Source organism: Coffea arabica, chromosome 10c (assembly GCF_036785885.1).
Source record: "Coffea arabica cultivar ET-39 chromosome 10c, Coffea Arabica ET-39 HiFi, whole genome shotgun sequence".
NCBI classification, from domain to species: Eukaryota; Viridiplantae; Streptophyta; class Magnoliopsida; order Gentianales; family Rubiaceae; genus Coffea; species Coffea arabica.
This window is the reverse complement of record NC_092329.1, coordinates 10,336,506-10,408,594: the sequence shown is the minus strand read 5'-3', so window position 1 is coordinate 10,408,594 and position 72,089 is coordinate 10,336,506. Positions and strand designations below refer to the sequence as shown.

Here is a 72,089-nt window from a genome sequence, read left to right as displayed (position 1 = left end):
ATTTGTATCTGTGTTCGATCGTTTTGAATAAATAAAGGGGTTTTCGTTAAAAAAAAAAAAAGAATGCCAATTAGTAGAGAAATTTGGTTTCTTGGCCGTTACCATAGTAACCCCATCTATTCAACTTCATTTCATTTACTTATAGCTTTGTTCCACCACAATCATGTAGCCTATTAAATTCGAATGTTGCTACATTAGCTACTCCTCTTCCCCATTTTGCAACACCTTTCTCAATAGGTATATTTTCTTTAGCCAATTGGCTTTTTAGTTGTAAGAAATCTATAACCTTGCAAGTTATATGTGCAATATTTTTTTAGTATTTTAATTCAATTGTCCATGTTAGACACGCTTGATAGAGAGGAGATCACATTTGTTAATTGTTATTTGTGGTTTAAAATAAGTTTATCATCATAAATTTTTCCATTTATAGATTGCATCTACTTCTTTTGTTGTTTTAACCATTAGTTGCGGTGATTTTCAAATCGTTTGCTACTTTGTTGACGATTCCATTTAGACAATTTTTTCACTACATTTGATTTGTCAATATGTTTAACTATCTACTTAAAGCTATTTGGCTGCAAATCTAAAGTATGTATTTCATTACTTTTAATTGTTTTCTTGAATTGAGTGGATTAAGATGCTTTTGTACTTTTTTGGAGGTAATTATTCCTCTAAATTAGCATGTTAGTTGTTGTATATCTTTACAACTAGCTCAAAAACTGATATTTCTTGATTGTAACCCCTATCGAGAAGGAAATTCTTTGATATATGTAATAAATAATACAATAAGTCATAATTGATTAATTGGTCAATATGGAGGTCTCATGATGATATGTCCTTAAAATCAATATAAATTCAATAATTTGGCTTGCAAGAACCAAAATTCCACTAGCAATGATTTCTTCAAGTATACTAATTGTTCAAATCTCATTTATATGACAAGATAATGTGGTGGATTACCCTCATATCAAGATCAAATTCAAACTAAACAGCAGATTTTAATATCCCTAAAGTGCATGAGCAGATATAAATAGATAATTTAATTCTACTAGGTTAGGCACAATGTGGTTGATCGTATTTTATAATTATGTTTCATTGCATATTATATTTTTTGACTCAATATGTAACTATGATTTTTCTGTTTAATATCACATAATGAAATTTTCATGCTTCAATTCTTATACAACAAAATACCAAATAATAATTATTAACCATTTTTAATTACAGGTACTAAACTCCTGCGCGTTGCGCTGGCTTTTCTCCCTAGTACTTAGAAGAGAAAAAGCTCATAAAAAGTCTTAGGAAAACAGCAGTAGTAGATGCAACTTGAACTATAAGATCTGCAATATCAATATCATGTCCACCTTCAACTAGACCCCAGCTGTCTACCTTTAGAAACACCATAAAGCAATAACAACTTGAGGTACTATGAATATTTGGAAGGGATGCAACAGAATAAAACAAAACAACATAAACTAGAACCTGTAAATCTTTTTCTAGTCTAATAACCTCAATGGCTTTATCAATATTCAGTCTACCATGAAAGATTCCAATAACAATAACTAAAGATTGAGCACCGGCAGCAATTGCATTAATTGCAGCCAGTTCACAAGCATTTGTCTTTTTGAGCCAACTTTCAATGGCAGTTGTCGAACCTTCTTCCTGCTTACCATCAAAGAAACTGGAACATACAATAGGTTTACACCCAAACTCTGATTCCAACCATTTAAGCCACGGGTCTTCTCAACTTGACGTTCTACAAATTTTGTGGACAATTAAGAAACTCAGTAGTTTAAGCTTCTCTCTCCTATGAGAGCCTTTTCTCTTTCTACAAGAGCTTTTTCCCCTAATAGTTGGAGCGAAAAACCTTTTCAACTGTGCCAACTTTTTGAAACTTTCAAAAACCAAAAATCAGATCTTCCAGACAATCTTCGCACTAAAAGATACAATTGAACCAATCAACTTGAATCTGTCTTTACTCTCAAACAAGAACATGAGTTATTGCAGATGCATTTAATTTAGGAGCATTCCCAGACTTTAGGAAGTTCAGACATCTTAAAAGGAAGCAAAGTCCGGAGCTTGGAGTTTGGAACTTAACAACATGGATACTTGCAGCCATAAATGCTGACCTACTTAAAGCCAGGTTTCTCTACTCAGGTTACCTTCATTCTCATCTATTTTCACTGCATTCCTTTCATTTTTTCTTGTTTTTTCATTTCTTTAAATGTCTTCCAAGAAGGTATTTACCTAGAAGAAGGTGTTGATATGATAGCTAATCTGAACAAGCTTGGTTAGATCCTATTCATCCACTCTTAGAATTGGGATTCCTGTAATAAATCATATTCCTACTATGTCGGAAGAGTTGATTGGGATCTTGCAAAAATTTGCTTTAAACAACCAAGAATGAAGTATCACTGACCTGCTGGGGAAAATTCGAGGGGACAAGGATGCCAATTTTACAGGGGTAAAAAACTTTGTGAATAATGCTTGGGGTTACCCCAAAGACCTCAAAGTTATTGAGCTGGGGCCAAACTTTTTCCAGTTTGGTATAAAGGGGGAGGAGACCAGAGAAAGGATAGTTAATGGGGGTCCATGGATATTGGATAACTAGTTATTTGTGTTGAGCAAATGGTATGAGGGGATTGAGGATGACCCTAATGCCTTCAGAATAGCACCATTGTGGGTTCAGATGTGGAACCTTCCTATACACTGCATCTCCAAGGAGGTAGGAAAGAAAGTAGGTGCAGTGTTTAGGGAAGTAAGGGAGGTAGTAATCCCACAAACTGGAGGTAAAGAAGGGAAGCATTTAAGGTGCAGGTCATGGTTGACACCTCTCAACCTTTACTCCGTGGAACAACAATCAAAACGAATGGCACAATGAGATGGATTAAGTATGAAAGGTGCCCTGACTTTTGCTACACTTGTGGGATAATTGGCCACAGTGAAAAGGTCGCAAGACAAAGATAACAGTAGGAAATGGTTAGCAAGAGAACTAGTACGGGCCTTGGTTGAGAGTAAACAATGGGAAATCTTCACCTCAAAAGGAGTATAACAGCTACAGATCCCCTTCTAAAAGACAATACTGGGGAGTAGAAAATGGGGAATTGGTGAGAAAAGACCCTAAGGGGCAGGAATATGGATCTGTTCCACAGTCCAAAGGGAAAAGAAAAAACAGGAAGGAAGCCATGAGGATGTAAACAGAATCAAGGAAAAAGTGGAATCTATCCCAAGAAAGTTGACTGAGAAACACCAGATACAAAGTTTGGTCAGTAATGAAAAAGAGGAAAGTAGCCATTCAATCTTTGGCAGTATGGAGAAAATACTAATTGAGGAAGTCCAGGAAGAAGTTCAGTTATCCAGCAAAAGCAAATTGTTGGAGCTCTTACAGGAAATGGAGAGTTGCAAACAGCTTGACCTCCAAGGACCTAATAAAGATGACGAGGTAATGGTGGACTCACAATTGCAAGAACCAAACCAAAACCCTGTTCCAACTAGCCAAGAAGGAAGCTATTATAAGATTATCCCATGTGAGATACAAGGTCAACCAGCAAGTCAAAGTAGCAAAAACTCTCAACTAGAACATCATCAAAGGCAGGAAAGGAAAACAATAAGAGCAGCAAGGATACCAACAGGTAGGGAAAGAAAGGTTCTGCAACAGATTGATAGCAACTGTTTGAGCCAGACAGGAGTGACTAAGAGGAAACTGGAACTGGTGGATGAAAACATGACAGAAGCTGAGAACACTGAACATTTGCAGTAAGGGTGGAGGTCAAGACATAGAATTAGGACAAACTGAGGAAGGGGTGGGTGCCAGCCTGCACTGGCCCCCCAGTGATAAATGAAGATAATGGTGTGGAATTGTCAAGATGTCGGGAGCCTCTTAATAGTTCCCCATCTAAAAGAGTATAAGCAACTCCTCTCCCCAGATTTGATTTTCTTATGTGAAACCAAAAACAGAAAACAATATATGGAAAAAATTCAAAGGATCCTAAACTATTAACACAGTTACATAGTGGAAGCAATGGAGAGAGCAGGTGGAATGGTCCTATACTGGAATTCAAAAATCAAAGTAGTGCAAGTGCAACACACAGCTTTTACTATAGAGGCTCACATAGAGGATCAAGTCAATAACTGTGACTGGTGGATGGTTGGAATCTATGCAAGCTATGATGATTCAATAAGAAGACAACAGTGGTCAGCCATACAATGAAGGAAACACCTATGATGATCTTGATCCTTGTATTTTGATATTTACAAAATAATTGGATAATACTAATATCCTTTCAATAAGAAAACTTTTCAGCTCTGAAGCAATTTGATTCAAAGAATAATTGAAAGAAGATAAAGGAAGATGAAAGCTATCGGACACTCACAAAGACAATACCAGACATTCGATAGACAGTGCAGATTATATCGGACAGAGAACATCTTCACCGGATGTCCGATAGAATTGAGATGATCTTTCAAACTCTCTATCTACTATTGGACGCAAGCATCGGAAGTATCGGGCATCCGATAGAATTGAGTTTATCCTTCAAACTCTCTGTCTACTATCGGACACAAGCAACGGTAGTACCGGACGTCCGATACTCCCAACGGCTAGTTGACTCTTCAACTACCTTCTATCCGTCGGAAGCATTAATGAAGCACTTTCTTGGTCTCATATAAATAGAGCATGGTCAGAAACTTCAAACAACTTTTGCACACTGAAGATACAAAAGATATAGAGTAGTTTTAGTGAGAAAACACTCTCCAAAGAAGATTTGTAGTCTTGGTGGTGTGAAGCTCATTGTAAACTTTTCATTTGTGAGTGAATACTTCAATAGTGTAGCTCTGTGAGGGTTGTCCTGAGGGATAGTAAAACTTCTTAACTTGACCCAGTGGAACTTGGGACAAGGAGGAAGTGACTCTTCCTTTGTACACAAGATTGGTTATATTTCATTAACTTGAAGAAGCTTGTTTGAATTGATCTTCAAGTTCAAGAGAAGCTTGATAGTCAATTGGTTTGCAATTCCTTTCTTCTCATTTACTTATTGTTATGTTGTGATCCTTAAATTGCTTATCTCTTCTACTTCTCTCAAGTGATATTGTTCCTTTATTGATTGATTCATTGGGTAATTACTTAGAAAAGAGGGTAAATTTCATATTGAGCAAAAAGTGCTTATAACTTGATTAGCTTTTTAATCAACCTAATTCACCCCTCCTCTTAGGTTGTCTTCAGGCCTAACAACCTATGGGGCAGAAACTAGATGATAGCTGGGGATTTCAATGATATATGCTCCAATGAGAAGAAATTACGAGGAAGAATCAAAGAAGAGTGGACCTTCAATGACTTTAGAAACTTCATCAATGAAAATCAACTGATAGACATTGGGTGTGAAGGACAACCTTGGACCTGGAGCAATAATTGGGAGGGGGATGGTGAAATCAAACAAAGATTAGATAGAACACTCAATAGTGCACAATGGAACCAGAATTTTGAAAATGCTAAATGTACTCACGTTAAGACACATGCTTCTGATCACAGTGCTCTACTAGTCGATAATACCCCATTGGAAAGAAACAGAAGGAAGAGATTTTTCTTTGACAAGAGATGGCTTCAAAGGGATGGAATTTCAAATGTAATAAAGGAAGCTTGGAACAAGAGTGCTGAGGGTTCAAGAATGTTTCAGGTTAAGACAAAGGTGAGAAACTATAGAATAGCCCTCCTGAAATGGAGCAACAGAATCAATAAGAATTCCAGAAAAAGGATCAAGAACATCAAGGAGCAGTTGGACCAGATTAAAGGAGCATCACTAGAGAACAAAAGAAAGGAAAAGGCAATACTCAAAGTGCAACTGAGGGAAGTTTACAGGGATGAGGAAATTTTTTGGAGCCAAAAAGCTAGACTCAAATGGCTACAAGAAGGAAACAAGAATACTCATTTCTTTCATGCACAGGTGAATGGTAGGAGGAAGAATAATAGAATGCAAAAACTACCAAAGGAAGACGGGAGCTGGACAGAAACTAAGGCAGAACTAGGAGCTGAAATTGGTAACTACTACAGGCAACTTTTCACCAAATAAACTAATAGTAGCAATCACGAGAGTTTAGATGGGATCCCAAAGTCTATTTCTGAAGACAAGAACCAGGATCTAATCAAGCCTGTAACAAAAAAGAAAGTCAAATCAGCATGTTTCTCTATGAAAGCAACAACACTCCTGGCATAGATGGGATGTCACCCCTATTCTTCGAGAAATTTTGGGACATAATCAAAGGAGACCTGGTAAATGCCACAAAAAGTTTCTTTCATTCTGGTAATATGCTTAAGGCTATCAATCACACTATCATATCTTTGATCCCCAAAGTCCCTTGCCGCACTAATATGAAGCAGTACAGATCTATTAGCCTCTGTAGTGTGATTTACAAAGCCATTGTTAAAATCCTAGTTAATAGGCTTAAACCTATTCTGAATCACCCTTTCTCATCAATCAATCTGCTTTCGTTCCTGGGAGACATATTCTTGATAACATCATTATCTCTCATGAAAACTTGCATTATCTTAAAAATAAAAAGCAAGGTAAGGATGGATTTATGGCTATGAAGTTTGACATGTCAAAGGCCTATGATAGAGTTGAATGGCACTTTCTGCAAGCTATGATGGAAAAAATGGGATTCTGTGAGAAATGGATAAAATAGATCATGAAATGCATTAGTACAGTCTCCTTCTCATTCAACATTAATGGGGAGTGTAAGGAATACATTTTACCAAAAAGGGGAATTAGACAGGGTGACCCACTGTCACCTTACCTATTCCTCATATGCTCAAAAGGCTTTTCTAATCTGCTAAAAAGTGCAACATGAGCAGGAAAGATGAATGGCGTCAAGATAAGCAGACAAGGTCCCTCAATAACCCATCTCTTTTTTGCTGATGATTTCCTAATCTTTTGCAAAGCCAATTCTCAAGAAGCAAGGAGCCACAGAGGATACTAGAACTTTATGAATAAGAATCTGGTCAAATGGTTAACCTAGACAAGTCCAGTGTGTTTTTCAGCAAAAATGTGAATTAGGCAACAAAGGAGGAAGTCTATGTAGAGCTAGGAAGAATAAAACCAGTATGACAAGGGAGGTACCTAGGATTGCCAATGGTGATATCAAGGACTAAAGTGCAATTGTTTGGTTACATTAAGGATAATATCAAGAGGAGGATGCAAAGTTGGAAAAACAAGCTTTTAAGTTCAGCTGGAAAAGAATTCCTGATCAAAGCAACTTCTATGGCAATTCCTACGTACACAATGTCTTGTTTCAAATTACCTTGCAGGATGTGCAAAGAGATCAACTCCATGCTATCTAACTTCTGGTGGGGAAAAAAGGACAACGAAAACAAGATTCACTGGGTAGCCTGGAAGCAGCTGACCAATGAGAAGAAAAGAGGAGGAATAGGGATCCAGGAGATTCAAAGCTTTAACAGAGCTTTGCTGGCCAAACAGATATGGAGAGTCATCAAACATCCAAATCTATTATCCAGCAAAATTCTGAAGGGCAAGTATTTTCGAAATTGCAATATTTTGGTATGCAAAACTCCTAACAATGCTTCATGGTTTTGGCAAAGTATTATGAGTGCCGGAGAAGATCTCCAATGGGGGATAAGGAGAAGGATAGGGAATGGATAGTCAACTAGATTTGGGAAGCTCAGTGGATTCCAAACCAACCCCAAGGGAAACCAATCATAGCCAAACCAGAAGAATGTCAAATACACAAAGTTGCTGATCTGATCGTGGACTATAGGTGGAACAGAAACCTCATTTTCAAAACCTACAACAAAGGGGATGCAGAAAACATTCTCAAAATTCCGATTAGCATCACAGGAAAAAAGGATAACACTTTCTAGATAGGGAACCAAAATGGAGAATATACGGTGCAATCAGGTTACAAGTTAATACAGGCCAAGAAAGAACAAGAGGGAAGAGGAAGAAAACATGGGATTAAATGAAACAGCAATCAAGCAAGACACCAGATGTGGAGGGTTTTGTGGAGCCTAAATATTAGTCATAAAATTAAGATATTCATCTAGAAAGGTCTAAAAGAAGCAGTTCCAGTCAAAGAGCTAATATGGAGGAGAATGATGAAAGGAGATCCAATATGCTCAGGATGTGGAGAGGATATAGAAACATTGGAACATATGCTGTTGGAGTGCAATAGAGCAAAGAAGATCTGGAAATGAGCCCCAGTACAATGGGATGGGATTCAAGAGTTGACTTGGAACTTCAACACCTAGTGGGCATTATTAACTGAAGCCAAACATAGAGCTCAAGGTATGTATCATATATCTCTTATAGCAAATATTCTATAGCAAATTTGGAAATGCAGGAATGAAAAAGAGTTTAACAACAAAACACAGGAACCAGTGTAGGTGATCAACAAAGCCTGGAATGCCTGGATGGAGTTCAACAATAGGGCCAAAAAAGCTAGGAGCTGTAGCATAGGTAAAACAACAATACCACAACAAATGAATGAACAAGAGGCCAGACAAAATCTAGAAAACTGACCAAGAGGTATGCAGATCAGGATTACAACCAAGTGCAACAAGCAAACAAAGACCATTGGATATGGTATTGTAGCAGCTGACAGCAAGGGACAAGATGTGGTGGGATGGAAGATGAGAGAAAGAGCAAGTGAAAGTCAACTTCAACACGATGCTGAAGTTGTCAAACTGGCTTTGATCAAAGTAGCAGAGCAAGGATGGAGGCTAGTATGCATTGGAGTTCCAGGTAAAGACCTTCTGCAGCAAATTCAAGGGAGTAAAATAGTGGATGTGTGGCTAGCTACCCTGATAAATGATATCCGTGAACTGAGTACTATGTTTTACAAATGCTCCTTTTGTCTAGGAAAATCTAATAGGAATGATCTTAGTTGTTTATTTAGTGCTCAAGCTTTGAGCAATTATCATGATGTAGAGTGGGTTAATCCCAACCTACTGTGCTAAATGCACATTGTAAAGCATCGAGCAAGTGCTCGCCTGTATATACTTTTGTTCAATTAATACAATCCTATCGTTTCGACAAAAAAAAAAAAAAAGAAACTCAATAGTTTTCACTGCCGAAAGGAAGATATCGCATCAGCACTAAATGTATGAAATGAAAACATTTTGCATTTGTCCAAAGAAAGGAAGAATATACGCGGCATTTACTTGATTCAAGCAATAAGGATTCATCCTCATGTTCAGAGTCTAAAGGTTTTTTTTCCAAAGCCATGAGTTTTCCTTTATTTTTCTAAAGGTTTTTGGTTGGATTCGAGTTGACTCGGGATGACTCGGAGTGACTCGACCGTTTCAACCCTTCACAGTGACGTCTCCATCGATTTTTTGGCAAGTCAAGTATCTCGGAATCATATTGTCCCAGGACCGTATCAAGAGGGACCGAGACGGTGGCGACTCGGTAGACTTATGAAGAGGAGAATCATACAGATGATGTGGTAATGATTTATTCTTTTTGTCATGGCAATCAACAATAACTGTGGTTCTTCTCCTCATGATCTGTTTGGAGCTTGTTAACCATCTACTGATTAGCTACTTGACTTGTAAAAGACTAATGTCTTCTCACTTGTTTCAGTACAAAATGGTGAAACTATTTCATAACAGCACTACTATACTGATTGTTAAAGTACCTTTTTTTAATGTTTAGAGAGTGACTGGAGAGGATCTAGACGGTAAAACTTTCCTGCATCATCATTTCATGATGGTGCCATAAATTCCTCCATCATGAGATTTTGGCAACCATCTAATATCTTAGCTTCGGAACACTTCTGCAGTGGAAGCAATTTTCAGTTGTCAGTAATAGTGCAGGAACCGAGTTATGTCTCTAGACATATTGTTGTTAAGCTAGGCATGCAAACATATAGGCCAACTTTCCTATCTGCTAGGTAAGCGAATTGCAGGAAAAAGGAAACAGGATCCAGACACTACTAGAGAAATATTGGGAAGAAGACTCTACTGTAAAGAAGCAAAGGCAAACTCTTAGAAGTTGTCTATTCTCTGAGATTACGTTTTCAAAGATAAAGAGCATCTTTTGACCAATCACATGAAAAATGTTAACTCAGAGTTTTTGACGTCCTAAAATTTCGATGGGTTTGATAAAGTATGGAAAGTTATATGCTTTTGTCTTCACAATGCTTTTATTGATGGTGTTCCCAGGAATCCACCTAGTATTTTTTTTTATAGATTTTACACGATTTTTTCTTCACCTACACGCTGTCAGTTTTGGAGGGACAAACTTTATGAATGTTGAATCACATGCACTTATTGAGGGGAACAACCAATATGATTTATTTTCTCCTGATCAGTAATAAATAAATTGCTTGGACATACACTTAAATGAAGTTGCTAATGCAGATAGCATCTAAAGTTAAAGCTACAAGGGATAAGCAGTTGACAGTCAGAGGCTTTACGTTTAGAAAGGGAAGAACCACAGGGACAATCAGATGCCAAGTTGTCTGAAGCTTCTGATTTTAGTGATGAAGATGAAGCTAACTTTGATGCAAGGATGCGTCAGCAGATACTACAGAAAATAAAGGAGCTTGGTGTTCTTCCAAGTGAACAAAAGACGGATAAGAGTAAGTTTGTTTTCTGCATAGAGTTAAAATGAACCTATAACTTACAAATCTTTTTTATTCATGCCAATTAACATAATTAACTTGTATCTGTTCTAGCCAAATTTAGTGTCATAATGCTTAGTATTTGGTACTTTGGACTTAATCGGATTTGCAAATTATGGAGAGTGGCAATTTACAACTATATAATATTTTTTTACCTGATAGAAAGTGCTTTATTATTTTTCTCCTGAAATGCTTTGATGTCACCATGAAATTACTATATACCTGCAACTAAGCTTTTGTATGCTTTTTTATGATATTCTTCAGCATGTTTATGGATTGGCTCAAGCAGTAATCCTTCCTACTGCCCAGTGAAAGAAGTCTGACAGAACAAGAATTTTTTTGGTATTTTTATGACTCCTAGACGGATTGTGACACTTCAACCATTAGGCAGATCCATGTGGTGGATAAGATGCACAAAAATGATTCAAATGAAACTCATGCTGGATGAGATGTTTTGAACATGTTTTATAATAGAACTTCTGCTCAGAGTGGGTAGTCCAAGCAATGCTGACACTTTTGCTCAGAGTGAGTAGTCCAAACCTTAGCTGAACTCGTGGATAATGCAGATGCTGACATACAGTTGATGAACAATGCTGAACGTGAAAGACAGCTACAGAAGCAAAAGAAGCGCAGATGCCAAGGACACGAGGATGAAGTATGCATTTGACAGTCATATTGATCAATTTATGTTTATACCTTGTATAAAACCTTCTGTTCTTGTACTTATAATTGATGGGTATTGAGAGAACTTATTGTTCTTAGAGTAGTGGCTGAAGCAGTTTGTGTTTTAGAGAGTAAGCACACAAAACATTAGTAAACCGAACCAAAATAATACCAGCATTAGAAATGGGAAACAAAACAAGAAAGAAAAACGTAAAAGGATATGCATGTCAGATCCTAATGCATAGCTTGGGGAAACTCAAGGTAAAATATAGAAATTCTATTTTTAGATATACTCGTGTATTCAGATAAGAGCAGAGGTCCAACACTTTTTACATAATATTCTCCTAAGGTGCATAATCCTTTGTTAAATTCATTGACCGAGGTCAGAGCACAAAACTTTTTTGTTTCAAATGATGTGGTTGTGTTCTCTGAAAGGAAGGCTGTAGCTGTATTAGATCTGGAAATTTTTGCAATGACTTGATGGAGCAAATGGATGAAAAGTATAGATATGGATGTGCTATTATCTATATTCAACCTGCCTACAGATGGTTAATACTCTTGATTTCATTTATTTCTGTGGTTCGTAGGTGCTGAAGAGACTGGAAAAATTCAAGGCAGCATTTTCTTTCAAATCCAAAGGATTGAAAGATGAAGATGCAGGTGGTAAGGATAGTGCACCAGATTGGATGGGAGTTCAGCTTAAGTTTGCTCCTGACCCTGTCAAGGTAATCTTCACTTCTTTATGTACCTTGCAGTGTCAGCTTGACTGTGGATTGAGATCAGATTGAAGTTGGCGTTCTCATTGTTGAGTTTTGCTACTGTTGAGCATGCACAGCCAGCATGGATACGTAATATAATGACTCTTTAAGATGCCCAGTACTTTGATGTGATGCAAACCTTGTTTATTTCATGCCTGTCAATTTCAACGCCACATATGTTGAAATTCAAGTTACCTGAGGATGTAGGCATTAAAGCTAAATAGATACAAATTGAGTTCCACAATGACATTCAGCTGATTTTGGTGGATGGGGAAAATGAATGCTGAACAACCTTAAAAGTCAAATTAGAATAAGGGAAGCAGGCCATAAAACTCATATATGAGTGAGTAGTTATGCGATTTAGAGTTTCTATAGGTTGAAGAGAAATTTGCTTTGACATTTAATTTTGAGAGCAAACTTTAGAGAATTAATCCCCTTACAGATTTTGTTGTGTTTTTAATATAGTCGGTTGGCTGTTATGGAACCCAGGTGATTTATTGTGAAGCATACTGTCTGTAAGGAAGTTGTGTGGTCCTCAGATTGTATTTCTTTAGTAGATGGTGGAGCACATCTTTTATCATGGGAGTCTGCTCATTCTTCTTAAATTCTCCTCCTTCCACCTTGAAATTTTATTGAATTTAGTTCTATTGGGTAATGGATATGCGTTACTTTTCCAAATTTGGAAGTGAATTTTATTGAATGTAGTTCTATTGGGTATTCGAGAATGGTTATGACCATATTTTTTGTGTTATTTCAGGATTTTGAGAGATGTACAAAGAAATTGTGTTTTTAAAGACAAGCACTTCTTGAGATATATAAAACATCTTGCCATTGGAGTGAACTATATTAAATGATAAAATTTGTAGAATTTGACTAAAGCAATGTATGATACTTTATTCTGGTGTACTATGAAACTTTAATTTTGTTATGATATCCGATTTTAATCTATTTGAGCAGCATAAATATTGTACCATAAAAAAATTGATTTCTAGCTTTTATATTAGTGACTTTTTTGCGACACAAGTTTATGTCGCATAACATTGTGGACATTTTTAGCAGCGCATTTTTTGTGCTGCAAGTAGAGTGGCATCAACGTCACAAAAAGTGATGCAAATACATACGGCACATCTCCAAATTGCGTCGTCTTCTTTTGTAATGGCTATTTTTGTGATACAATTGAATTCTATCGCTTTTGTGTTGCAAAAAAGTTTTTGCAGCACTTTTCTGACTTTTTGCAGCACAATTCTGCATCACAATAAGCCTATTTTCTTGTGGCATTCCAAATGGGTATGGAATCTTCTCACTTCCACAGGTATCCTTGCATCGTGGCTTCGCTATTGGAAATGTTTCCACCCCGGATAATGGAACAATGAGGTAAAGAAACGAGAATAGCACATAGATTAACCTTATGTCAGCCATACCAAATTGTTCAGTTGTGGGTTTATTTGTTAATTGCTGAATAGCTAGAATCTGAATAAAGTTTGAAACGATTCAGAGGGTTGTAGGAATATTGCGGATTTTGTGCATTATATTGGCGCATTGAGATTTAAAATTCAGTAACCTTCATTCGACCAATTTGGTGAAAGAGTCATACGAGCTTAGACGATTAGTACAAAGAATCAGTTTAAGTTGAACAGCACAAAGCGGAAACTATGTATTTCTTCATTGGGGATGAGTAGAAAGTGTCAATTAATCGTCTAAACTCATTCCTCATTAGGAAACTGGCCATCATTTTCATTATGACCCAGTCTAAACCTCTGTTTTGAAACTCGGACCGGACCAGTCGGTCGAACCGGGAACCGGTCAAGTGTCCGGTCCGAGTCATGGTAAAAAACCGGAAATTTAAATCCCGGTCAAAAACCGAATTTGACAGGGAAAAAATCGATTTTTCTGGTTCAATGGGCATTTTTTTTAAAAAAAACTCAATCTTTTCAATATTATGTGTTGGCCCCCTAAATTGTTAAAACTTATTAATATATCTCAAATATTTCATACTTTATAAATATTGTCCTAAAATTTGATGTTATTTTTCAATTAAATTCATAATTTTAATTTTAAACTTGTTAATATTTATTAAATAACATAAATTGCTACTTGATTGTTCTAATTTCTTTGTATTTTCTTGTTAAATATATTTGAAACATCAAATATATATAAATATACCTTTATTAATATTAACATATTATTAGATATTTTATATATAATATTTTAATTTTTAAATAATTTTTATTTATGACGTCATCCGGTTCGACCCCTATCGATTTCCGGTAGAACCCATTGACCCCTGACCTCGGCCGAGTCGATACCCAGTCCGGTTCTGAAAACATAGGTCTAAACTATAAAGTCCATTTGAACTGGGATTTATTCATAAATAACAACCTTGAAATTTTATCATAGTGGTTGCCTTGGGAAAGAATGACGACCTCATAGTCATTGTAGTGGCTTTCACCAACTTTCATCGACCTTTCGGTTGCTATGATTCTTTATCATCAGTCAGCATCCCTTTAGAAAATCAGTAAATGACAGGTGTCGAACCTGTGCAATAATAATAAATAAAACCTAACTACCACCTGAAACAGTCAACAATCAATTCTAGTACTGGAGCAGGGACTCTAGGTGTGCAATAGGTTACTTGATTCACCCTGTTCCTGAAGAGTTTGCTTAATCCGATATACCTGAATTAATTATTTAACTGAATTCACTAACTAGTAGACAGTGGCAAGCAGGGTCGTCTCCTCAGGGACTGGGGAGAAATTTATTCCTTTTCAAGGCAAGATTGATGGGGGTTTTAGAATTAAAAGTTAACTAAATAATTTAACTGCAGAAAGCAATTAACTAAAAGAAATAATTAGGAGAGTTCTAGCCAAGGGTACACTTCAGAAGCGGTTCAGGCACTGATCATCGATGCAAAAATAATTCAAACAATTATTTATAAATTGGTTATAGTTGTCATGCACGCGATAAACAACCAACCCTTCCTTAATTTCTCGGTAGTTAAGGTACGACCGTTAACTATTTCTCTAACCCAAAAACAAGCCTAGGTATGACCATAGGATTTAGGATTTAATCTCTAGATTGCATTAATAATTAGAAAGGTCCAATCCTAACTAGCAAATACGCTACGAGGTTCGTTTAAATTAGATTATACGTTTCTCTGACATAAACCCAATTACGCCAGTTGCTACTCAGATAGGGATATTCGAACAATTACGGATTCAATTACCTCTAATTAGCATAATAGCCTATATGAACAATTAATTATTGCGCACTAATCAATCATACACAAGAGCTATAGCAATTAAAAGCAGCAAGCATATAAATACTGATAATTGAAAGAAATAATTAAAAGCAGATTAGATCTCACAGTAATTGGTGAATCAATTCGTCAGTTGCTCTCTTGACTAGAATTAGGGATTTAGTTCCCCATAATTAGAGAACAAGCCGCGCGTGTGGAGTTTGGAAAAGATTTCAGATCAATTTCCCTACTTCGATCAACGCCAAGAGAGAAACACAATGAATTTTTATTGCTCCCAATTGTTCTCCAAAGCATACAAATACGACGGTCTGGTGTTGTCTTCCAGTTTCAATCAAAACCCAAATGAAAAGCAAAGCCAAGAAGTCCACAATGGCGGCTGCCTCCTAATTGCTCACAATGCTATGAGGAAAAGCTTTTTTCAATTGTTTCTTACTCAATTTGGTCAATACAATTGGAAAAGCTATTTGCAAAGTCAACAATTGGGGCTTGTGTCCCCTGATTCTTTTACAGAGCTACGGGCCACCCCATTCAAAAGCTACAAAGAACGAAAAGAAACCTAAGCCAGACGAAGAATTAATTCTCTAAGCAAAGCCAACCTCCTAGAGTCTAATACTCCCCTCTTTTTGTTTTGGTCCCACCGAAATTCAAGGAGGGGATTTTCCCTTATCGGAAATTGGTATTCAAAAATTAAAACAAGACTCCCTAAAGTAAAATAAAATAAAGTCTATTATAATTTAGTTTCTTCAGCTTCTCAAGCGGATCCCACTGCTTGAAGTGCCCCCCGTACAACGAATCTTCTGAATTTAGATTTTAAGCATTTTTTAGCATCAAATCCTGTAATTGGCACCAAAATCATATCTGAGAAAAATCCACCCAATTAATGAAATATTTAACCAAATAATTGTGCAATAATGCTCAAAATATTCCACTAAAATACACCCTATCAATTTCTCCCACACCTGAATTATGCTTGCCCTCAAGCATAATTAACTCAGAAGTGCAATCAAGATACCAAGCAATTTACAGCAGTTCATACCAAAAATGGCATTCCAAATTCCCTAATAACCTCATCGAAATCAGAAAATACCAAATCAACAATTCTCGCAGTTTAAAGTGCACTCATTCACTCCAAAGTGTATAAGATATGTATATAAAATGGCTCTTAAATCAACACAATAGAATGACACTACCATAAGCTTCTTCATATACCATATCGTCACCACTTACTTATGAATTTAAATACAGCAATCAAGGGACTTTGCAAGGTTGTAATGGGGCTGGGGTGAGAAGGTAGGATAAAAAGGATTCAAAGGGTGTAAAAATGTAAAGGAAATGCTCAGAAATTCATCACACAGATTCTTGCACATATGGAACTTCAAGGCATCTCAACAGTCCAACCAGTGAAGTAAAAGTTGGCACTCGTCGCACTTTCGGCTTCTTTTCCTTCTCCTCTTTTTTTTCATCTATTTCTCTCTTTTTCTTTTTTTTTTTCCTTTTTTTTGAATAAATACCAACACCATAAGGATCAACTTCACTAGTTGATTGCCTGCATTTCTTCTTATTTTGTTTTCTATTTTTTTTTGTCATTTGCTTCCTCTTTTTTTCCTCTCTTCTACATATATACATGTAATGCCTCTCAAATAATACTCCAAATTTTCATGTCATGAAATCAAACCACTTCTTTACACGAGGTTCAAAGAGAGAGTCTAAAAAAAGGTTTTATGGCTAAAAACTAGGGCATCAAGCGAAAAATAAGGTTTAAGGCTCAACTTAGCTTCCTAATGGTAAATAAATTAAAAGTTGGTTTTTAAGAGAGTCCAAAAAAATGGTTCAGTCCTAGGCGTCCTATTACTTTAGTGCATTAAACTCATTTAAATGTGGTCTTGACACGCATAATTGAGCAAGTTCTGAAGTGACAAATCATGTGCACTAATCACTCAACAAACGAAAAATTAGGCTCAAAAATTGCACAAGTGATCAAATTAATGTCAAGTTCAGCATATTCATCAATCAATTCATCGAGAAATAGTAGAACACCCCATGGCATGAATTTACTACTTAAACTCATATCTCAATCGCATTCATCACCGTTTAACTACTAAGACAAGAAAAATGCACACCAAACAACTAAAAACTCCACTAAAAGTATAGTTAATCCTCCCCCACACCTAAACCTTACATTGCCCCCAATGTAAGCAAATAAAGAGCAAAATCGAGGTAAAGGGGCAACGACACTTCCCTTAAAACGAAAGAGGGCAGAAGTGAACTAAGGTCGTGGAGGGAAGGGCGGGCGGAAACCCACGTGGTGGAGGTACTGCGCCAAATTCTGGGCCATTCCGGCCATTTGAAACTCCATCCGCTCCATACGAGTGTCCATGTGCTGCATTTGGAACCGAAGGGCTACAAACTGGCTATCGGCGGAGGAAGACGGTGGAGGGGCCGAAGAGGACTATCCGGGGGCATCCGTGGAAAGACCATCAGCCTTCGAGGTGGTGGATTTGAAAGCTTTGCACTTCGGAGCAACATAGATTGGCCCCGGGGGGCGTACTGAAAAACGCCATTTACATGTTGCACAAGACTCATTTTTTCCAAGCAAACTAAATCTAGGGTTCCATAATACATGCCTGATGCAAATTATGATTATTCAAGTCCAAAGCTCAAAGATTTACAGCCAATTGAGTGATAAATGAGCCTAAGATTAATGGCTTATTTTTCTTACTTAAGACAGTTCGGAGGTGGAGGGCAAACCAGCAACCCAAATTGACCTTTCTCCGAGCAACCATGTACCAAATGAAAAAGAATTCAGGTTTGGTCAAAGTACCCGAACTATCCTTTCTACCAGGGAAACTGTAAGTTATAAATCTATGTAAATAACGGTAGGCGGGGCTCTTAAGAAAAGATGCCTTAGACTGGCTGGGGTCATAGTTGTGTCGGTCAACCGACAATTCTCTCCAATAACCAATGTTATGAGAGAAAAATGGATCCGAGTATTTGCACGGACTATGCATATATTCCTCACTCTGGGAGTAGGAAACGTCAATGAACCCAAGGGCCAAATTAAATTTAGTGATAGATTGGATGAACTCTCTACCCATTAACCTAAACTGCACTATCCCAGGAGTGGTAACGGAGAATTCATCAGGGATATTAAACTCAAACGTAGCATAGAATTCCCACGTCAGTTCAGTAAAAGCAGGTAGAATGATAGCAGCATAACGGGTCCAACTTATGTCAGCTAGATGCTTCGTGACCTCATCCCTAAGATTCAGTTGATCAAGTGTAGGGTCGTGGATATATTTACAAGGAATTATCTTCCTTATGCACGCTAAGGCGTACCGCTCCTTATCGGTAGCCCGGGTAAAGGTCAAATGACCGTCAAAATGGGCCGGAAAAGAGATATGAACTTTTCTATTCCGCCCAAGACGAGTCCGAGGCCCACCCAAACCAGTCGCTGGGGCAGGTCCACCCAAGGGGACCGTAGGCTGTGGGGTGGAGGTGGAAGGTTTGCTCTTGTCTTTATTCTTTGGTTTGGTCATTTGGTCTGTTGGATAAGGCAGAGGCAAGGTAAAGGTGCACAAAAGAGGTCAACAGGCAGCTGACTCAGTAAAGGGTCCCAAATATAGCTCCCAACCATAGACAATTGCAAAAACAGACTATAAACTCACCCCAAAAACTAATTAAGCATGTAAACAGTAAAATGACCCCCAAATACTACAGATTTTACCCCAAAAATTAATTAATTAGAAAAACACATCAAAATTTCCCCAAAAACTAATTAAACAGGCAACTAGAGTAAACACTTTCCCCAAATATCACTGGTTAAGCACAAAATGTAACAAATAGTCAACAATCAACCACAAATGTATCACAGCACCCAAACAAGCACAAAATTTCTGTCCTCAACTAGCAAATCAAAAATCTGGCCTTAGCTACGAAATTAAAAATCTGTCCTCAACTAAACAAAAATTAACAATCTGGCCTCAGCTAAAGTGACAGAAATTTACAAAGAAATCACCGGAGCTTTTGACTGGTAGTGGATGAAGTAGAGAGTAGGGGCGACAACAGGGTGAAAAGGCACCGTGCGCTGGGCTGCAAGGCTGGCGTGGAGGAAGAGAATGACGAGTGTGCGGAGGAAGCGTGCGACTGGTGGGCGAGCGGCGGCTTGCGGTGGCAGCGAGGTGCGTGGGCTAGCCCGCCTGGTGCTGAAACGCGTAAGCTCGTGCTAGGAAGGGTGAGCAGGCGCGCCTGGGTCTGCTGCGTACTGAGGGCGCACAGAGGAGACGTGCGAGACGAAGGAAAACGTGCTGCTACGTGCTTGGTGGGCTCGATCGCAGGCTACTCGCGGGCTATTCGCGCCTGGAACTTGCTGGGCTGGGCTGCTGCTCTGAGGCGTGCGGACCAACCTTGGTGGACTGCTGCTGGTCTGCTACTCTTGTCGCGCGAAGAGGCTCGAAGGAAAAGGGTGCTAGCCTGCTGGTGAGTGTGCTCAGCTCGCGCTTGGCTGCTCGCGGTGGCTTGGAGATCGCTCGCAAGGCGGTCGCGATGGTGCGCGCCTGCTACTGCTGCTCGCGTGATGGGCCGCGCCTGGAGAGGAGCTGGAGTAGCGCACGATGGGCCAGAGAAGGGCGCGCAGGCTTGCTGGTGGACGACAGAGCAGTGGTAACGGCGGAGGGCGGACGAAGGCGGCGGCGAACAAGAAGAAAAGAATGAAGAAGAAAAAGAAAGAAAGAAAGAAAAAGAAAAGAAAGAAGAGAAGTAGGGCTACGGGTCCTTGAATTTTCTCTTTCTTTTTTTTTCAAGGGCAATTTGGTCTTTTCACACTTTTTTTTTTCAAAACAATGAACCCCTATCTTAGGTGTGGGCACGCCTAACTGCCCTCTAGTCTTCTAATCATCTGTCAAAATTTTTGACTTTAAGCGTGACCACCTGGCGTGGCCACGCCTAACTGCTATAGAATCTTCTGACCAATTTTCGAAAATTGAGTTCCTTAGGCGTGACTATCTGGCGTGGGCACGTCTAACTACTGTAGAGTCTTCTGACCGCGGACGAGAACTTTCTTCCCTTAAACGTGACTACCTAGCGTGGGCACGCTTAACTGCTATAGAGTCTTCTGATCGTCGCCTTCCAACTCTTTTCCTTAGACGTGACCACTTAACGTGGGCACGTCTAACTGCCAACTTCCTGCCACCAAACAACAAACTACTAAATGACACTAACACTTAAATAAAACTGCAAAAATGTACGAAAACTAAAACAAATAGTCTTGGGTTGCCTCCCAAGTAACGCCTTTATTTAATGTCTTTGGCTAGACGCAGATGGAACCCTCAAACAAGATAAATTGGATCCTTGAGGTGTACAACTTCTACTTCTTTAACTGAGAATCCTTCAAAATAAGGTTTGAGACGATGGTCATTCACCACAAATTTCTTCTCCGTCTTTAAACTTTGGATCTCCACTGCACCATAATGAAACACATTAGAAACGACATAGGGACCAATCCAATGAAAATGCAATTTATCGGGAAAAAGTTTAAGTCTCGAGTGATACAAGAGGACTTTTTGCCCTACTACAAAAGATTTCCTTGAAACTTGCTGATCATGGAAGATTTTACTTTTTTCCTTATAGATCGTGACATTCTCATATGCTTCATTCCTAATTTCCTCCAATTCTTGTAGCTGTAATTTCCTTTGGACCCCCGCCTCTTCCAGGTTCATGTTGCATTCTTCACCGCCCAAAACGCCTTGTGTTCGAACTCCACGGGAAGATGACAAGCCTTCCCGAAGACAAGTCTGTACGAGGACATCCCAATCGGCGTCTTATACGCGGTGCGGTACGCCCACAGTGCATCTTCTAACTTCAAGCTCCAATCCTTCCTGTCCGGGTGTACCATCTTCTCCAAGATTGATTTAATTTGACACTTCGACTTGCCCATTTGTCTGCGGGTGATAAGGTGCAGATACCTTGTAGAGCACGCCATATTTTCGGAACAGGGCAGCAATAATCTTATTACAAAAGTGTATGCCCCTATCACTTACTACAACTCTCGGCATCTCAAAGCGGACAAATATGTTAGATTTGAGAAACTCTGCAACCACTCTAGAATCATTAGTACAGATGGATTTTGCTTCCACCCACTTAGAGACATAATTTACAGCACGTAAGATATATACGAATCCAAAAGATAAGGGAAAGAGACCCATAAAATCTATCCCCCAAACATAAAAATTTCAACAAACAACATGGGGGTTTGGAGCATTTGGTCCCTACGAAAAATATTTTCCACCCTTTGACACTTATTACATGATTTACAAAATAAGTACGTATTTTTAAAAAAGGTGGGCCAATAAAGGCCACTCTCCAACATTTTACGAGCTGTTTTTTTAGGCCCAAAATGCCTTCCACATGTAAACAAATGACAGAAATTTAAAATGGAGTGGAATTCACCTACACTTACACACCTTCTTAGCATTTGATCAGAACATTGCCTCCACAGGTAGGGGTCGTCCCAAATATAGTATTTGACATCACTTTTTAACTTGTCTCTCTTAGTCTTGGGCCAACCTGTAGGCAGTTGATTAGTCACTAAGAAATTTACAATGTCAGAATACCAGGGTGCAAATGAATTAATGGCAAGGAGTTGCTCCTCTGGAAATGTCTCTCTCAATGGTTACTCTTTCTTATGTGTCAGTAAGCGGCTAAAGTGATCTGCAACTAAATTCTCTGGCCCACTTTTATCTTTAATCTCCAAGTTGAACTCTTGAAGGAGCAGGATCCATCTGATGAGCCTTGGTTTTACATCCTTCTTCGTCATCAAGTACCTTAAGATTGCATGATCAGAGAAAACTGTTACTTTTGCATCTAACAAATAAGGTCTAAATTTTTCTAATACAAGAATCACAGCTAGTAATTCTTTCTCCGTTGTAGAATAATTGAGTTGAACTCCATTCAACGCCTTTGATGCATAGTAGATTGCATGTGCCGTCCTGCCAATTCTTTGCCCTAACATTGCTCCCACTGCATAGTCACTCGCGTTACACATTATTTCAAATGGGAGGCTCCAGTCCGGCGGTTGGATGACGGGCGGTGAGGTTAACGATTCCTTCAATTTGTCAAATGTCATCCTGCACTCCTCGGTGAAGTCAAATGCTATATCCTTTTACAACAACTTAAACAGGGGCGCTCCAATTTTGGAGAAATTGTTGATAAATCTCCTGTAGAACCCTGCATGACCCAAAAAGGACAGCACTTCCCGTACACTTATGGGGTAAGGTAAAGCAAAAATAATATCGACTTTCGGTTTATCTACCTCTATGCCTCTAGCCGACATTACATGTCCTAAGACAATACCATGCTCCACCATGAAGTGACATTTCTCCCAATTAAGGACTAAATTCGCTTCTATGCATTTTTTTAAAATTAAACTAAATTATCAAGGCATTCATTAAAATTATCCCTATACACACTAAAATTATTCATAAACACCTCAATAATCTTTTCTACATATTCGGAAAAGATACTCACCATACACCTTTGAAAAGTTGTTAGAGTATTGCAGAGGCCGAAAGGCATCCTCCGGTAGGCAAACGTACCAAAGGGGCAGGTGAATGTGATTTTCTCCTGGTCCTCCGGTGTTATCGCGATCTGAAAATACTTTGACAAACCATCAAAAAAACAGTAATAGACACGACCAACTAATCTTTCTATCATCTGATCAATAAAAGGGAGAGGGAAGCGGTCCTTCTTCGCCACGGCATTCAGTCATCGGTAGTCAATGCACTGGCGCCATCCTGTGGGTTTCCTTAATGGGACCATCTCTCCCTCCCGGTTTTCTTCTACCGTAACCCCCGCCTTTTTCGGGACTACTTGAACAAGGCTCACCCAGGGACTGTCTGAGATGGCTAAGATGATTCCCACTTTCAGGAGTTTTAGTATCTCCTTTTTAACTATCTCCATCATTAGTGGGTTCAATCTTCGCTGCGCCTGTCTTACCGGCTTTGCATTATCCTCAAGCCGTATCCGGTGCATGCATAAGGATGGACTAATTCCCTTGATGTCTGCGATGCTCTACCCAATCGCCTCCTTATGATCTCGAAGAAGATGAGGTGACAGGTGTGCAGATATGATGACTGGCAGTGTCTCCTTGTCTTCGAGAAAAGCATACTTCAAATGCTTTGAGAGAGGCTTAAACTCCAACTCGGGTGCCTGCACAACAGAAGGCAACAATTTTGTTTGAGTCTCTAGTACAAAGAGGGAAACAAGCTCATACCTCGGAGAAATTGGTGGGAGCGAATGCAAAGTTTCAACCGTATGGTATAACTCATCATTTATTTCTATATCAGAAACTGCCCCCAACTCAAGATGTTTGGCCAAAGCTACTGCCAGTGCATCTTCTCCACCCAATTCGAACGTTTCCTACATAAGGGACTCAATAACACTTAAAGCAAAAATAGAGTTAGTATCATCCGAGTACTTCATCGCATCAAAAATATTAAAATTCACCATTTTTCCATCAAATTTCATTGACAAAATACCCTCATTTACATATATTTTTGTCCTAACAGTGCTAAAAAATGGCCTATCTAACAAAATAGGTGACGGATTTAGTGACCTTTCATCCCCCATGCCTAGGATATAGAAATCTGCAGGAAAGACTAACTGATTGACCTGTACCAAAACATCTTCAACTAATCCCTCTGAATAAGCGTTGGTATGGTCTGCTAGTTGGATTATAATACTTGTACCTTTTAATGGCACAAGATTTAAAGACGCATAAATAGTTTTAGGCATAACATTAATCGACGCCCCTAAATGCAACATCGTTTTCCTAATCGAGGTATCTCCTATTTTACATGGAATTGTGAACATACCTGGGTCCCCACACCTTGGAGGGAGTTTTCTTTGGAGTATTGTCGACACATTTTCTCTCACCGCCACTCGTTCATCTCCTCTTAACTTTCTTTTGTGGGTGCACAAGTCCTTCAAAAATTTAACATATTTCGGTATCTACTTGATTGCATTCAACAAGGGGATGTTGATATCTACTTTCCGAAACACATCCAAAAGCTCTTTTTCCTTCTCTACCTTCTTTGTCTTCTCCAACCTGCAAGGAAAAGAAGGTAAGTCAGATTTGATGAGAGGTGAAGGAGTGAATGTTACCTTAGAGTCTTCGCGGATGCGCCCTTCCTCTTCAATCTCCTTTTCTATCTCTTCCTCATTTTTGCTCTTCGAATTTTTCACTTTAGGTCCCTCCACTTCCTTGCCACTCCTCAGTGTCATGGCACTTACATTTCTGGAATTTGCCTCGGGTTGCGATAGCAATTTTTCATAAACGTGGAACTCCAAGCGGTTGATGGCAGTTGCAATTTGGCTTATTAAAGCATCCTGGTCTTTCATGCCCACTTTGGTGCCCTACTAGAATTAGATAGTGCTCGTGGTTAAGGCTTTAGTCTCCTGCTGGAGCTGAGCGGTATTCGTGGTCAAGAATCTGATCTCCTGTTGAAGCTGAGTAGTAGTCGTGGCTAGGCTTTTGACAATATCCTCCAAAGAGTTTCCTGAATTGGAGGACGAGAGTTGAGGTTTTGTTTGCCATGGTTGCTGAAATCCTGGTGGATGATTTGGGAATGAATTTTGTGACCTGTTCCCATAACTGAAATTGGGATGGTCTCTCCAACTCGAATTGTACGTGTTGGAGTATGGGTCATACTGCCTACGAGGTGCGAGTACGCCTCCGGCCATGTTCACATGTTCAGCCCCATCCTCTTGCAAAAGGGGACATGTGTCTGTACAGTGGTCCACACTTGTGCAGATTCCACAGACCTTCGCTCGCTGCACGTTCCCCACGGCTAATTGTCTAACCAGACGTCAACTCCGACAGTTGCTGTTGAATGGATGACGTCTCTACCTCGTTGATGCTACGGGTGGGGTTGCTCTCACGGAAGCCAAATTGCTGCGAATTTTCTGCCATTGACTCAATAAGCTCCCATGCTTCTCTTGGCGTCTTATTCGCCAGTGCCCCTCCACTTGCAGCATCAATGATGCTCCTATCAGTTGACTGGAGCCCTTCATAGAAGTACAGGATCAACAGTTGTTCACTAATTTGATGATGCGGGTATCTAGTGTACAACTTGTTGAATCTTTCTCAATAGTCATATAAGGATTCTCCGGGATACTGTTTGATGCTGCATATCTCCTTCCTCAAACTCGCAGCCCGGGATGCAGGAAAGAATTTTTCTAAAAACTTCTTTTTCAATTGTACCCATGTGGTAATGCTACGTGCGGGTAGGTAGTATAGCCAATCTTTAGCTGCATCCTTGAGAAAGAAAAGGAAAGCTCTTAATCTAATTTGCTCTTCAATGACCCAAAAGGTTTCATGCTCGAGCAAACCACTTCGAATTCCTTGACGTGTTTGTAGGGTTTTTCACCAGAGAGACCATGGAACAAGGGTAGGAGGTGAATCAACCCCGACTTCAGCTCGAAAGTGGTATTCTCAGCCAAAGTGGGAAATGTGATGCACAAGGGCTGGTGAGTCAACTCCGGGATAGCCAACTCCCTTAATGTTTGGGTGTTAGCCATGCTAAATTTGTCTTCTATTGACTCGTTTGCAGTAGATACTTGCCCTTCTTTACGTCTCCTGGTCTCTTGCCTTCGCCTACGCGCTGCCTTCTCAATCTCAAAATCGTATATCAATTTACCTGTGCGAGAAGAACGGGGCATAAACTAGCAAAAATATCAAAAAAAACTAAACCCAAAATGAAATAAATATTTCAAACGCCAGTCCCCGGCAACGGCGGCAAAAATTGACAGGTGCCGAACCTGTGCGATAATAATAAATAAAACCTAACTACCACCTGAAACAGTCAATAATCAATTCTAGTATTGAAGCAGGGACTCTAAGTGTGCAATGGGTTACTTGATTCACCATGTTCCCGAAAAGTTTGCTTAATGCGATATACCTGAATTAATTATTTAACTGAATTCACTAACTAGTAGACAGTGGCAAGCAGGGTCGTCTCCTCAGCGACTGGGGAGAAATTTATTTCTTTTCAAGTCAAGATTGATGGGGGGCTTTAGAATTAAAAGTTAACTAAATAATTTAACTGCAAAAAGTAATTAACTAAAAGAAATAATTAGGAGAGTTCTAGTCAAGGGTACACTTCAGAAACGGTTCAGGCACTGATCATCGATGCAAAATAATTCAAACAATTATTTATAGATTGGTTATAGTTGCCATGCACGCGATAAACAACCAACCCTTCCTTAATTTCTCGATAGTTAAGGTACGACCGTTAACTATTTCTCTAACCCAAAAATAACTCTAAGTACGACTATAGAATTTAATCTCTAGATTGCATTAATAATTAGAAATGCCCAATCCTTACTAGCAAATACGCTACGAGGTTCGTTTAAATTAGATTATACGTCTCCCTGACATAAACCCAATTACGCCAGTTGCTACTCAGATAAGGATATTCGAACAATTACGGATTCAATTACCCCTAATTAGCATAATAGCCTATATGAACAATTAATTATTGCGCACTAATCAATCATACACAAAAGTTATAGCAATTAAAAGCAGGAAGCATATAAATACCGATAATTGAAAGAAATAATTAAAAGCGACTTAGATTATGTTGTGACCAACGTCGCGTGGAGATGAAACAAAATGAAACGTGTTCGGATGCAACCAAATGCCGAGGAATACCGTACACCCATTAATATGTGTCGTTTTTAATTTTAATATAATTAACCAATTGCAATGATATTTCCCTAACTTTGTTTTATAGGAACTAAATACGTCAAAATAATTTTTTTGTTAAGTCTAATACAAAGACTAAATCAATTGGGGAAGATTTCGTTATTATTAAGTTGAAGCATTTAATTGTTCATTCTTATTTTGGCAAACTTAACCAATATATATCAAGCACGATCATATTTTATTTTTGTAAGTAATTGAAACTGAAATTATATTGCAAAATCATTGCCAATGTTTCCTACTTCTTGCTATGGTATGTTTGGAAGACTTTAACTTTACCAATTAAACTTAACTAATACAACCATATTTTTGGGTTCAATCCAAGCACAAAACTAATAATGACATTTTAAACATTTCCAAAAATTTAAAAACTTCAGAAACAATAATGGAGACACAAAAGCTCAATGGCTGCTTAGGATGCAAATGTTGTCTTCAAATACACGCACAATACATTTATGTCTGTGTCTATATGCATGGATTTATATCACTCTTCTAAGGATGAAAGAGTGGAAAAAAATGCCAATACCTCGGCATTAACGTCACATATTTTAGTAATAGACATAAAAAACCAAACCAGTACTACTATTCAAGGACTGTTATCGATTTCATTACACAACAATACATACAATTTCATGGACAACAAATATAGAACACACAATTAATACAAATTTATATGAGGTAGGTCATCAGTAGAGTTGATCAAATTGAATATAAATGATGAACCATGGATTTGGGAAGCGTGTGAAAAGGAGGGGATTTATTTTAAATCAAAAAAATATAGACATAATAAAAGATAACAAATTTTAAATACGTCCACATGGCGAGAGGATACATATTTTACTTCACACAAGGTTGGTATCATTAAATCATTAAATGGTTCATGGGCATTTTTAGTGAAAACAACCAATTGCAAATATATTTCCTTAGTTTCGTATTACAGTTCTTAGATTGTCATGCTTGCTTTTGGTAAGATTCGTAAAACAATAAATGAATTGAGGGAGGTTTCCTTAACACCGGTTTATAAAATTTAATTGTTGATTTTAATTTCGGTAACGTTACTAACCAATACAATTTTTGATTGTTAATTATAGTCAAATAACATTTCTTTCCTATTTTTCAAATGCCACATTTGCAAGTGTAGACTTTTACAGACTATACTTAATGAATAAAAGCACATATTTAGTTCCAATGCAAATAAAAAGACATTAATGATATTTTGATCGTTTCAAATCAATTAAAAAATTGAGAAAAAAGAATGAACAATTCAAAGCTCAATCGGATGCTTAGGCTGAATATTTGGGTACTAAATATATATATTATATATATGTGTGAATCCTTTTCTATTTTAAGTTGACGCACAACTAGTACATTTACCTCCAGTTTTTGTTCTTCCAATTTCTTCTCCCCCGCACGTGTCAAATTTATAATTATTATCTATTTTAATTTCGATACTTTCTTTACACACAATAACATTTAAAGGGAGTTGTCGTATTTTTCCATTCCTTACAGGAAAATGGGCAAATGCTATGTACTTCTGGTTCAATCCTACAATTATCCCTTCCTCTACTATCCAAACAGTCGCTAGCATACGCTATTCCTTGATACTTGGTTGCATCCGGACACGTTCTATTTTGTTTCATCTCCACGCGCATTGGCCACAATATAACGTCTCTGTTACTAGCACATTATACTACAACACGTGTCATTCTTTGCGTCCCTACGATAGGTACGGTCCTACCATGAAGGGATCCTGACTTGATGCCTCAAAACTGTTGGTTATTTGAAGCATAAACAAAGATATCAAAACTATATTGAAGGCTGAAAAAGGAGCTTTATTTCTTCATTCATCAACACCCTATTTATAGTGCTTACAAAGAAACAAACTAAAATAATTTCAGCTAACAATTCTCTAGAAAATCTAACAAAAACTACTTGATAACATGATCTTCTACCTGGCAAATCTTAGCAAAAATATTTGATCCTAACAATAAGACTTATTCTTCTACCAATTGAATGATTCTGATATCAAACTTAATCTGATAAAATCTGTAGGAAAAGCTGGCATATCTCAACACTCCTCCTTGGCACTTTTACTGTAGATCCCCAACTGTCTTCTTAGGCATTCAAACCTTGTTTTGGACAAGGCCTTCGTAAAAATATCTGCAATCTGATAATCAGTCTTGCAATGAACTAGAACAATTTCTTCATTCTTTTGAACTTCTCGAAGAAAATAATATTTAATTTTGAAATGCTTAGTCTTCCCATGAAATACTGGATTGTTGGAAATAGCTATAGCAGCTTCATTATCAACAAAAATTTGAGTAGCTTCTTGTTGAACTTGATTTAGATCAGCTAACAATTTCCTAAGCCATAAGGCTTGATTAACAACGGCCGTAGCAGCAACATATTCTGTCTCAGCGGTAGATTGAGCTACCACATCTTGCTTCTTAGAATTCCAGGAGAAACATCCAGAACCCAGGTTGAACAAGTATCCAGAAGTGCTCCTCATATCATCATATGAACCAGCCCAGTCACTATCTGAATAGTCATGTAACTCTAATTTTTTTGATTTTTTGAAACAAACTCCAAAGTTAGCAGTGCCTTTGACATACCTGAGTACTCTTTTTGCAGCTTTGAAGTGCAACTCACTTGCACAATGCATAAATCTAGACAGTAAACTCACAGCATACATAATATCAGGCCTTGTTGCTGTAAGATACATCAAACAACCTACAAGACTTCTGTATAGGCCTTCATCAACTTTGGCAGCTCCATCATCTTTACTAAGCTTCTCGTTCTCCATCAATGGAGTGCTAATTGATTTGCAATTTTCCATATTAAACTTTTTCAACACATCTCTTGCATATTTGTGCTGACTTATGAAGATTTCTTGTTGAGATTGAATAACCTCCATGCCAAGAAAATAGGACATCTCTCCCAAGTCTGTCATTTCAAAGACTTGCTTCATCTGCTCCTTAAACTGATTTACCAAGATTGGCTTACTTCCTGTGACAAGCAAATCATCAACGTATAGTGAAATAACAATTATATCATCATTGACAATTTTGACATAAAGAGTTGATTCACTCAAACTCTTCTTAAATCCAATCTTCAGAAGATGATCATCAATCCTGCTGTACCAGGCTCTTGGTGCCTGTTTTAGGCCATATAGCACCTTGTGAAGTAGGTACACCTTGTCTTCTTGACCTTTCACTACAAATCCTTAAGGTTGCTCCACAAAGATCTCCTCTTCCAAGTAGCCATTTAGAAATGCTGACTTGACGTCAAGTTGATAAACTCTCTAGTCCTTTTGAGCTGCAAGTGCTAGGATCAACTTGATGGTGTCAAATCTTGCTACTGGTGCAAATGTATCCGAGAAGTCCATTCCAAATTGTTGAGCATATCCCTTGACGACCAACCTTGCCTTGTGCTTGTTGATGGAACCATTAGCATTTAATTTGGTTCTAAAAACCCACTTTACACCAATGGGTTTCTTGTGAATTGGTCTGTCCACAAGCGCCCAAGTCTGGTTCTTTTCAATCATTCTCAACTCCTCCTTCATTGCCTCGATCCACTTCAAGTCTTTGGCAGCTTCTTCATAATCTGCAGGTTCAAGAACTGCAACATTACATTTGTTATAAATGTCAGAGAGTAATTTGGTACCTCTAACTGGAATATGATCTATTGATTCATCAATATTCTCCTCCTGCAATTCTTTAGATTCTGATCCCTTGAAATGTTCAACTTTGGAATTGATCCAGTCCCATGTTGCGTATTCATCAAAATGGATGTCTCTACTAACTATCACTTTTGCAGTCAAAGGTTGATAAACTTTATAACCTTTGGTACTGCTGCAATAGCCAATTAGAATCCCAACTTCTGCCTTTTCGTCAAGCTTGCCTCTCTTTACATCAAGAATATGTGTGTAGCAAATGGAGCCGAACACCTTCAAGTTTTGTACTGAAGGTTTATATCCAAACCAAGTTTCAAACGAGGTTCTGCCATTCAATAATTTTGTAGACAACCTGTTTAAAAGATACACTGCAGTATTGACAGCTTCTGCCCAAAACTTCTTTGGCAATTTTTTCTCAAACAACAAACACCTGGCCATCTCCATGATTGTCCTGTTCTTTCTTTCACTTACTCCATTTTGTTGTGGAGTATAAGTGACAATTAATTGATGTTCAATTCCTGCATCTTCACAAAACTTGTTGAACTGATTAGAAGTATATTCTGTTCCATTATCTGACCGAATCACTTTAATCATCTTGCCACTTTGATTTTCAATCCAATTTTTAAACTTCAAAAAAATAGCAGCAACCTCTGATTTTTGTTTCATGAAATAGACCCAACAATATCTACTGAAGTCATCAATGAAAACTATGAAATACCTGCTGCCATTTAATGAAGAAGTTCTCATTGGACCACATACATCTGTGTGAACACGTTGAAGCCTTTCTGAAGCTCTCCAAGATTTGTTGTGAGGAAATGACAATCTGCTTTGTTTTCCCAATTGACAAACTTCACAAACTCCACCTTTATCTTCTATAAAAGGCAAGTCCTGCACAAGACTATTCTTATGCATGTAGTTAAGTGCAAAATAGTGATAGTGGCCCAATCGTTTATGCCATAATTTAGATTGATCCACTAAACTTGGATATGCACTTGAACCTGCTTTCAACCAATTTAGAGAAAAACTGTTTCCATTCATTTTTACTGAAAAAAGTTCACCTCCATTTTGATCATAAATGATGCAGTTCCTATTTTTGAAGACAACAGAATAATTTTTCTCAAGCAACTGTCCAACACTCAACAGGTTTTGATTAATTTCAGGTACATATAAAACATCATAAATTATTTTTTTACCTGAACCATAATCAATAACCACATTACCTTTGCCTTTCACCCCAATACAATCTCCATTTCCAATTTTAACTTTGGAAATATATGATTTATCCAATTCCTTGAATATGGACTCATCATATGCCATGTGATGAGTACAGCCACTATCAATTAGCCAAGCTTCACTGGAGGTCTTGCTTGCAAAGCAAGTGGCCACAAATAATTGCCCCTCCTCTTGTTGGTCAGCTATTTGAGCATATTAGTCTCTTCTGTTATTTTTGCATACCTTTTCAACGTGTCCCTTTTGATTGCATGACCTACATTGGATGTCAGGTCTCCACCAGCAATATTGTTACAGATGTGAAGTCTTTTTGCAATGTGGACATTGAGGAAATTTTCCTCTTCTTCCTTCATCTCTGCTAGACTCACCTTCTTTCTTGCTCTTCTTGTTCCACTGCTGTTTCTTTTCTTTGCCACCTTGTTGATTTTGAATTTGTCTCTCACCTGAAAAGCACCTTCTACTACTTCCTCCTTTCGGATAGCTCTTCTCTGCTCTTGTGCTTGTAATGCATTGATTAGTTCTGGCAAAGTGATTTGAGACAAATCCCTTGAATCTTCAAGGGAGCAAATCTTGGCCTCAAACCTTTCAGGTAAGCTCACCAAGACTTTCTCTATAACTCTGCTATCTGGTAATTGTTCTCCAATCGATTTGATTTTATTCACAACATCTAAGAGTTTGTCAGAGTACTCTTTGATGTTTTCTGTGTCTTTCATCCTAAGGAGCTCAAACTCTCTCATAAGGTTCAAAACCTGCATTTGTCTTGTTCTGTCATTGCCTTGAAAAGCCACTTTGAGAGTATCCCAAGCTTTCTTTGCAGTTTCACAAGTCATAATTTTTGTGAATACTGCATCAGAAACTGCTAAATGAATGCACGTCATAGCTTTTGATCTCCCTTTGGTTGCATCTCTATGGGCTCTCATTTCTGCAATAGTTGGATCTTCCGATAATTCAGGAACAGGATCTGTCTCTACCACATCCCAAAGATCATTAGCATCCAAATAGGACTTCATTTTGACAGCCCAGATTTGGTAGTTTTCACCAGCAAAATTTGGAGGATTGGACAAGAAGTTATTTCCTGGCATTTTGATGTTGAAGGCTTAAGTGTATAATTTTATAGTGAAAAGGGTTTCTCACCAAGTTCACTCACTCTCAAAGAAACAGGCCCTTAAGATTTAGGCTCTTGATACCACTTTGTTGGTTATTTGAAGCATAAACAAAGATATCAAGACTATATTGAGGGCTGAAAAAGGAGCTTTATTTCTTCATTCATCAACACCCTATTTATAGTGCTTACAAAGAAACAAACTAAAATAATTTCAGCTAACAATTCTCTAGAAAATCTCAACAAAAACTACTTGATAACATGATCTTCTACCTAACAAATCTTAGCAAAAATATTTGATCCTAACAATAAGACTTATTCTTCTACCAATTGAATGATTCTGATATCAAACTTAATCTGATAAAATCTGTAGGAAAAGTTGGTATATCTCAACAAAAACAATAACACAATCAAAAACTCCCTTTTCAAGGCTTCTTGTGTCCCTATGGCCTCCCTTTTAAACATCCCAACTACATAGTATAGTTAATATAGTGCTATCCAAACACTCCCATAGTAAATATTCAGATATTCAAATTCTCTCTCTCTCTCTCTCTCTCTCTCTTCCCCTTGTTACTATCAACCGATTCTGCCTTCTGAACTAAGCGTTTGAAATTTGGAATTCATTCTTAAAGACCCAAATTTCAGGAACAAAATCCTATTTTTCATCCATTGAATTTTTAAAGAGAGAAAGGAGACGAAAGGGTGTTTTTGTGGTTTGGGGGGGGCGCATTTGGGTAGAAAGCCTTGTGAGAAGAAGAGAGGAAGAAAATTCATCACTCCTACCTTTCCTCTGATTTCTGGATCTACAAGAAAGATTTCGTGGGGGAGGAGGATGTTTTCATTGGTAGGAGTTGATGTGTTTTTCATGAGTCTACAAATGTGGGGTGTGGTGGTGTTGATCACTGTTGATAGTGGTGGCAGAGGAACTCAGGAGAGGAGGTGGAGATGAGGCCTGCTGGCGAACAGACTTGGAGTTATTAATATGGTGAAAGCAGTGAATGATTTAATGGGAGGTCGTGGCAAACTGTAAGTCTCTTGGTCTACACGTGGGACTATAGATCGAGTTTATCCAAGCTTTTACCATGTAGAAATGTCGGCCACATGAGAGTAAGAAGTTTTTTGGCATTACAGTTTTCGAAGAATTTTTCGAGAAAAAAATTACTTTAGCACTTTTTAAAATGTAATATAATATGAGGTAAACAAAAGTGATTAGAAAATATATAAAAAAAAATATTCACTGAAGATAGAAAACAATTTTCTCCAGAAAGTGCAATCCAAACTTTTTGAATCCTAAGGATACCAAGAGTTGCTTTTTCTCTATTTTTTATTTGATTATCAACCATGGCAAGATCTATAGGTGTATCCAAATTTGCGGAAACATAATTTAAGTTTGGGTTGGCTAACATAATATCTATATTTATTGTTCTTCATTCAAAAGATATTTTTTTTCATGGCAATTTCGTTTACAAAAGACGCTTAAGTACTAAAATTAGTAGTATCTTGGAAGTTTAGTGAAGCTCACTACTCACAAATCATGCTTTTATGTATAACAAGTGGATATCAGTACTAAAAGTTAAGTGATTGTGTCATGTAAATATAGTGATATGCATAATTGGCAGTTCAATTTTGTCCCCACTTGCCAGGGTGCGCAAGTGACCACTAAATTTCAATTAAATGTCTCATCTTGGTGTTTTTTTTTTTTGTCTAGAATTAATTATCCAACTAGTTCTCCAAACTCCATCAAAATTCATCCATAGCTCCATCTGATTATCTATTTTAGGGGTTATTTTTTGACTATTTGCCTCGCCCAATATACCCATTTATGAAGATCAATGTACGCATGTGAGATGCCAAAGTACACTCTCTGCACATATGTTAACGTCTAAATGAAATGTTGCAGCAATTTGCAGCTGGGGATCAAGCCAATAGGGATATTTCGGGGCTTTGACCATTTTATTGATAAAATAAGATTCAGTAGTCAATTCAAATGAACAATTAGGACACGTGTTGCTATACAAGTTGAAATAGTATGGCCATTTAACACAGTCACCTGGCCGTTAAAACTCCTTTCCTCTGGGTTAAATCTTTTGCAATTTCCTCTGTCAACCAAAAGAAAAAAAAAACATGTGTTATCTTACCTCTGTTATTAATAACTGGACAAATTAGCAGAAATACATGTCATGAAGCAGATTGAAGGAATAGTTTTTAACTGAAGAAATTCAGATTTGGCATCTTAAATACGAGGTAAGCCATTCATTAGAAGCTGGGAGTTTAATTCTTGAAGAAACATGACAGAATGCATGGAGTGACATCGTCAAGAAAAAACCACGTTTTCTTATTCCAGCAAGATAATGTCTTGGTCTGGCGATCACGCCTTCTGTAATTTATTTCGGATGGCAGTCACTCACTAGCCCACTTCTTAGCAGTTAATTTTCTTCTGTAAGCTGAAGTTAGTTAGGACAGCCACTACCTAAACGTTAGGATCATTTTCTTCATTGCCAGAATTATAACCATGTTAGCACTTAGCTTGAAAAATGGAATTGCTCTCCTCAAGCATCTCTCTCTTCCTCTAGCTTTCTCTTGTAACTCCCTCTACAACAATTTCTTTCTCTGTTTTCCTTCAATTCTGTCCTCTGCATTTTGTGGGAATGTCAATATTATCCTCAATGAATTTTCGTATTATTTGAGCCGAAGCAAATTACTGCTTCAATACTTAATTTTCAGCAGCAATATGTACACTGAATCGGATTAGCACAGAAATATAAGAGGTGTTAACATCTGGTATGAATAAAGGGACAGATAACAGAAATATAGCAGACATAACACAGTTACATACTTTCCCTTGCGAGACTAGTGTGGTCTAATTTCTCCATTCCATTTTTTTTTTCAGACATAATTTGTTCATTCTTCTCTGAAGGCTTGCAAGATACTGCAGTATAAAACATGATGAAAAAGAGAAGGGATTGAAGTTGGAAGGATAGTTTCCCAACTTTTCTTCTGGCTCTAAGACATGTAAGAAGCTATGGCTTCCAAAAAGAAGCTACTGATGATTTCTTTACTCACTGTCCTTATAATAGTAATACTGAGGAAGACTGGATATAACATAGCATGCAAAACCTGATTTATCTGCTCTGATGACTTAAATCTGGAGGTAATTGTGTGTAAAAGCTGATATATGCATCTATCACTAAAAACCTGATTATATGCTGAGGCATTCACTATTTTGGACTTTAAGTTAAGCCGCTCAACAGCCTTCTGCGACATTCTGCTTTGAGAACCTTTAGTTCTATATCAAGAACAGAAAGGGCCATATACGGACCCAATGCATTTTGTCTAATTAATAAGGCATTACTCAAGACTCGGAACTTAGATGCTAATTACTATAATGACCAAGAAATCATAGATAACCTGTTGAATTACAACTGAAAAAGAAAATCCTCACTTTCTACAAAATTAGCTTGGATTTAAGTAACAGGAAGCCTCAGCAAGCCCAAGTCCAAGATCAAACCAGAATCCCTAAATTTGTACTAGTAGAAGCCACTTTACATTCTTAAAATATTCCACAAAACACAACAGAAGTCAGCCAAAAATGTGAGTACAGTGGTAACGAAACTAGAAAACTTGAGGCCTCTTAATGGATAATATATGATAATTCGTGAATGGCAAGCCATGATCATGAATCTTTTTCTCCATTGCTGCTACCATTTTGAAATCTCCTTTCGGGCGCTTCAAATCATCTGCCTCAGATTTTGTCTCTACAAGTCTTTGTTTAACTGTCACATGTATTGTGCTGTTGGATTTATCCCCAATAGAATCCTGAAAGTTATTAATCGGGACGGAACAGAGACGAAATTTGGGACACATGATTTCAAGCGGGAACTGGGACCAAGTCTAGATTTCAAATATCCCAACACATCTCATGTCCATCCCAATCTGTAATAATCTCTCCGATCCCATGGCCTCTACAAGAGGCACGAGCCATACGAAGGATCCAATGCACAATCGATCACCACATCCAATGAATCTGGTGCATGGTTCGAAGTCTCGGCCGAGACCGAGACGACTCGGCCGAGTCGTCACCGTCTCGGCCCCTACCAATACGATACCGTGACGAAACGATACCGAAATACTTGACTCGCCGAAAAATCTGCCGAGTCGTCACCGCGACGGATTGACTCGGCCGAGTTACACTGAGTCACTCCGAGTTATCCCGAGTCAAGACGAGAAATCAGCCGAGTCACACCGCGACGGATTGACTTGGCCGTTTCTTTTGCCATTTTTTAATTATTTTTATTTAGCATACTTTTTTATATTATTAACAATTTTTAGAATATTAAATACTTTAAAATTGGCATCTCACCGAGACCGCGATCGATATGCCGAGACCGATGTGGAACGTTCCAGGCCGCGACCGCGACCGCGAGCGTGACTTTGAACCGTGATCTGGTGCCAACGAACCGTATGCAATACAGCTCCCGTCATGGAGAAAAGGCCCCAACTGATGAGCTATCCTACCATTCACCTTTTCAGCGTCAACATTGTAATTCAGGCTTTGATCACAGCATATGCTTCATTCAACATTTTGCAACATGAATCCAACTCTTCTTCGCAAGAATCCAGGGAAACTGCTTTGCCGTTTTCCAATCTCAATTGCTCTTCTCCCTGTTAACTCCAAGTCTGCAAACCATTAGGTTCTCTTGGATGGCTGAATAATGCAGCCTAAAATGGGTTTTCCCTTGTGAAGCAATGCAATTAAAGTCCCAAATCCATCCTGGTAATTGCAGATAAAGGCCTCAGTGCCATGAACAAGGTCCAAATCCCAAACAAAATCAGGAGCAGCCGCCCCTTCTGCCATGGCCTGAAGATTACTCCACTTTGTTTCTTCTCCAGTACTGCATGAGAAGGGAACATCTTTAAAATAATTGAAAGCATGGCTTCCTTTGCTCTGATTTCGGCCTCTGTAACTCGACCCTCACCATTCTTTTCACAGGACTTGATTCGTCTCCTTTGGCCACGGTAGGCATCTTCCGATGATTTCCTCCAGCCTTGTGGGCAACACTGACACATTCATCTAGTTCGGCTTCAGGAGAGAGAGGATTCGCCATTGATATGTTCGCAGCTTCTTTATTGTGTTTTGCGCTTTGAAATTTTTTGCTGGTGAGTCAAAAACTTAAAAAGAACCTACAGTGATAGACAATAATCGATCTTGGGCCAATATATATAATGAGGGATAATGTTTTAGTCAGTTTAGCACTCAGAAGCAAGCAAGATTTTTTTTTATTTAATTTTCACTGTACTGATAAAAGAGTGTAGGCTTTATGAAGAAGTATTATAGAAGTCGATGTGTAATTTCGTGCCAATATTTATGATGGAATGCTAATTGAGAATGGGTTGGAACTTTGCGAAAATACTGCTGTTTTGAATTCATTTTAGGCCTTTCAACTATACTAAATATGGACAGAGTAGCCATCGACTTATGATACTGAATTATGAAATTATTAATGAAACTAGCAACCATGAACTAAATGAAGTTCAAAGAATATGGCTAAACTTAAAAGCTGAATTAAGCAAAAGTTCCATAGGTGATCTTCCCAGTGATGGGCATGATGGCCAGTTAGAAATTCACATGGCACTAAAAGAAGCATTGAAGAATTACGTTAGTATGAAAAATTTTTCATAATCAAAGTTATTTTAGAAAACATAAACTCCTTATTTGTTACCATAACAAATTTCAGGATGCCCAAGGCATGACATGGCCAGTATGAGCATATCTGGGAACTTAATGTACAACTCTAACCACTAACAGAGTAATGAACTAGTGCTTATTCATAAGTGGATCGACATCCGAAACAGATCTAAAGCTATCACCTTCAGTTGTCCATGTATAATTTGTTATCAGAAAACACGACAGATTCTCCCTCAATGTGGCTTGGACTTTGAAAATTTTCTGGAATAGTTGACTGCACTGATGATAGTTTCATGCTTTCCAATCCAATGGCAACTTCCTTCATAGTTGGCCTTTTCTTCCCATTTAAGTTTAAGCATCGTTGTGCAAGTTTAGCAACTGCTGTGATCTCCTGTTCATTCCCTTGATTTATGAGCTCAGGATCAAGAATATTTCTGAGAGAATCCTGTTCCATGGATATCAGGAACCTTGTTGCCAAACTCAAGTTAGAATCTTCATCTGTTGCTGCTGAGGATATTGGCTTTTGTCTTGTCAAAAGCTCAGCAAGGACCACCCCAGCTGTAAACATCACTTTTCTCTGTAAATTGGCTTGACTGGAAATATTCTGGATCCAAATAGCCAAAAGTCCCTTTAACTACAGTAGTTAAGTGAGTTTTGTCAATTGTCACAGACCTTGAAGTTCCAAAGTCTGATACTTTTGCTATGTATTTTTCATCCAAAAGTATATTGCTGGATTTGATATCTCTGTGGAAGATTGGAATTGAACTGCTGAGTGTAGATACGCCAATGCTCCTGCTACCTCGATGGCTATTCTTAGTCTCAAATTCCAAGTCAAGGGAAGCTCCTCATTATTTCCATTATGTATGAGGGTAAAGAGGGTTCCATTAGGGATAAATTCATAAACTAGTAGTGGGACTTCAGTCTCCAGACAACAACCTAGAAGCTTTACCACATTCTTATGATTGATTTGTGAAAGCAAGACAACCTCGTTGATGAATTGCCCCAATTGGTTTTCATCAACCTTTTTTGACTTCTTGATTGCTACGATTCTGCCATCCGTTAGCATCCCTTTGTAAACTGTACCTTGACCTCCTTGACCTAGTATGCGATTTTCATTGAATCCATCACTGGCCTTGTTCAATTCTTTAGCAGAGAATAGCATTGTTTTCTCAACCCCACCTTCATCAGCAGATAACTGGTGTTGCAACAAAAGACCTCCATTTCGTTTAAAAAATTTCTCTTGGCGCTTTTTGTTGCGTCTCTTTTTCACTACTTTGTACAAGGTATAAGTAGCTATCATGAGAAATAGTACGCCAACACCCGCAAAAGTACCTGTACAAATCCGATATTGCAATGATTGCAAATTTTTAGAGTCGAGACTGTTGTTGTACAAGCACGGTGCATATTACAGTTAACACACACTGAAAGATTGGTTTCAAACGAGTTGCCAGTTGAAGTTCTTGTGGGTGGTGGCTTTGGCCGGGAGATTTTTGGGCTGAGAAAGAGGAAAAGGTTTACTTGTCTAAGTTTTCTACGTATTAATGTGCCTTTCCTATGTGTGGCTGTAGTTCTTTATGTCCTTGGTGGGGGTGTCAAAGTTGAAGCGGAAGAGAGCAGTAAGGCAATTACCAAATGCAAGAGCATCGGTAAAATCAACCGATTGAAGCCCATTAGAATGGTTTTTCAAAGAAGCAAGTTTCCCTTTACGGAAGAGAAAGTTGCAATTGTTAATTGTGCACTACAAAGGACTTCGAACTGCCTATAGGGTCGTTTTATAGGCATTCGAAGTAAAGGGAAGGAAATCAGTAAAAAAAATTTCTCTCTACTTGAGAGCTTTCTCTCTCTAGCTGAGACCTTTTTCTCCTCTGGGTGGGAGAGTGAAATTTCAAATTCCAAAACCCCCGCTCAAACGCTACCAGCACCTATTCACTCGATCAGATATCTGTTAAGCTCAACATACTTCTGATTCCCAATTATAGTTGCCAAAATTCTGTAACCAGACAACAACCTTTGAAGTGCGGAAGTTGAGGAATCTAGAAAAACCAAAAAGATACTTTAAAACTTTGAGGATGCAATAGACTTGAAGGGTTGATAGAAAGGCCAACCATAAAGGAGGAAGCAAAAAGGTGGTCGGCCACACCAAGACAGCAAATGTTTGTTTCAAATCTAGGCCACCCATAATCAAGGTACAACAGTCTTGTTCTGCTCTACTGTGCCTGCTTCATGCATATTCACATGCACGATTAGAGTTGCATTTGCCTATCTGAAAGTGTTTTTACATTTAGAAGAGTGTAGTCTGTATTTCCTTTTCCTACTAGTTTGTCAAATTCTATCATTTGCATTGATATAGTTAGAGGAATCCCTCTTAGATCTCCTAAGCTCCATGGCGGATGAACTGGAGGAGGTTTTGAAAAAATTTGCTCTGTCCAACTTAGAACAGGATGGAGCATGGTTGGAGCTGGATGATGTAGATCTAGGAGTTTCCGAATGTATGACTAGTCTCATTGGGAAGATAAGAGGAGAAAAAGTGGCAAATTTTACGGGAGTTAAGAATTTTGTCACTGTAGCTTGGGGATATCCTAAGGATCTCACTATAACTGAATTGGGGCCTAATCTATTCCAGTTTTTCATACCTGACCAGGAGAACAGGTTAAGAATACTTAATGGAGGGCCTTGGCTGATTGATAGTCAAATATTAGTGTTAAACAGATGGGAGAAAGGAATTGAGGAAAACCCTGAGGCCTTTAAATTCGCACCAATATGGGTACAAGCTTGGAACTTGCCAATCCACTGGATTTCTAAGGAAGTTGGGAGGAAAATAGGCAAGGTGTTTAAGGAAGTCAAGGAAGTGTTAATACCTCACTCTGGAGGTAAGGAAGGAAAACATCTTAAGATGCTAGTGACTGCTGATATGACTCAGCCGTTGCTCAGAGGAGTTGCAGTTAAGATGAATGGAGTAACAAAATGGATTAGTTTCAGATATGAAAGGGTACCAGATTTCTGTTACAACTGCGGAATAATTGGCCACAGTGAAAGGAAATGCAAAAATGTGGTGGCTATAAGAAAAGGGCAACAGGAAAATCAATTTGGTCCCTGGCTGAGAGCCCAAGTTGGGAAAGGCTCCCCTCAGAAGGATAGTACATCCAATACGTACATCCCAGAGAAACAGGTGTGGGGATTTCAAAATGGAGAATGGATAAAGAAAAGAGGTGGAAAAGCTGTAGTAAATGATGTAACAATTCCCAGGACTGATAAGGAGAAAGAAGTGACAGAAACTATAAGCACAGATATAGTGGTGCAAGGCAGGGGGGAGGGTCTAGGGAGAGAGATCAGAGACCAGGGATGGAGGATGAGAAATCACAGGATGTATTGGAAACTGGGAAAGTAAAGAAGATGGAGGAGGTGAGAAAAGAGGAAGGAAGTCTTTCTGTTCATGTGGAGAGTGGAAGGGGGGAAGAGATAGTACCAATGGAGACACTAGCACAGACGGGAGAGTTGGGGAACAGGAATAAAGGACACCAGATGGTTGAAGGATTAAGTCAGGAAATAGATATGCAGGTTGATGGGGAGGAACCTGATCAATTGAAAGGAGGTGGTACTAAGAGAGGAAGAAGAGTGAAACTGCTGAATAAGACAAACACTGGAGGAAGACATCCTCTGAAAGAGATCCAAAATTTGGGAACTGGAACTGGACTGAACATCAAGAGAAAGTTTTACATTGTTGATGAGGAAATGGAGGAATTGGACGCACCTGATCAGGCTTATAAAAAGAATAGAATAAAAGGAGAGGAGGAAAACAGCAGCAGGAGCAGATGGGAGGAAGAGGCCAGCCCAACATGGTCTCTCAATCAACCATGAGAGCTCTGGTGTGGAACTGCCAAGGTGCTGGGAGCCCCTTGACAGTTCCCCATTTGAAGGAGGAAAACAGACTCCTCTCCCCAAATTTAATTTTCCTGAGCGAAACAAAAAATAGGAAAAATTACATGGAAAAAGTCAAAAAAATTTTGAAGTTTGAGAACAACTTTATAGTTGAAGCCATGAACAAAGTGGGAGGTATGGCACTTTTTTGGAACAATGAAGTGAAGATCTCTGAAGTACTAGGAACAGCTTTCACAATTGAGGCAAAAGTGGAAGATGAGGAGAAGAAGAAAAACTGGTGGTTCATTGGAATATATGCCAGCTGTGATAGTCTTATAAGAAGGGGGCAGTGGGAAGTAATTAACAGAAGAAAAACAGGGTGGGGGAAAAAATGGATTATCATGGGTGATTTCAATGATATTATCTCCAACGATGAAAAATGGGTGGTAGGATGAGGGATAATAGAAGTTTCCAAGATTTTAGGAATTTCATTAATAATAACCAGTTGATAGATGTGGGCTATGAAGGGAAGCCATGGACGTGGAGTAACAACTGGTATGGGATTGGGGAAGTAAAAGAAAGATTAGATAGGGGATTATGCAATGTAGAATGGTCACAATGTTTTGATGAAGCCTATTGCACACACATTGAATCTCATGCTTCAGACCATAGTATGCTGGTGCTGGAAACCCAGAGAGAAAAAAAGAGAAGGAAAAAAAGGTTCCAGTTTGATAAGAGATGGCTGCAGAAAGAAGAAATAGAAGGAGTGATCCAGAAGGCATGGAGTATCCCCTGTAAAGGAACAAGATGGTTTAAGGTGAAGGAGAAAATAAAAAGCTGCAGGGTGGAGTTATTGAAATGGAGTAGCTGCAAGAAAGGGAACTCGTTTGAAAAGATTAAATGGTGCAAAAAACAGATTGAAGACATTAAGGCATCGACATCAGATGATAAAAGACAGCAAGTACAGGAAATGAAAAAACAGCTAAAAGTGGCTTATAATGAGGAAGAAGCTTTTTGGAACCAGAAATCTAGAATAAGCTGGCTGAAGGAAGGGGATAAAAATACTCAATTCTTCCATGCAACAGTGAAGGGGAGGAGGAAAAGGAATAGATTGCACAAGTTAAGAAAGGCGTGTGGTGATTGGACAGCAAATGAGGATGAGCTGGGTAGAGAAGTTGCTAAATACTATGGTGAATTGTTCAAGTCCACGGCAGCTGGGGAGCTTGATGAGATCTTAGAAGGGATTCCTATCACTATAACTGAACAAATGAACAAGGAACTGACTAAAAAAGTGGATGAAAATGAGATAAAGAATGCATTCTTCTCTATGGATCCTAATAAGGCTCCTGGTAGTGATGGCATGTCCCCCCTCTTTTTCCAAAAATTCTGGAGTCTTATCAAAAAGGATCTAGTAAATGCAATCCAAGGTTTCTTCCATGATGGTGTCATTCTAAAGGCCATAAACCATACTGTTATCTCTCTGATCCCAAAAGTTGAATGCCCCACAGAGATTAACCAGTATAGGCCTATTAGTCTTTGCCAAGTGGTTTACAAAGCACTAGCTAAAATCCTTGTTAACAGACTCAAGCCTTATCTCAGTAGATGCATTAGTAAAAGTCAGTCTGCATTTGTACCAGGTAGGCAAATCCTAGACAACGTCATCTTGTCCCATGAATTGATGCATTTTCTCAAAAATAAAAGGCATGGTAGAATGGGATATATGGCTGTGAAACTAGATATGTCTAAGGCCTATGACAGGGTAGAATGGAGATTTTTGAAGGCAATAATGGAGAAAATGCGATTCTGCTCTACTTGGATAAATTGGATCATATCATGTATCAGCTCAGTTACCTATTCCTTCAACATTAATGGCGAACACAAGGAGCTTATTACACCTTCAAGAGGTATCAGGCAAGGAGATCCTCTATCTCCTTACTTATTTTTGTTATGCTCAGAAGGACTATCAAGCTTATTACAGAAAGCAAAGATGGGGAAGGAGTTAACAGGAGTTAAAATCAGCAGGGGGGCGCCAGTCATCACTCATCTATTCTTTGCTGATGACTCCTTGGTGTTCTGCAAAGCTAGTAAACAAGAAGCTGAGAAACTGATCATGATACTTAAAGAGTATGAAGAGGCAACTGGGCAGCTTATTAACTTGGAAAAGTCATCAGTGTTCTTTAGCAAAAATACAATGCCAGATGTGAGGAATGAGGTTTGTCAGGCGCTGGGGTCAATTAAACAGGTAGAGCAAGGCAAATACCTGGGACTGCCCATGATTATTACAAAATCTAAGAGCCAGGTTTTTGGATTCATAAGGAACTCTATAGATAAGAAACTGCAAGGATGGAAAAATAAGCTTCTGAGCCAGGCAGGGAAAGAGATTACGCTCAAAGCTGTGGCAATGGCCATGCCTGCCTACACAATGTCCTGTTTCAGACTAAATTCAAAGCTGTGCAGAGAAATAAGCTCGAAAATGGCAGACTATTGGTGGGGTGATACTGATGGTAAGAAAAAGCTTCACTGGATAAGCTGGAAGAAGATGACAGAGAAAAGAAGCAAGGGAGGGATGGGGTTCAAAGATCTGCAACTGTTTAACAAAGCTCTTCTGGCTAAACAAGTTTGGAAACTGATAACGCAACCAAATTTGTTAGTTAGTAAAGTGTTAAAAGGAAAGTACTACCCCAAGCAATCTATTTTCAAATGCAAGGTGCCTCAGAATGCATCTTGGATCTGGCAGAGTTTAGCAGATATCAGAAAGGATATGCAAGCAGGAATTAGGAGGAAAATTGGCAACGGAAAAGGAACCAGAATTTGGTGGGACAACTGGATTCCAGATAGACCTGAAGGAAGACCAACATCAGTTCAACCACAGGGGTGTCAACTGGAGTATGTCTCTGAACTGATCAGGAATAACAGATGGAATAGAGTGCTGGTATTCAAAACTTTCAATCCACAAGATGCTGAGAGAATACTAAGCATACCAATAAGTATGACTGGAATAGAGGACAGCTACTGGTGGAAGCATTCTCAAAATGGTCAGTACTCGGTTCAATCTGGATATAAGATTTGGATGAAGGAAACAGAAGCAGAGAGATCAAGAATGCGGAAAGAAGCTGGAACAAGCTATGAAGGAACCAATCCTAGAATCTGGAATTCATTGTGGCAGCAGAATGTAAGTCAGAAAATGAAAGTTTTTGTTTGGAAATGCCTGCACAATGGTATCCCAGTCAGAGAGACAATCTATACTAGAACAAGGCAAGGACATCCCATATGTACTGGATGTGGGGAGAAGGAAGAAACCATTGAGCACATGTTGTTCCAATGCAATAGGGCTATGGAAATCTGGAAATTGGCACCAGTACAATGGGATGGAATAGCACATCTATCAGGCTGCTTTACAAAATGGTGGATAGCAATTCAGGAAGCTCAAGACAGCAGAGGTGTTAAGGATCAAGTCAATCTCACCATAAACATACTCTGGCAGATATGGAAAGCTAAGAACGATAGAGAGTTTAACCATAAGGAAAAGGAGCCTTCCAAGGTAATTGAGAAGGCGCTGAAGGAATGGATAGAATTTGAGAAAGCTAACAAAGGGAAAGATTCAAGGAAGAGCACTCAAGAAACAGAGCTACAGCAATGGAATGACCAAGATCAAAATGAGAGCCATGCTGGATTGATATTAAAGATCCACACCAGTCAGGACAAAAGGCAAGCAGCAGTAGGGATTGGAATCTCAGCAACAGACAACATGGGAAGATTGCAAGCAATTTGGGCACTAAGAGAATGGTTATCAGGCGACACCTTACAAGACCAGGTTGTTGCAGTTAGGCTAGCTCTACTGAAAGCTGGAAGTCAAGGCTGGAGGAACATCAGAATGGAACTGGACAACCGCAAGGTGGTAGATGCCATTAAGGGAGCAAGGCTCAACAATCAGCAGATGACTACATTAATAGAGGACATTAGATCAATCTGTACCTTGTTTCATCAGTGCTCCATCTTTTTTGCCAACTCTAGGAAATTAGAATTGATAGGATGTTAATTGTTAGTAATTTTATTGTTAATTTTCCTTTTTATTCTTGCCAAATATTGCTTTAATTTGCTTTAATTGTCAATATATATTTATATTTGGTATTTGGATATAATTTCAGAAATTGGAGCAGAAACCTCTTGAGAAGATTATTGTGAAACTTTACACAATTCTGGTGCAAACCAACGAGAAAGAATGGAATTGCATTTGGGAATTCAATTTGGCTAGACAACATATCAAAATTGGTGGGGACCGCAAATTAAAGTGGAGCAGAAACCTTCTTGAGAAGATTATTGTGAAACTCTATACAATTGGCCCATATGCATGGTGTAAACCAACGTCCATTTCTTTCTATGATGAAAAGGAATTGAATTGCATTTGACTGGCCAACATCTCAATTAGGTGGGGACCGTGAAGAATTGACCATTGTGTAAAAACACATTTTTGGTTTGCTCTCTTATTTGTGAACTTGTGCACTTGGTCAAAGGAAACCGACAAACCATAGTTGGCTTTGCTTTTGTTTTCGGTGGAGTTGATTAGGTAGGGAAGGAATGTTTTCTTTTGTGAGCGTGGAGTGAAGTTTCGAATTGGCTTGTTTTTATGCGTGGGAGAGCCGCACATTTCCGGAGTTAGTTTTTCTTCTTCTCTTCCGTCTGGGAAGAGGAGTTTTAGTTTTCTCTTCGAGGGATGTTCCGGAGGAGAGAATAGGGAGTTGTTTTGGCTTGTTGAATTCTAGTGTGCAATTTTCTTATTCTCTTCCGAAAGCTTTGTTATTCACTCTCTCAATTATCGAAGAAAGATGATGTCTTTAAATTCAATTGAATTGTGTGAAGATTTTCTTATGAGGCGTGGCTAATTTTCTCATCTAGTCAAGGATCAACGCGACGACGCAGTCCCATATATCTGTGAGATTTAATTAATTTTACGTGTTCCTTAATTTGTTAATATTTGCATGTTTTCTATTTTAATTTCCATGGGATTATTTTGTTAATTGGATATCAAGGGCCCGATGTGCAATTTGACTTATTAATCTCTTGTCAAATTAATCAATTAAATCCGTAATTGTTTAGTTGGTTAATATTAGTGACAATTAGTATTTTCACATACTAGGGGAACATACAATCTGATTTAAATAACCCTCGTAGCGTGTTATTAATTTGGGTTAGGCTTTTCTAGTTTTTAATGCAATTAGGAAATTAATTTCTACGGTCGTACCTAGGAGTATTTCCTGGTTAGGGGTAATCAATGGTCGTACCTTGGTTATCAATAAATTAAGGAAAAGCTGGTCGTTAGAGCTTATCGACGACTATAACTAACCTGTTAATAAAATTAAGTGAACCTTCTTTGCATCAATGATCGGATGAATGGACTGTGTCTACGTAGTTGTATCCTTGGCTAGAATTTATTTATTATTTATTTAATTTCCATTTACATTCGTATTAATTATTTATTTATTTTTGGTTAAATTGTTTAATTATTTTTTAGTTAAATTGTTTAATTATTTATTTTTAGTTTTATCTGATAAAAATCCCTCGTGTCTCGAATTTAAAAAGAATCGAATTTTTTCTAGTCCCTGTGGATTCGACCCTGCTTACTACTATACACAGAAAATTTATTTTTCTTAAGCAGGTATTTATTATTGCACAGGCACGACACCTGTCAATTTTTGGCGCCGTTGCCGGGGACTGGCGTTAATTATTTGTTTCTTTTTAAGTTCATTTTTGTTCTAATTTTCTGGTATTTTTCTAGTTTATGCCTCGTTCTTCTCGTACAGGCGAATTAATTTTCGACCTTGAAGTAGAGAAGACCGCGCGTAAAACGAGGAAAGAAACCAGGTAGCTCAGAGAAGAGCAATACGGTATTGCACCTCAGGGACTTGATCCAGAGGTTGAGCCGACAAATTTGTCTGGTGACAATTCGAGTGATTCAGACCAAGAGAAAGTCACTATGGCAAATGCACGAACACTAAGGGAGTTGGCTGCTCCTGATTTAAATCAGCAGCCCTTGTGCATTACTTTTCCAAATTTAAATGATGACACTCCCTTTGAACTAAAATCTGGTCTAATTCATCTCTTGCCATCTTTCCATGGTCTACCAGGCGAGGAGCCCTACAAGCACTTGCAAGAGTTCGACGTCGTTTGCAACAGTATGAAACCCCCGGGAATTACAGAAGAGCAAATAAAGATGAGGGCCTTCCCCTTCTCTTTGAAAGACTCCGCAAAAGACTGGCTCTACTACCTACCGCCTGGTAGTATCACCACGTGGGACCAATTGAAGAAAAAATTTCTGGACAAGTACTTTCCGGCGTCTTGAGCTGCGAGCCTAAGGAAAGAGATATGTGGTATCAAACAACACCCTAGCGAGTCTCTCTATGAGTACTGGGAGAGATTTAAGAAACTGTGCACCAAATGCCCTCAGCATCAGATAAGTGAGCAACTGCTTATTCAATATTTCTATGAGGGGTTGCTTTTCAGGGACAGAAGCATAATCGATGCTGCAAGTGGAGGGGCGTTGGTGAACAAAACCCCTCGAGGAGCATGGGAGTTGATTGAAGGGATGGCTGAGAACTCACAGCAGTTTGGTTCAAGAGAAGACATCCCGACGCGTAGGGTGAATGAGGTGGAAACGTCCTCTATCCAACAGCAGATCTCCGAATTAACATCTTTCGTAAGACAATTAGCTGTGGGGAGTGCTTCACAAGCCAAAGTGTGTGGGGTGTGCACTGCCGTGGGTCATCCTACGGAAATGTGTCCACTGGTTCAAGAAGAAACGGCAGAACAGGTGAACATGGCTGGCCACGTGCCCGCGCTAAGAAAGCAGTACGACCCGTACTCAAACACCTACAATCCTGGTTGGAGGGATCACCCCAACCTTAGCTATGGAGGAAATAGGCAGTCTAACTTTGTGCCAAATAGATCACAAGGGCACCAACAGCAGTATCATCCTCGCCCACCACCACCACCATCCTCTTCAAACTCAAGTCCGTCCATGGAAGAGATGATGAAGCAATTACTTGCTAACCAACAAAAGACGGATTCAGACCTGCAAAGCATGAGAAATCAATTGGGACAGGTGCAATCATTGCAAAATCAAATGAATCAAATGGCTATAACAATCAACCGTTTGGAGTTCCAAATTCAAGGAAAGTTGCCATCTCAACCTGAGGCAAATCCAAAGAATGTAAGCGCAATGACCTTAAGGAGTGGCAAGGAAGTTCAAGGACCCAAACCGGTGATTCCTAAAGACAAGGACGAAAAACGGATTGAGAAAGAATTGGAAGAGGAGGGCACAGACAACAAAAATGCAAAGGTACCCTCGAACCCAATTCCTACAACTAAAACTAATCCACCTCCCTTTCCTAGCAGGTTAGAGAAACCAAAGAAGCAAGACAAGGAAAAAGAGGTCCTGGAGATCTTTCGCAAGGTGGAGATCAACATACCCCTACTGGATGCGATTGAACAAGTACCCAGGTACGCAAAATTTTTGAGGGACCTGTGTGCCAACCGCAAGCGGTTGAAGGGAAATGAACGAGTTATAGTTGGGGAGAATGTTTCAGCAATTCTACAAAGAAAGCTTCCACCGAAATGCGGAGATCCAGGTATGTTTACTATTTCTTGTAGGATAGGTAATATTTTGATTGGAAAGGCCATGTTAGACCTAGGAGCCTCGATTAATGTCATGCCAAAGTCCATTTCTGCTTCATTGAACTTAGGCCCTTTGAAAGAGACTGGGATAATAATCCAATTAGCTGACAGGACCAATGCATACCCTGACGGGTTGATTGAAGATGTTTTGGTAAAAATTAATGAATTGGTTTTTCCATCTGATTTTTATGTGCTCGACATGGAGGATGAACACTCCCGTGATCCGTCACCTTTGTTGTTAGGCAGACCCTTTTTTAGCACAGCCCGAACCAAAATTGATGTTAATAAGGGTACTTTGTCTATGAAATTTGATGGTGAGATTGTTCACTTTAACATCTTTGAGACCATGAAATATCCATCCGATTCAAATGTTGGCTCTGTTTTCTCGATAAATGTTATTGACGCTGCTATACAGGAGGTTTTTGAAATTGAAGGCAGGGATGAGCTAGAGGTCGTTCTGACCAGGCACTTCGAGTCCGAAACGACCTCTGGAGTAGAGTTGAGTGAAGAGCTTAAATGCGTGATTGGATCATTGCAAACGTTACCAACCACGAAGACAAGGTATGACCTCGCACCCATTTTTATACCTAAACCTCACAAAAGGTTACTTCCATCTGTGGTGCAGGCACCTGTCTTGGAACTAAAATCACTGCCGAAACACCTAAAGTATGTATACTTAGGTGAAGGGGAGACACTTCCAGTGATCATCTCCGCGGGTTTATCAAAGGTTCAAGAAGAGAAACTACTTCGAGTTCTTAGGGAACATAAGCAGGCGATAGGATGGACCATCGCCGATATCAAGGGAATTAGCCCCGTGGTGTGTATGCACCGAATTCGACTCGAGGAGAATGCTAAACCCGTACGGCAAGCTCAACGGAGATTAAATCCTCTCATGATGGAGGTCGTAAAGAAAGAGATTTTAAAACTGCTGGACGTTGGAATTATATTTGCAATATCAGATAACCCGTGGGTAAGTCCAGTACAGGTGGTCCCGAAGAAGGCGGTGACGGTAGAATCAAACCAAGAGGGTGAGCTCGTACCAATTCGAAAGCCCACCGAATGGCGACAGTGTATCGATTACCGAAAGCTAAATGCCGTCACGAAAAAGGACCATTTCCCCCTCCCTTTCATTGACCAAATGGTGGAGCGATTAGCATGTCGGGTTTACTATTGTTTCTTGGATGGATTTTCAGGTTATTTTCAAATTGCCATCGCACCCGAGGATCAAGAGAAGACTACTTTCACCTGCCCATTTGGAACATTTGCATACCGAAAGATGCCATTTGGATTGTGTAATGCACCTGCTACCTTCCAAAGATGCATGGTAAGTATCTTTTCAGAATATGTTGAGAAGATTATTGAGGTTTTCATGGACGATTTCAGTGTATATGATGAAAGTTTTGAAAACTGTCTAGATAACCTGAAATTGATCTTAGTAAGGTGTATAGAAACTAATCTCGTGCTTAATTGGGAAAAATGTCATTTTATGGTTGAACACGGGATAGTTTTGGGTCATGTTGTATCATCTACAGGTATTGATGTTGATAAGGCAAAAATAGATGTTATATCTACTTTACCTTACCCCGCGACTGTGCGGGAAGTTCGTTCCTTCTTGGGTCACGCAGGTTTCTATAGAAGGTTCATCAAGGATTTCTCGAAAATTGGAGCACCTTTGTTCCAACTTTTGCAAAAGGATGTATCCTTCGAATTTGATGAAACATGTAAGGGGGCATTCAATAAGTTAAAGGAGTTATTGACCACCTCACCTATTATCCAACCCTCTGACTGGAACCTCCCATTCGAGATCATGTGCGATGCCAGTGACTATGCAGTGGGTGCGGTATTGGGTCAAAGAGTAGGAAAGGCAGCTCATGCTATCTACTACGCATCTCGAGCCTTGAACGGATCTCAATTGAACTATTCAACCACCGAAAAGGAGCTTTTAGCAGTTGTTTTTGCCTTAGAAAAATTTCGGTCTTATTTACTTGGTGCTAAAGTTATTATTTTTTCTGATCATGCAGCTTTGCGGTATCTGTTGACCAAAAAAGAGGCAAAACCGCGATTGATACGGTGGATATTGTTGCTACAAGAGTTCAACCTGGAGATCCGAGATAAGAAAGGGGCGGAGAATCTGGTAGCAGATCACTTGAGTCGAGTACAAGTCGTCGAAGATGACATCCCACTGAGAGAAGCATTCCCCGAGGAGCATTTATTTTCTATTAATTCATCTTTGCCTTGGTATGCAGATATTGTTAATTTTCTAGTCACCGACAAATTTCCTACAGGATAGCCTAAGGCAAAGAGAGACAAGTTGAAAAGTGATGCAAAGTCTTACATTTGGGATGATTCTTACCTCTGGAAGCGGGGCGCCGATCAAATCATCCGTAGATGTGTAAGTGAAGCTGAATTTCAATCTATTTTAGCCTATTGTCACTCTTTTGCATGTGGATGTCACTTTGGACCAAAGAGAACGGCTCGTAAGGTGCTAGAGAGTGGATTCTATTGGCCAACTCTATTCAAGGATGCCTACTCATTTTGTAAGTCATGTGATAAGTGTCAAAGAGTGGGTAATATCTCTCGTAGGGATCAAATGATTCAAACCCCAATGATTTTTGTTGAAATTTTTGACGTTTGGGGCATTGATTTTATGGGTCCTTTTCCTTCGTCCTTTGGTTTTTTGTATATATTGCTTGCTGTAGATTATGTTTCGAAGTGGGTAGAAGCAAAGGCCACCCGCACTAATGATTCCAAAGTGGTTGCAGAATTCGTTAAGTCTAATATTTTTGTTCGCTTTGGGATGCCGCGAGCAATTGTAAGTGATCGGGGTACTCATTTCTGCAACAAAATGATAGCTGCAATTTTTAGGAGATATGGTGTATTGCACAAAGTCTCTACATCCTACCATCCTCAGACAAATGGTCAGGCGGAAGCATCGAACCGAGAGATCAAATCAATTCTAGAAAAGATGGTCCGACCCGATAGGAAGGATTGGAGTGTGAGACTAGAGGATGCACTATGGGCATATAGGACGGCATACAAGACACCTATTGGCATGTCCCCTTACCGATTGGTATTTGGAAAACCATGTCATCTCCCGGTAGAGTTTGAGCATAGAGCGTTTTGGGCGGTCAAGCAATGCAATATGGATATCGAGGAGGGCGGAATTCAAAGGAAGTTGCAATTACAAGAGTTGGAAGAAATCCGAAATGAAGCATACGAGAATGCAGTGATCTATAAAGAGAAGAATCGGATCTTTCATGATCAACAGATCTCTAGGAAGACATTCGTCTGCGGGCAAAAAGTTTTACTATACCACTCCAAATTGAAACTATTTCCAGGTAAATTACGTTCTCGTTGGATTGGCCCTTTTGTTGTGACTAATGTCTTTCATTAAGGTGCAGTAGAGATCCAAAGTTTGAAAACGGAGAAGAAATTTGTGGTGAATGGTCACCGTCTCAAGCCGTATTATGAAGGATTTCCAATTGAACGGGTGGAGATGATGCAACTGGAAGACCCGATTTGCTTAGTTTAAGCAAGTTCTGGACTCCGTCTAGCCAAAGACGTTAAAGAAAGGCGCTTTTGGGAGGCAACCCAATTTTTGATTTTGTTGGTTTTTGTTGTTCAATTCGTTAAATATGTCGTTTCTCATTTGGGTATTGCTTAAACTTGATATTTTCTCTACTATGATCAGGACAGGTGATCATGGCGTACCCGCACAGAGAGGGCACGCATTAATCTTACAAATTCCAACTTCAAGGTCAGAGGATGTTTCTAAAACATGACATGCCCACGCCATGTTAGTAAAATCTCAACATTCGGAAGTGGAATCTTGGCGTGCCCACGAGGAGAGGGCACGTATTAATGTTCAAAAACTGATTCTCAAGGACAGAGAATGTTTTCTAATCTTGGCATGCTCACGCCATGTTTGACGAACTAAAAAAAAAAAATCAAAATGCTGTTATTTTCCTTCTTAACATTTGTTTTAGTTTTTCCGCAATTCAATTCTGAATTTAAAAAAAAAAACTGTAAGATCAAAAACTATTTTTTTTCCTTTCTTTTTCTCTTTTCTTTCTTTTCTTTTTCTTTCTTTCTTTTTCTTTTCTTTCTTCTTCTTCCCGCTGTCCGTGTTTTCTTCTTCCTCGCGCTCTCCGCCAACCTCTATTCTCCACTTCGTGCGCCTCACCTCCATCGCCACCACTGTCCACCACCCATCCAGCTCCTCACCGCCTCCCTCTTCTCTCTCTCTTCACACCGCACGACAACCAGCTCGCGTCAACCTCCTGCAACCCAAGCTCCACATCAGCAGCCCACAGCCTTGAGCAACCCAGCTCACGGACAGCCATGAACAGCGCTGCTCTCCACAGCATCTCAGCTCTCTCTCTCTCTTAGCTCAGCTCAGTTCAGCTCACGCTGCTCGTTGCTCGCGCGTGTCGCACCACCAGCTCGCATACACACGACGCACAGCTTCCCTGCTAAGCCGCTGCCTGCTGCTTCTTCCATCACCACCACCCCAGAGCTGTGCGCATTTCCTCCTCCCTGTCCATAGCTGCAGCCGACTGCTGCCTGAAACCCACGGCAGTCCAGCTCTCTACCCACAACCAGCTCCACAGCCACGTGGAGATCTTCCTTCATTCTCCACCAACAACCCCAAGCAGGCTTCACCACTGAAGCTCCACTACCAACCCACACCACCAGCTCTTCTCCACTTCACTTTGAGCCCCCTAGCTGCCACTGCACCAGCTACGACTGCCCAAGCTCCGCTGCCTACCACCTGAAGCCCACGGACTTCAACCCCAGCACGCGCCGCCACCTCCACCAGCTCTCCTTGCGCTACCACCACCAGCCCACACCGTTAGCTCTCCCTCTACCTCACACTTCGATCTCACTGTCCAAACTCAACCAGATCGCTTGGGAGGTGATTTTGTTCTTGGGTTTCTTTATGAATGAAAATAGGAAGTGATTCGCTTGATTTTCCCTTTTCCGTTGAATTGCTTAGGAGTCTCTGTTGAGTTTTTGGTCCTTGGGTCTTGGGGCACATCTGTCAGTTCATTTGACTTGGGGATTTTCTGGAGTTAATTTCGGGTAGAATAAATTTTATTTGCTGCTCCATTTGCGGATATTTTCTGGTGTTAATTACATTGTTGAGCATTGATTGGGTTTTGACTACTTGAGGTTTTTCTTTCATCTGTGGGGATAAATTTAACGGCTCTTATGCCAGTTCATTTATTCGAGAATTGTTAGAGGTGATTTGGGAGTTACTTGTCACTTGGGTCCTATTTTAATTTCTACTATTTTGTGGTCTTGATTGGTAGTTTGGATTTATCAGCGCTTTGGTTGGTCATTTGAGTTGTTTCTTAATTGTGGGGAGTTCCTTCCTGCGTGTGTTTGTTGATTTGAATGGTTATTGGGATTGGTTGAGTGTGTATTTAACTATCCAATTGGAGACAATTGTTGAGATTTTGGGTCGAATTGTGTTTAAATTGCTGTAATTTGTGTCCAATTGTGGGTAATTTGCTGAGATTGTTTGTTAAATTAGGAGGTGCTTGTAATGCTTAAATTTGCTTATTGAAGTAGTTGAGTTTGGAACCACAAGTGCTTATTGATTGCATTTACTATAAGTGTTGGGGTATTTGTATAACTTGTGGGTGATTCATTGGAGTGATATTTGGAGAAAATGGTGAGACTCAGATCAACCCCAGGGGCTAATCCACCGATGTCTTGACGATTTCAGGGGAGTTTCGTTGCCCTTCTTCTTACTTTTTCTATATATTTGTTACATTGAGGGCAATGTATATTTTAAGTGTGGGGGGGATTTGGATTTGATTGGAGTTTCTTTAAATTGTTGCTTTTCTTATTGTTGTCTTGATGAATAAATGTGGCAACTCGCTCTTCTATTGCTAGTTGTGATTTATCCTATGAATTTTGTTTAGATGGCAAGTAAAAGCATATTATCTTGGTGAATATCATGAGTTTAAGGACTTGGTGCAAATTGTGGTTAAATTGTTTAGGCAATATAAATATTTTACTAGCAATTGTTGTGTGGATTGGGCGATTGTTGATCTTAGTTCTCCATATTAGGAGATGACGTGGGCCATGATCTTTAATTATCTGGTATTCTGGTGCTTTAATTGTGGTTAATAAATGGCTCTACTCCGCTAGTGTCATCACCCAGTAACCGGGAGTCTTCACCACAAGTGTCGACTTTCGCGTCAAAAAGTGGTGATATCTATGAGTAGGTAGTCCTGAAGCTGTGAAAAGTTGAGTAACTGGGCTCTTTCATCTAAAAATGTCAGAGTTCACGTCAAAAGACTTGAATAGCTTGGGACTGAGCATTTATTCAAAAAAAAAAAAGAAAAAAAAAGATATATATATATATATATATATATATATATAAAAGAATAATATGTAAGCTTATGATCATGTTGGCCTGCCGATCCTTGTTCTTCAATGTTGAGATTTTGGTTGTCAGTTGACCCAATTGCTAACTTTTGCTAGTTTAATATTTTGATTTCTTAAACGACTTAGCTATGAATTGGACGAGTCTATGATTTCAGGAGCTAACCGGGAGAAATATGTCTTGACACTTAACTACTAAAACTTGATTTTGGGATAAACGCAACTTGGCAGTAAATGAAATGAGAGTTAGCCATTATTGAATTTAGTTGTTCTCATGCTTGAGGACAAGCATGATTTAAGTGTGGGGGGAATTGATAGGATGTTAATTGTTAGTAATTTTATTGTTAATTTTCCTTTTTATTCTTGCCAAATATTGCTTTAATTTGCTTTAATTGTCAATATATATTTATATTTGGTATTTGGATATAATTTCAGAAATTGGAGCAGAAACCTCTTGAGAAGATTATTGTGAAGCTTTACACAATTCGGGTGCAAACCAACGAGAAAGAATGGAATTGCATTTGGGAATTCAATTTGACTAGACAACATATCAAAATTGGTGGGGACCGCAAATTAAAGTGGAGCAGAAACCTTCCTGAAAAGATTATTGTGAAACTCTATACAATTGGCCCACATGCATGGTGTAAACCAACGTCCATTTCTTTCTATGATGAAAAGGAATTGAATTGCATTTGACTGGCCAGCATCTCAATTAGGTGGGGACCGTGAAGACTTGACCATTGTGTAAAGACACATTTTTGGTTTGCTCTCTTATTTGTGAACTTGTGCACTTGGTCAAAGGAAACCGACAAACCATAGTTGGCTTTGCTTTTGTTTTCGGTGGAGTTGATTAGGTAGGGAAGGAATGTTTTCTTTTGTGAGCGTGGAGTGAAGTTTCGAATTGGCTTGTTTTTATGCGTGGGAGAGCCGCACATTTCCGGAGTTAGTTTTTCTTCTTCTCTTCCGTCTGGGAAGAGGAGTTTTAGTTTTCTCTCCGAGGGATGTTCCGGAGGAGAGAATAGGGAGTTGTTTTGGCTTGTTGAATTCTAGTGTGCAATTTTCTTATTCTCTTCCGAAAGCTTTGTTATTCACTCTCTCAATTATCGAAGAAAGATGATGTCTTTAAATTCAATTGAATTGTGTGAAGATTTTCTTATGAGGCGTGGCTAATTTTCTCATCTAGTCAAGGATCAACGCGACGACGCAGTCCCATATATCTGTGAGATCTAATTAATTTTACGTGTTCCTTAATTTGTTAATATTTGCATGTTTTCTATTTTAATTTCCATGGGATTATTTTGTTAATTGGATATCAAGGGCCCGATGTGCAATTTGACTTATTAATCTCTTGTCAAATTAATCAATTAAATCCGTAATTGTTTAGTTGGTTAATATTAGTGACAATTAGTATTTTCACATACTAGGGGAACATGCAATCTGATTTAAATAACCCTCGTAGCGTGTTATTAATTTGGGTTAGGCTTTTCTAGTTTTTAATGCAATTAGGAAATTAATTTCTACGGTCGTACCTAGGAGTATTTCCTGGTTAGGGGTAATCAATAGTCGTACCTTGGTTATCAATAAATTAAGGAAAAGCTGGTTGTTAGAGTTTATCGACGACTATAACTAACCTGTTAATAAAATTAAGTGAACCTTCTTTGCATCAATGATCGGATGAATGGACTGTGTCTACGTAGTTGTATCCTTGGCTAGAATTTATTTATTATTTATTTAATTGCCATTTACATTCGTATTAATTATTTATTTATTTTTGGTTAAATTGTTTAATTATTTTTTAGTTAAATTGTTTAATTATTTATTTTTAGTTTTATCTGATAAAAATCCCCCGTGTCTCGAATTTAAAAAGAATCGAATTTTTTCCAATCCCTGTGGATTCGACCCTGTTTACTACTATACACAGAAAATTTATTTTTCTTAAACAGGTATTTATTATTGCACAGGCACGACACCTGTCAAGAATGTATTAAGCTAAGCATTTATGCTCTAAACATCTGGATAGATGAAGAATGGGTGAATCCCAATCTTGATGCTAGGCATCAGTGATCTTGCGGGGCAGCTTGCCCGTTTGTTTGGACCTTTGTCCAAATACTGTAAAGGTTACGGTTATTTATATAAAAAGCTAACGTTTCGACGAAAAAAAAAAAAAAAAAAAGTAAAGGGAAGACTTAGTCAGTAAACGCGCAGAAGGCCTACGCATTTTACAATTGAAACTTCTTCTGTAGACCCCAAATAGGACGGTTGACTTCAAATGAATGCAGTCAAGACGTAAAGGACTATTTGTTGGGCAATAATTTTCAGCTTCATTTGTGTATGGAGTTTACTGGGGAAGCTGTCACAGTAGTCGCTGATGACATTGAGGTCCACGTCTTTACGGGGCTGCTCATGCTAAAGACATAATGACTCCGCAAGGGAAGACTTTCAAGTCCACCCTGGTCTTTCCATTTATTCACGTGAAAAACAATAAGGGAACCGATAAATTTTTTCCACTTGATATGAGAAAAAATTCATAAATGTGTTTTTGGATGTAATGTATGTCATGAAAGTAATTAAGATATATGCTTCAGCCTATGAGGTTTTAGTCTAGTGACTAAGAGTGTATTAGATAAAATTAAAATTTGAAAACTAAAATATGAAATTTAAACTTTGAAGGCAGAATTCGTTAAATTATTGAATTGTTAAGTACCATATTTGATATATTTGAGTATATATTATATTAAGTAATACGTGGTTAGTTTATCACTTATATTTTTTTAAAAAAAATTATCTAGAAAATTCGATGCCACTTAATTAAATCAGAAGTTCGATTTTTTTTTATCAAACACGTTTGAACATGTTAAGATATGAACTCACTTAGTTTAAATATTGAATTGGGTTATCAAATAGGGGTCTAGGATTGAGGTTCCAGGATTTAGAGGGCTTGGGTTCAAATCTCTCCTCCCTACACCCGCTTCTTAAATTTCATTCTCTTTTACTAGAAAAAATTTTTAAAAAATAAAAAATATATGCTTAGAATGGTAGGATTAAAGAGTAGTTACAATTGACTGAAAGTCTCGACTCAAGATAACAATCTTCTGTCATGCCAAAGGGGTAATGGATCTTTACTTTTCCAGAGGTATCAATGCAGCCATCCTTGGCTATAGGAGGGTATGTTGCTGCTGGTGTGATAGCTGGCTTTAAGGACACCGTCAACACGAAATGTATCATTTGAACAAGCTTCATCACTGGGGAAACTTTGGACTGTGATGGCTATTTAATTTTGGGATGATGAGTTTTTTCTGGTGTTCTTGGAGGAGGCCATATTTCAATATATAGATCCTTCCCTGAGCAAAGCCACCCCAACATTAGAAAGTCACTCATCCTCAAATTGACTTGGCAAGTTCACTTGAATTATTCTGATACCGTGTGGTATGGGATCCTGAACGTTACTAATTGCATTTCAGCACTATTTCCTTTTTAACACTACTCCATCTTCTGTATGTGGACTCTTTACTTTTTTTTTCGTCATTTGCGCTACAATTGCAATATCAATTCATATGAGCACGAAACTCCAGTCATCGTGGTCGAGGGAACGGAATTTTATCAACTTTTCTCTGTTGAAAATTGTGGAATCAAGAAGAGATCAGATGATTGACTTTTCCCTGTATCACCTCTCTAGATAATAGAAAAATCGCCAGTAGAAAACTTGGGTTTTTTGTCCCATTAGTTTCCCAGCATGTACCCTACTACCACCACTACCAAACAAATGAACGAAGAATTGCAATTATAGTAGATGAACAAAATAACCTTAAGATTTACCACGTCTTGGCTGTTGCAATCGTGAATGAACTTATGTTCTTTGCCACTCTACCTTGGCTGCTCGTGCATTGGCTGATCGGGCCGTGTGAAGCACTCTAGGAACATAGGATGACTTATTCTCTCGATCCCAAGTATTACCATAAGTCTAGTCAGTCTCTTTCTGGGACTTCTACCAACTTTTCTGTTTTGAAGATGAATAAATCCAAAGAGAAAAATTGATTGACTTTTTCATCTATCACCTCTCGAGACAATATGAAAATTTCCAATGGAAGAGTTGTTTTTACCCAGAGAAGAAATATAGTTTTGGTCCTAAATGTTTAGCACCTGTGTGATTTTGATATCTAAAATTTTCGATAAAAATAAATCTGGTTTTCAATATGTAGAATTTGGACAATTTTAGTCCGTAAGATTTCAATAAAACTAATAACGCACAGTCACATGTCCGTTAAATTGAATTCAAAAATGAAAAAGGAAAGTAACAAATAACTTTACATAAGAACATTATGAACTAATAACTCATCTACTAACACTGGAGTAACTAATTAATCACAACAAAGGGAAAAAAAAAAGAGAGAAGAAATTAGTTAAACTACACAGTTCAAACCAATCAAAGTACCTAACTCATATATCCAGAACTCATTTTCACTCTCTATTCCAACCCCACTCCCCCTTAAGCAAAAAAATCCCTACAGGTTTTTGTATATAATTTCACAAATTTCTTTATTTTATTTCTATTTTTGTGGTTAATTAATTACTCACGTGTCATCACATAAGTTAATATTCTTATTGTCTAAAGTCAGGTGCTTTTTTATTCTCTTTTTTTAATTCAATCTAGTGAACATGTGACTGCAAATAACATGATTTCGTTAGTAATTAGGGAAAATCCGTCAATTACACTAAATTTGCTTCAATTGGAAATATTGGGAACCATATTTATTTTTGCTGAAAGTTAGGAACTAAAATTACACTGGTGCCAAACATTGGAGAGGTCTAAATTCACACAAGTGCGAAACACTAGGAACTAAAACTTTTTTTTCCTTTTCCTATCAGTATGAAATAACCCTAAGTTGGTTCACCACATCTTAATTAGTCGATGCAATCGTGAATAAACTTGTGTTCTTGGACACTCTAGTCTCATAAAGACTGCTAACCTTGTGCATAAATGTAGCCTGCACATGCATTAGCTGAGGGCATGTGAAGCACTCTTAATACCTAGGATGGTTGACATACAATTGAACGCAGTCGTCAAGATTCCAATTGGATTGTAGATATCTCTATGGGAATTATTGAGAATAATTAGATAGATTGCTAATTGCAGAAAGAATGAAAGGAAGTGATAGAAGCAGAAGCAAGAAGCAAGAATAATAGGGAAGGAAGAAAGGAAGAAGAAGATGAAAGAAAGAAACAGATATGGAAGAACATTCAATGCAAAAGGATTGGGACATTCATTCACTCCGTAGCTGATTACAACTTCCTCATACAATGGATATTTATAGGCTAGTATACTCTCTTCCATTTATATGGAAGAACTAACTGCTGTAACAACAAACCTAACCAATTGATACAATTGAAATTTAACTATTGGCTAATATATGATTGCTACTGTATCCTCTGATGAAGCTTGATTCTTTTTGCTAACACAACAAATGAAAAACTGGTTGTTGGTCTATGATTTCGAGCATGATTTGCTTATGGTGTTTACTGTAGAAGTTGTCACAGTAGCCTCGGACGTCTTCGAGTGGTTCGTTGGGATTTGGGGCAGGGACGGTCATTACAAAGACTGTCCCTGAATGGTTCCCTCACAAAACTTAAGAAGTGGTTATTATGCATACACGTCGACAGGCAGAAAGAAGGCATCAAAACGACACCATCTAATTAGCAAGTTTCAAAAAAAAAAAATATCAATTTCGGAAACACCAATATAAATGGTGTTATATGGGAACAGGATTGTTAAAATATGAAATTTGAATTCAAAACTGATTTTGAAAACAATCCCGGGAAAACCTTGACAAAAAAAAGGCTTTCATTTTAGTTCTTCGAAGGTATAGTGGAAAGAGAAGAATGGTAAGAAATAACTATCTATCTCCAGAGAAGAGAGGGCAAAAATAGCAAATACAGATTTGTGTACCAAATTAGGGTTAGAAAGTCTTGCTGTGGTGGGTTTTAAATGTTGATAATTTGGACCTCCACCCATATCTGGGACGGCAAGGGTACAAGCAAATATAAACACCGAAGCAATCATAGTATTTGCATTGACATCGCTTCCAAGAAGTGATTTAAACTAGAAAAGGCTATTGCAGTTGTAGCATACAATAATGGCCAAGACAGTAGACATTATAACGGGGTGAGCAAATAGTTACAACAATGCGGCGGAGATTGATGAAGGTAATGATGTTGATTATCATATGAATTGGATAGAAATTGTAGTGGTAGCAATGTTAGCAGAAACTAATATTTTAATGAAAAAGAAGTTATGCTCTGTTTTTTCAGCATGTCTGTCTGATTGTAGACATTGTTACCCAGGAAGAACAGTGCGCTCATTTGTATGTACAAGTGGAAAAATCATTGCTATCATAATAGTTAATATATAAGTGTTGTTAATGGGATTAAATCCTAGATATGTAGCTGTAAGATAACAAATAGCAAATATATACATGTGGTGTCTATATGCAACGTTAGAAAATATTCACAATGTGTTTCATGAGTATTACATTGAGTTTTGGTATATGTACAAGTATGTCTTGTTAGAGCACTATTTAGTCATCATGTTGCTATATGATAATTTTAAGAGCAACACACGTGGTTAGAATTATTATAATAATGGTTACGTTGTACATACTAGGGTATTCTGTTGCATAATCGGATTGAGAGACACCATAATTTGTACATTATAGTTGCCTCTTCTCTTACTTGTGTTTTCTATGAAAAATTTTTATTTTATTATACAACAGTTCTTTTGTGATTCTATTATCTCGTTGTTCCTATATATATATGCCACATGTTTGGATATTCTTTGCTAGATAGTTTCTTTTGTAATGCATAACAATCATCTGTAGTTGCCTCTATGCAAGTTTGCTTGTCCTTTGGAAAGATTCTTCCAATTATATATATTTAATATTACGGGTACAAAATTAAACTCTAATTGTTAGAATTTTCCCCTGCATGATTTGGCATATTAATTAGGCATGAGAAGAGTAGATCTGAACAGAGAGCAGTAGTTTTTTTTCGCCTATTCTTCTTGATGGCTGAAAGAGGTAGCATACACTAGTAGCTCAAGAGTAAAGCAGTTTTTGAGGAATGAATTATAGTCCTCATTTCTTCTGCATCCTGTTTTGGTTTATTTGGGCTTATCTCTTTTGATTCTAGTCGGATTTAGATTCTTAGGATGTCCAATTTCTTAATTGATAGTTTTGATTCAGTTGTCATGAGTCCTTAACTGCAATGCACTATAACTTATTTTAGAGTTTTGATTCTACATGGTCTAAGATAGCATGTACAAGATATGCATGCAATTATACACTCTGTTATGGAATGTTTACATAATGTTGATGAATTTATACACTCTAAACAAATGAAATTCATGTAGTGGAATACTTGAAATGGACAAAAGACGAGCCTTGGCAAATTGGAATGGAGTTTCATATAGAAGACAAATTGAAATAGTTTCCAAAACAGTGTATAAGAGGTTTGATACTTTTATGTTAGATCATGATTATTCAAGAAGTATGTATGATAGTTGTGTTTATTTCTGAAAATTAAATGATAGTTCTTTTCATTTAGTTGCTATTTTATGTTGACGACATGCTCATTGCTGTCAGGAATTTGTCAAATTTTCACACTTCGAAATTACAATTAAGTAGCGAATTTGAAATGAAACATTTGGGAGCAATTAAAAAAATTCTTGGCATGGAGATCAAGAGAGACCAAGGAGTTGAAAAGCTACTCTTGACCCAAGAAAATTACCTTGAAAATGTCTCAGAGAAGTTTGGCATAAAAGATGCTAAACCTGTGATCACTTCTCTTGTTAGTCATTTTCGACTATCTGCTACTCAATCACCATAGTCAGTTAAAGAAGAAGAGTATGAGGCACAGGTTCCTTATTTCAGTGTAGTCAACAGTATTATGTATGCAATGATTTGCACTTATATAGATATTACACAAGCAGTCTGTTTAGTTAGCAGATATATGTCTTGTCCTGGAAAAGTGCATTGGCAAGCTATGAAGTGAATTCTCAGATACTTGCGAGGAACTTCTAACTGTTGATTGGGGTTTGGGAGAAATAATAATACTTTGGTTAGTTTTGTAAACTCTGACTATGTCAGGGATCTTGACAGAAGAATATCACTTTTAGGTTACATATTTTGTATTGGTAGTTATACAGTTAGGTGGAAAACTACTTTACAATCTATTGTAACTTTATCTAGAAGTTTCATGATTGACATGACCGAGGCAGAATATATAGACATGACCGAGGCAATCAAAGAAGTTTCGTGATTGAAGGGTTGTTTGGTAAATTCAATCTACATCAAGGTGTTACTACTATTTACTCTGATAGTCAAAATGTCATTCATTTGACTAAAGACCAATTGTATCATGAGAGGATGAAGCACATTGATGTAAAATTTTATTTCATTCGAGATACTATTGCTAAGAGAAAAGTCCTTGTTCAAAAAATCAGTACCAAAGAAAATCCTGCTAACATGTTTGCGAAACCTCTTCCAGTTTACAAGTTCAAACAAGGGACTTGATTGGAGTTCGTTGTTGGTGATTTAGGTATATTGGGACTTATGTGGAAAAGTTAGAGCAGATTTGCTATTATCAATGTTGGAGACACACCAAGGTAGAGATTTGTTAAAGTGGCTTTGTCCCACATTGCTATTTGTATAAGGGAGCGTTTCCCTTAGTTGCTTATAAATATAATGGGCCTGTAATAGAATTAAGTGCACCAAACCAAGAGAGATTTAGTGGGGTATTTCGGCCTTTAAGTCATTAAACCTTTTGTTCAGTAAAATATTTTTGGGTTCTCTTGTATTTTGAATATTAGGTATGTTGGGTATAAAAACACTTTCTTAAGACATTTTTGTGCTCTCTTCTTCATAGTAAAATATTGCTTCTCCTCCGCCCATAAACATAGATCAATTTGACCGGATCACGTAAATTCCTGTGTTCCTATTTCATTTATTTTTGTTTTGTTATTTGTCTTTTGGGATTGTCAAAAATCGTTTTCGTCAATTTCTTGGGCTAGACCTAACAGCTTTGACAAAGAAACAAAGATTCAGAAGAAACAAGTTTTAGAGAATATTCAAAAAAGGACAATCTTTTAGGGAGAGGAATAATAATATATAATAAATCCATTCTCTTAAATACTCACCATGTTTACAGGCGCCATCTTGGCATGGATTGATTTGATAAAACCAAATATCATCTCCTAAGGTACTACATTCATACTGATAAGTGGTAATACTGCTGGATTCTAGCTGAAGGGAGATCTTTTTGGGACTGCACCCTGAGATGGTTTTAATTTCAGAATGATTCAGAGGCCAGGACCACACAACAGGAGCATTTATCAGACGTACTTTTGGAGGGTTGATACAACTCTTTAACTTCCAATTTTGGTCAACCAAGAAGGCATAAACACAGGTACTAGATGTAAAGTTCTGCGAGGTAGTTAACTGCAAACTATATTGGCTGAGGTAGTATGGAACGCTTGCCTGACAACAATTGATGCCATAGCAACCGGTAATTGTTGTGGTGCTGTTACACATTGAGGTGCAACCAGAAAAGATCTGTTGACTGCCATCTATCAATTTTAGGAGGGCATTACCACATCCAAGATGCATCAGTTTGTTGTGTTCTCTGGAAACAAAGAAAGGAACTTGAGAAAAGGAACTCTTCAATAAAGACTCATCAATCATTGGCCCATCCACTGAGCAGATTTGAGAAAGTGGGTAATTGATGACTATAGTTTGGGCTCTCAGGGAGACTTCCAGCACCTCTCCGAGTTTTTGAGAGCTTTGTCCAGGTTGAAGCCCCAGATATGAGCTTAAACCATTGATGGAATCACCAGAGGGATCTGCACAACGTATGCCGTATGCTTCCTTGAGAGCACAATCAGGACCAAACTACAAGAGGACAGGCTTTTTGCTATGCTTTTGCTGCGGCACAAGAGAAAGTGCAGCAAATTTCACAATGTTCATAATTTTTGCATAAAAATGACATAGCTTTAATAAAGCCCAAAAAAAAAAGAAAAAGAAACGAGGTTCTAAATATACCTAAATGCCAAACTAAAAGCAAAGTCTCAATTCCTAAATCAATTCCACTTCTCAATTCCTAAATCTGAAAGCAAACGACGTTCTCTCTTCCATCTCTCAATTCCCTTCGATTCCTAATGATGTAGAAATACCTTCGATTCCTAATTCCTGATCGATTAATCCTTCTTTTTCTTTCTAAAGCCTAATTCCACCTCCTTCATCTTTACTCTCTATTGTAGAAATAGTATAAGTCGATTCTCAAAGGAAAATGGTGAGGCATATACCTAGCAATCTCAATTTTGTGTTTGTTTCTTAATAGATTCTTAGGTTTGTTTCTTAAATTTATCTCTGCAGTAAATACTAAACTAAAATTTCTTTTAAGTTTTAGGTCATTTTGCGAAAGGTGAATAAACTGGATTTCCTCGGTTGGATTTGCTTCTCCATCAGTGAACTAATTGTAGCTTTGAGACAACTCAACTAGCAATTCTGCAAGCTATTTTGGTTCAAAGGCAAGGTAATTAAGCTCAATTTCTTTGCAATATTTTCACTTTACTGTGACGCCCCGACCAAAGGAGGGTTTCCTTTTATACAAGTTTTTGTTGGACGAGTGGAATAGCACCGTTTTTCAGCTTGGAAAAGAAAAAACAATTTTCGAAAAAAGGCAGGGGCCAAATCCGGCCGGAAATCCGGCCAGTTTCTGGCCGGATAGCTAGCCGGATTGCCTAGCCGTTTTGAAAAAAAATTGAGGAACTCACTGCCTTGTATCCGGCCAGGAATCCGGCCGGAAATCCGGCCAGATTCCGGCCGGATTGTGACGTGTCACAGCCGGTCAGCTTTGACCGGCTGCCTTTTTCTTCCCTATTATCTCATTGTTTTGCCAAAAATATCTCATTTTTCTTCCCCTGCTCAACCGAGCTTCATAGAGAGAAAACTCCCAAATTTCCTAATTTCAATCTTTGCCCAAAATCTTGAGTTTTAACCAATGGTTTTGGAAGCTACTCCACACAAGGGTGCACTATGGTGGTTTAAAGCTTTTGGTGGATTGGTTTTGAAGGGGAAGCTTTAGTTTGGTAGCTCTCTTGAATTTGAGGTGAGTTGATTATACAAGTTATTTTTGGTTCTAGTAATGGATAATTAATGGTTTGTGGTGGACATGTGGGTTATTTTGTGGAGTATTTCATGGGTTTATGGAAATTATGGTGAATTTCTGATTTATTGGGTATTTTTCTGATTTAATATGGTTATGGTTCATTAGCCTTGGTTTGATAGTTTTAAATGATGTTAAATGGAGCTCTTGTGCATTAATTGCGGTTGTTTGCGGTAAATTTACGTTTGTGGTGTAATTTCCGGTTTCTAGGGTTTTGATTTGGGAATTTTCAATGGTTGGCCTATAAGCTTTTGATTGGCTTTGATTGAAGGAAATTATGGTTTAATTGAATGTATGATATTGATTATGAATAAAATGGGTGACTGTGGTTAATTGGTATGAGAATTGGTATTTGAATGGTAGGTTGGAAATGTGTAAAATTAAGGGGTTATGCCGCCCAATTCGTGAGAATATGTGTTTGTTTTGCATTTGAATTGATCTTACTTCATTTTATGGAAATTCTTGTGATTTGGACATTAGGAGGATTAAGTTCCATATTAGTGACATTTCTAAACTTTGTCTAAGTTAATTCATCCTTGTTTTGGCCCGTACATGATTGGTATAGGCTAGTCTCATGTTAAGTGGGGTTTTCTAGCCCTTAATTGTGATTAGTGATGGTTATATGCAAAGGTTGGTTCAAGAAGGGTAATTTCAGTTTTTCCCCTGTTTCTAGACTGAACTTGGACTGTCTTTTTCTCTGTGCTTTGGACCGAACCAGCTTTTGCTCAAAACATGAAAGTTGTACGTATATGAGTTGACTACTTGCCTGCAAAATTTCAGATTGATCGGAGTACTGTAACTTGTGAAATGACTGAATTGCCCCTGACTGTTCATAGACCCTGTTTTATGGACAGTTTTCTGTCCTCTTCTAGATTTCGATATTTGACCCTGAAAATGTATAATTTGGCCTTGGAGGTCTTCATAAGAAATGTTGGTTTATGTTTTAGCTTCGTAACGCCATAAGATTTGTGTCCACCGGATAAGCGTAGTTTCACTTGTGATTAAAATGCCAAAAGGTGGCAGGAACTTGTTAAGTTAGAATTCCTTTTATTTGACCTGCTATTTGTAATTTAGGACTCCGACTTGAACAAGCCAATGAGGTACGATGGATGGTTCCTGAGCTGTGTTTGGGTGAGTGAACCTTAACTATTACTCCGAAAGTTACTTTTGAAATAATTCTTGCATTGGTTACACGACTGCATCTCATTGTGTATGTGTGTGTGCCATAACATTTTGGCTCCGATGAGATCTTGGGAAAATCTTGTGCTTAGAACCAATGTCTCCACTACTGTTTGCGCATTTCTTGGAGCACGATGGCTCCTTATACCTGTTTATCTGTTACTTGATCTAAGGGAGCGTTGGATATCTAAGTACAGGGATTTCACTGGCTTCAAAGAGCATCATACGTACATTTGATCGCTAGTTCATGATATCCATTAAATGCTTTATTGTGGAAAATATTTGATTACTGATTTTACTGTTCACTCGCTGAGCTTATAGCTCACCCCCAAATGTTTTTCTTCTCCCCACAGGGATCGAGGCCAAGGAAGCGCTTGTATTACGTTATATGTATGACCGGATGGCATGTAACTTGTATAGTTTAGATTTGGGTTCGTTTGTGTAATTGTTGGATTAGGGTGACTGTTTGGAAATTGGAATGGATGGATTATACCATGTACGATTTGAATTTGGATTGCCTCTTGTGTAATAGCTTAGTGTTAGGGTTTGTATTAATTGATTGGACTTGAATGGATGTACGTGTACATTCAGCTGCGTTTGTGATATGTAATTCTTGAAGGATTTAATGTAAAATACAAGATTTATATTATAATTTATTGGAGAACTGTAGTGATTGATCGAGTCCTGGCGAGAGCTGGGCAGGCGGCCCGTTGACCCCTCTGGTTCGCCTTAGGGGAAAATGGGGTCGTTACATTACTCATTTCCTTTATGGTATAATTGGAGATTATTACATGTGCTTAATACTTGGGAGTTTCTAGACTTTTATGATTATTACATGTGCTCAATTTTTTTGAAGATGTCAACGATCGAGTTCCTTGAACCTGTATAATTAGGAGCAAGAAAATTATTTTGAGTTTAAAGTAAACTTCAAGATTATGTTCATTTTCTTTTATCTTCATTTTTCATTTCTATGGGTTGAAATTAACTTGAAAGAACTATTTTAATATGTGTGATGCCCAGTGCTTTAAGATGCCTCCTTACAGTCCTGGAAGATACTTGTGATGGGTCACTCAAGGTATGCCAAGAGAGATTGTATGATAGATCATGATTCCCGGATGGCAACGAGCTAAGGGAGAAACCTAATGCTCTCTCCTTATAAGAAGAAAACTTCAACCAATCTTGGGAAAGCAGAGATATTCGAGCCATCAGAGGAGTCATTGATCCTTTGAATCTGGGTAAAGACAGACCAGCACTAATCTTATCATAGTAGTCCATTTTTTGTTAAAAGATTTTGTGTTTAGTTTATCTAACAACTTTGAATAGCTTGCTTGATGTGTAAGAAGAAAGGAAAGATAATCATCATGGACATCCGATGCTTTTGCAACATGAAATTTGCGCCTAACTAGGATTTTTTTGCCTTCTATTGGTAATTTTGGCAAGTCTAGCATTTTTATCTAGTTATTTGTGCTTTAAAATGTTGGTAGAATATAATTGTTGACTATTGTAATTTCATTCGAATTTCTCTCTTGTGTAAAATGTCTCTATAGAAAGATTGTGTGTACTGTATTAATTTGTCCATCCAAATAGGTGATAATTGAGTAAAAAGAAGGGAAAGATACTCATAATGGACTTTCTTCCTTCATCATTGCAAAATATTGTTTCTAATTGGTTCATTGCCTAATATTTGTCTTTAAATGGCTGTCTTGGTACTGTGGAATCCATTTTAGGATATCGTTCCCGGGGTAGCATCTTCAAAGTCCTTGCATTCTTCTAAAGTTGAAACTGAGAAGAAAGACACCAAGCAGAAAGCTACAAAGTAAGTTTCCTTGCCTCCCTTTTGTATGATTAATTGCTGTCTTTAAGGTATATTACAATTTATATAATTTAACTGTTTGTTGCAGCCATGTTTTTTGGGTGCTTGCTATAGAAAGTTGAACTTGCTTTCATTTGGAGAAGAAGCAGAAGAGGAGGAGAAGGAATTGGCTCATGTCAAGACCCAGATTAAGAGCATGGTTCAAAGTCGCGGTCGCGGTCATAGTCGCGGCCCAGAACGTTCCACATCGATCTCGATATATCAATCGCAGTCTCGCTGAGACGCAAATTTTTAAGCATTTAATATTTTAAAAATTGTTAATAATATAACAAAAAGTATGCTAAACAAAAATAATAAAAAAAGCAGAAGAAAATTTGTAAAATGTACTATTTTTATACATATTAAACACAATAAGTACTTTTAATCATTTAGTACAATGGCATCTAAAAAGAAATATATGACATCTAAAAATATCAAATATTAACTTTAATTATAAAGGTATTTTTATTTTATAAATATGCAACATAGTAATAATTAAAATTAGGATAAGAAATAACCTTTAATTAAATAATTTATAACATCACAAACCATCCGATTTGCACATTATGAGAAGATGCTCCAATATGTCATTTATGCAATATATATATGTGATATAAATATAAGTATTTTCAATTTCAAAAAAAAATGTAAATGTTATATTAACATACTTTGAAATGTCAACCTCTTTTCTTAAAACTAAAATGAATTTTACATTCTTTCATAGAACTAAATTCATTTATAATTGAATCAATGCTAAATTTTCTAGTAACTTTTTTCCTATGTACACAGTTAGATAGTCATTCAAGAAATTATCTTTCATTTTGTATTGGAATTTTGTCTTGATTATCTTCATAATTGGCAATGCCCCTTTTGTAGTTTTTTGATACAAGAAGAAGATTGAGAACAAATCTAATCAATAGGGCTAAGTTGTATATTTGTATATGGGCCAATAAAGTAATTATTATTTGTTTAGTTCATCGATAATTATGAATTGGGTCTTTTTATTATAATATATCAGATGGGATCAATTTATTATGGATCATCAAATTATATGTTTAATTTTTTGAAAGTTAAATAATTTGAACAATAAAAAATAAACAACTTTTTTTTGAAGAAAAAATAATTCAAAGGTAACTAATTCATATATATATATATATATATATA

The 72,089-nt window shown here is 38.1% G+C and overlaps 1 protein-coding gene, 2 non-coding genes and 1 pseudogene across 3 annotated transcripts; 2 read left to right on the top strand and 2 right to left on the bottom strand.

Annotated features, from left to right (window-relative positions):
• The first annotated feature begins 25,403 nt into the window (after positions 1-25,403).
• LOC140016336 (small nucleolar RNA R71) lies at positions 25,404-25,510 on the top strand. Its single transcript, XR_011822731.1, has one exon. It is a non-coding gene; the product is annotated as a small nucleolar RNA R71 (small nucleolar RNA).
• Positions 25,511-38,767: 13,257 nt separating this feature from the next.
• On the bottom strand, positions 38,768-40,159 carry LOC140015759 (wall-associated receptor kinase-like 9; annotated as a pseudogene).
• Positions 40,160-43,064: 2,905 nt separating this feature from the next.
• On the top strand, positions 43,065-46,652 carry LOC140015758 (uncharacterized). Its single transcript, XM_072068574.1, has one exon. The coding sequence runs from the start codon at positions 43,065-43,067 to the stop codon at positions 46,650-46,652; it is 3,588 nt and encodes a 1,195-aa protein (XP_071924675.1).
• Positions 46,653-48,959: 2,307 nt separating this feature from the next.
• On the bottom strand, positions 48,960-49,066 carry LOC113715291 (small nucleolar RNA R71). The gene has a single exon (XR_003453926.1). It is a non-coding gene; the product is annotated as a small nucleolar RNA R71 (small nucleolar RNA).
• Positions 49,067-72,089: the final 23,023 nt, after the last annotated feature.

What these genes read in the sequence shown, in the direction of transcription:
- LOC140015758 (XM_072068574.1), top strand. Translation starts at nt 43,065, where the DNA reads ATGAGGGATAATAGAAGTTTCCAAGATTTTAGGAATTTCATTAATAAT.